The 64,648-nt window shown below is 47.3% G+C and overlaps 1 protein-coding gene, 1 long non-coding RNA gene and 1 pseudogene across 2 annotated transcripts; all 3 read left to right on the top strand.

Annotated features, from left to right (window-relative positions):
* The first annotated feature begins 5,896 nt into the window (after window positions 1-5,896).
* On the top strand, window positions 5,897-8,122 carry LOC129393007 (tubulin beta-8 chain-like). Its single transcript, XM_055108420.2, is given in 5 exon segments — window positions 5,897-6,000; window positions 6,270-6,379; window positions 6,458-6,568; window positions 7,064-8,088; window positions 8,090-8,122. Coding segments are annotated over 5 exon segments (1,335 nt in total). The 5' UTR covers window positions 5,897-5,944.
* A 37,577-nt stretch (window positions 8,123-45,699) lies between these two features.
* LOC117978499 (forkhead box protein D4-like 1) lies at window positions 45,700-48,130 on the top strand (annotated as a pseudogene).
* A 1,844-nt stretch (window positions 48,131-49,974) lies between these two features.
* On the top strand, window positions 49,975-63,554 carry LOC134728683 (uncharacterized). The gene is made up of 2 exons (XR_010109329.1): window positions 49,975-50,317; window positions 50,900-63,554. It is a non-coding gene; the product is annotated as an uncharacterized LOC134728683 (long non-coding RNA).
* The last annotated feature ends 1,094 nt before the right edge of the window (window positions 63,555-64,648 follow it).

Genomic DNA, 64,648 nt, shown 5'->3' with positions numbered 1-64,648 from the left:
CGCCTGCCATCATGGAAGAGGTGCCTGCTTCCTGTCCGCCATGATTGTAAGTTTCCTGAGGCCTCCCCAGCCATGTGGAACTGTGACTCAGTTAAACCTATTTCCTTTATAAATTACCCAGTCTCATCAGGCGCAGTGGCACATGCCTGTAATCCCAGCACTCTGGGAGGCTGTGGCGGGTGGATCACGAGGTCAGGAGTTCAAGACCAGCCTGGCCAAGATAGTGAAACCCCGTCTCTACTAAAAATACAAAACTTAGCTGGGCATGGTGTCAGGTGCCTGTAATCCCGGCAACTCAAGAGGCTGAGGCAGAGAATTGCTTGAACCCAGGAGGTGGAGGTTGCAGTGAACCGAGATCATACCAGTGCACTCCAGCCTGGGCGACAGAGCAAGACTTCATCTCAATACATAAATAGATAAATAACCCAGTCTCAGTTTTTTTATAGCAGTGCAGAAACAGACTAATACACTACAATATATTGAGTTCAAAACATTCTATAGAAAAAAATATAATCAATTAAAGAGTGGACAAAAATTTAAATGGACATTTATGAAAAGAAGACATACAAATGGCAAATAGGCAAGTGAAAAGGTGCTCCACATTACTGATCATCATAGAAATGCAAATCAAACCCAAAATGAGATATCATTTCACCTCAGTTAAGGTGGCTTTTATCCAGAAGTCAGTCAAAAAGAAATGTTGCTAATAGCCAAGATTTGGAAGAAACCTAAATGTCCATCAACAGATGACTGGATAGAGAAAATGTGGTACATATACACAATGGAGTACTATTCAGCTATAAGAAAGAATGAGAGTCTGTCATTTGCAGTAACAGAAATGGAACTGAAAGTCTTTATGTTAAGTGAAATAAGTCAGGCACAGAAAGAAAAATGTCACATGTCCTCACTTATTTGTGGGTGCTAAAATTTGAAATAATTGATGTCATAGAGAGTATAAGGGTGGTTACCAGAGGCTGGGAAGGGCAGTGGGGGAACGGGGTTAGTGGGGATGTGAAATGGGTACAAAAAATTGTTAGAAAGAATGAATAAGACAGTATTTGATAGCACAACAGGGTGATTATGGTAAAAAAAATTTATACATTTTATAAAAACTAAAATAGTATAATTGGATTGTTTATAACACAAGCTATAAATGCTTGAGGGGACGGATACCCTGTTTTTTATTATGTATTACTTGTTACATGCCTGTATCAAAGTATGTCATGTACCCCCATAAATATATACACCAACTATGTACCCATAAAAATTAATTAAAAATTACAATTAAAACCAAAGAGAGGAGAGTCTAATGAGGCAGGTGTGACCCATGGCTTGAACTAGCTTTTCAGGTTAACTTTGGAATGTCCTTATCCAAGAAGAGGGGTCCATTTAGTCAATAGGGGCTTAGAAATTAATTTTTAGTTTGTAAGTGGAAAAAAGAGAATTTTTAATCCTGAGCCATAGTTCTCAGTCAGTCAGTCCCTGCAGGGAACCCTGTTCTTTACTCTGGAGATAAACACTATTTTTCTTTTCCACTGAATAACACCACATTTCAAAATGAGGGGAAACATCTTGAAACTAAGAGGTATGGCCTTATTAAATTTGATTTGGTTTCCATTGTAATTAATTTAATCACATGTGTTCTAGAGTTTGTCCTCAGTCTTCTCCTACTTTAGGCCCATGAACTGTTGAATTTGCTTGGCTCCCTGCTCAACAGCAGGAAATCAGAATTATTTAAAAGCCTCATTGTGGCTGGGAGCAGTAGCTCATGCCTGTAATCCCAACAATTTGGGAGGCCAAGGTGGGCAGATCACTTGTTATCAGGGGTTTGAGACCAGCCGGCCAACAGAGTGAAACCCCATTTCTACTAAAGATACAAAAATTAGCTGGGTGTGGTGATTCATGCCTGTAATCCCAGCTACTTGGGAGGCTGAGGCAGGAGAATCACTTGAACCTGGGAGGCAGAGGTTTCAGTGAACCAAGATGGTGCCCCACACTCCAGCCTGGGCAATAGAGCAAGACTCTGTCTCAAAACGATAATGATAATTAATAAATAAAAATCTCATTGTGTTCCAGACAAAATTTCTTTTGCATATCAACTGTGTCAACTTGCATATTAACTATAATCATTTTGTTTACTTTATATCCAATCTTGAGAAATCTTTGAGGACTAATTTCACTCTTTCCTGCCATTTTGGTAAACATACCAAATGCCATCAAAGAAAATGCACAAAATTCCTGAGAAATACATTTTCTCCTTGAGGAGTAGACTTGCTGTGTTAGAGGAACTCATGGTTATCAAGCTTCTAGTTTAATAAACATGAATAGAATTCTCTATCTTAATATGAGTAGCTAGGTACTCACAAGGCATCTAGAAGGTTAATACCTATAGTCTGAAAATAGCCACATTTTTTACTGGCCACAGATTACAATTGCAGAATATTTATGGCCATACAAGACATCTTCCACCAAGCCCGAAAAATATATAAATGTCCTAGGAGTGCAGCATTTTTTGTTAAAGATAATATTAACGAGCTAGCTTAGGTTAACGGGTTAATGGTCACTGTTAAAACCAATAGCCCCGACTTTAGTGAGTACATCTGCACCTTCCAAGTTTAATTATAACTCTTTCTCTTTATAGTTAGAGTACAGACACTAACAAAAGACAATGCATTCCTGCTCTTGTTTTCTGAGGATGTCCAACTCTGTAATGGAGTCATTTCTAATAAACTTGCTTCTTTCACTTTGCTCTCTGACTCACCTCAAATTTTTTACTGCACAAGATCTAAGAATCCTACTTTGTAGTCTGTGTCAGGACCCTCTTTTCTAGCAACATCTTTCAGCAACACCATGAAGGGACACCAAGACAAGACCCCCACTCCAAGGAAAACAATCCACATAGAATTAATCAGCTGGCAAGTGGGCTGTCTTTTAGAGTCGCGAAGCCATTCAGGTTGGCAAGAATGATTACCCACTATTACTTAAGTGAGAGGCCCTAGGGTATAATATTAGGGTGAGAGACTCAGCCCAAAGTTAGAGACCTGGGGGTGTCATACTCAGATTAGAGGCCAAGCCCACAGGGTTAGAGGCCCTGGGGAATATTGAGAAGAATGGATTTGGCTAAACAAGATGTTTGCCACTTTCTCTTTTTGGACTGTCCACCTTGTGCTCTTTGTCCCTCACCTGAGTGTCTGCATATTGTTGCCTTTCTGCTCACCGCCTTCGTTTTGCAGTAGCCTGGAGGCAGCCCCAGGAAAGAGGCCCCAAACAGTTTAGCTTTTACTTTCCTCAGCAATCCTCTGACTTTTAGCCTTGATGTCTTAGAGCTATTGCTGCTACCACTTTTCTAGTTGGCAAAGCTAATAAACTAACATTAGAACAGCACCTACAGGTTTTTGACCCCACACCAAGGGAAGGTGGTCCTAGAAGCTAAAGGGCACCAGTGGATAATAGGAGAATATTTATGAAAGTGTGAGGCCTTATTGCTAGACCGACCCTGCAGACATAACCCTTAAAGCCTGGCAAACCATAAACCCAGCTACTTACCTGTCAGAGTCCACAGGTGCTCCCAGCCTTTCTGACATACGAGTTGTATTAGTCTGTTCTCATGCTGCTAATAAAGACATATCTGAGGCTGGGTAATTTATAAAAAAAGAGGTGTAATTGACTCACAGTTGCACATGGTCGGAGAGGCCTCACACTCATGGCAGAAGGCAGGTGAGGAACAAAGTCACATCTCTTACATGGCAGCAGGCAAAAGAGCTTGTGTAGGGAAACTCCCCTTTATAAAACCATCAGCTGTAATCCCAGCACTTTGGGAGTCCAAGGCAGTGGATGACCTGAGGTGAGGAGATCGAGGCCAGCCTGGCCAACATGGTGAAACTCTGTCTATACTAAAAGTACAAAAATTAGACAGGCATGGTGGTGGGTGCCTGTAATCCCAGCTACTCGGGAGGCTGAGACAGGAGAATCGCTTGAACCCGGGAATCAGAGGTTGCAGTGAGCCAAGATCATGATAATGCACTCCAGCCTGAGCAACAGAGCAGGACTCTGTCTCAAAAATAAATAAATAAATAAACGATCAGATCTCATGAGGCTTATTCACTGTCACGAGAACAGCATGGGAAAGACCCATCCCCCGATTCAATTACCTCCCACTGGGCCCCTCCCACAATATATAGGAATTATGGGAGCTATAATTCAAGATAAGATTTGACTGGGGACACAGCCAAAGCATGTCACAGGTTATGAAACAAATTTATTCTAGCAGGCCAGACTTAAGAGAGATGACCCCCTTGACCATCCCAAGGCAGAGTGGTTAACAGATGCAAGTTGTTTTATGCATCAGGAAAACAGGAGGGCTAGATATGCTATTATTAGCACAAGAGAATCAAGGCACAAGCCTTGCTGGCCTTGACCTCAGCTCAAAAAGCTGAGTTAATTGAACTTACTAGGCCCCTGCAGTTGGAAAGGATTTAAAAGTTAACATTTACACTGATTCCAAGTATGATTTTTTAGTGCTTCATGCTTATGCTGCAATTTGGAATGGGTAGGGACTCCTGACCCCAAAGGGCTTTTCCATACAACGTCATTCATATTTTGAGCTTGTTAGAATGCTGCTTTGCTGCCAAAAAGTGACTATAATTAATTGCAGAGGACATCAAAAGAGAGACTGACCATGTAAAAGGAAATGCCCTTGTAGATGCCGCAGCCAAGGCCCCTGCACTGGAAGGGCCAATGAAGCTTATGGGCGTGCTGGTCAGCATACATAGAACTGGGCCAGAATACCCTGAAGAAGAACAAAAATGGTCCCAGGGCCCCTCGGGCTGAATGATGGTAATAAATTACTAATGCCAAGTACCAATCACAGGAGTATAACTCAGCACTTTCGTGATTCTTTTCACCCTAGAAGGGATTCTTTGTTTCTGTTAATGTCTCATTTGTTTATAGGGGTAAATCTTTTCAAGACATTAAAACAGGTGACTCAGCCCTGTGAGCTCTGTGCCTGACATGACCCAAACGGCCAGCAATTTTCTCCTTGTCCAGTTAAACCTGTCCAAAATTGAGGAACCTATCCAGGTGAGAACTGGCAACCCTAATGTACTCCGATACCTTTCTGCAGGAGATTCAAATATTTGCTAATGCTTACTGATACCTTCACTGGTTAGATCGAGGCATTCCCCACCCCATCTGAAAAATGTTTACCAGAAGAAATAACTCCTCAGTTTGGGTAATCTAAAAGCCTGCAAAGTGACAATGGCCCATCTTTCACAGCAGGCGTAACCCAACACCTATCCTCAGCTTTAAGAATCCAATATTACCTTCACTCTGCTGGAGACCGCAGTCCTCTGGAAGGTTGAAAGGGCTAATCCTACTCTACAGAAGACTCCAGCTAAAGCAGAGGCCTGACTATCTCTAACACCCATAGCTTACTGCGGATTTGAACTGCTCCAAAGTAAAACGTATAATCAAGTCCTGTTGAGTTAACATGTGGAAGGCCTTTCCTAACCACAGATCTCCTAATAGATGAAATGAATCTCCATTACAAAAATGTCATCAATCTAGGACAGGTGCAAAGGCACTCTGTGAATATGGAAACAAGCGTCTTCCCCTCCCACATGGGAGGAAAATTCAGTTTCAGCTCAGCTAGGAATTTAGTCTTACTAAAGACGTGGGAGGAAGTTCTCCAGCTGAGCAGCTTTCCCCAGCGTGGAAGGGACCATAGCAAGGACACCTGAGTTCTCCAACAGACGTTCAACGCCAAGGGATTCACAGGTGGGTGCACCTGTGTGGAAGTAAAGCTGTTGCTTATTCTGGGAGCCCAATCCGAGGCTGAGGGAGGTGGACGCGGGGCTATTTAAGCGTTAGCGGAGGGCGGGCTGGGTCGCTGCGCGTCTGCTCTTCCTTCTCGCGCTTCTGCTGCCACCCTAATCCTGCCTTAGCCATGAGGGAGATTGTGCTCACGCAGGCCAGGCAGTACGGGAACCAGATCGGGGCCAAGGTTGGCAGCCGGGGCTCTGAGGGCCCAGCCCGGGCCTGCCGGGTGGCCGGGGAAGATGTTGGCAGTGGCGGGAGTGGTGCCCCTGCATTGCAGCCCCTGGGCTCCCTGCCGGGGATGGTGGATCTGGGTGGCTGGCGAGGCGGCTGGGGTGGACCCCAGGGACAGGGCGGCCTAGGGATGGGGGTGCGGATGAGGGTGGGGGTGGGAGAGGGGCTGGGGAGCCTCCGTGACTCAGCCCCGGCCTGTCTGGCCCCTCCTGTCTCTTGTGGTTCTGGGAGGTGATCTCTGATGAACATGCCATCGACTCCGCTGGCACCTACCACGGGGACAGCCACCTGCAGCTGGAGCACATCAACGTGTACTACAACGAGGCCAGCGGTGAGACCCCCGTCCTTCCCCCACCGCCCTCCTGGGAACGTGGCTCTCCCCTCGCTCATGCCCTCCTGCCCCACGCAGGTAGCAGGTACGTGCCCCGTGCTGTGCTCGTGGATCTGGAGCCGGGCACCATGGACTCTGTGCGCTCGGGTCCCTTCGGGCAGGTCTTCAGGCCAGACAACTTCACTTCCGGCGAGCTGCGTGCGAGGACTGGGGTTCGGCTCCTTAGCCAGGGCAGCTCAAAATCCAGGAACGCTCCAAGGTCATCCTGTGGGAACTGTGGCGCCAGGGCCCCTGAACACCCTCCTATCCGCCGAGTCGAGTCGCTCAATCTGTCTCTCTTAAACGGGCTTCAGGAGGAAGGCCCGGGTGTCTCCTCAAGGTGAGGAGCTACTGATGTCCCTGCCGGGAGCTGAGCTGGGGCCGTGGCTACTGCCTTTCCTGAGAATGGGCAGGAGCCACCTGCAGCGAGGTCTGTGAGCCCGTCTCAGGTTTGACTCCTGTCTTAATTTCTAACAGGGGAAGCTGCTGTCCTGTAACTCTGGAGGAGGGGGTTTCATTTGCTCCACCTGCAGGGCGAATGGTGCTTTCACCTCACATGTGACACTTGGCCCTTTCTGCATTATGGTGGTGACCACGGATGACCGTATACCTGGCCATCGAGTGACCGGCTGTACTGTCTTACAGGTCAGTGTGGGGCCGGAAACAACTGGGCCAAGGGACACTACACAGAAGGCGCGGAGCTGATGGAGTCAGTGATGGACGTTGTCAGAAAGGAGGCTGAGAGCTGTGACTGCCTGCAGGGTTTCCAGCTGACCCACTCCCTGGGTGGGGGTACTGGGTCTGGGATGGGTACCCTTCTGCTCAGTAAGATCTGGGAGGAGTACCCAGACAGGATCGTAAACACATTCAGCATCCTGCCCTCGCCCAAGGTGTCAGACACCGTGGTGGATCCCTACAACGCCACCCTCTCAGTCCACCAGCTCATAGAAAACGCGGATGAGACCTTTTGCATAGATAATGAAGCGCTATATGACACATGTTCCAGGACCCTAAAACTGCCCACACCCACCTATGGTGACCTGAACCACCTGGTGTCTGCTACCATGAGTGGGGTCACCACATGCCTGCGCTTCCCAGGCCAGCTGAATGCTGACCTGCGGAAGCTGGCCATGAACATGGCCCCATTTCCCCAGCTACATTTCTTCATGCCCGGCTTTGCCCCACTGACCAGCCAGGGCAGCCAGCACTACCGGGCCTTGACTGTGGCTGAGCTTACCCAGCAGATGTTTGATGCTAAGAACATGAGGGCTGCCCGTGACCCCCGTCACGGCCGCTACCTAACGGCGGCTGCCATTTTCAGGGGTCGCATGCCCATGAGGGAGGTGGATGAACAGATGTTCAACATTCAAGATAAGAACAGCAGCTACTTTGCTGACTGGTTCCCCGACAACGTAAAAACAGCCGTCTGTGACATCCCACCCTGGGGGCTAAAAATGTCAGCCACCTTCATTGGGAATAATACGGCCATCCAGGAACTCTTCACATGTGTCTCAGAGCAGTTTACAGCAATGTTCAGGCGCAAGGCCTTCCTCCACTGGTACACGGGTGAGGGCATGGATGAGATGGAATTCACCGAGGCTGAGAGCAACGTGAACGACCTGGTGTCTGAATATCAGCAATATCAGGATGCCACGGCCGAGGAGGAGGAGGATGGATGAGTATGCTGAGGAGGAGGTGGCCTAGAACTCTTCTTTTCTAGGTAAAGGGGGGAGGCAGTGTGGATTCTTCACTGTGTTCTGACAGCCATGTGTCACTACGCACTTGTTCATTTGTGTCTTCACATCTCCTGCTGCGTTTTAAAGCATTTTTATAGTATGCGGTTTTGCCTAATAAAGCATTTTCACAGCATCTGGTTTCACCTCCATCTTCTTTCCGTGGTCCCTCCGGCTGCTGCTGCCAGATGCACACAGTTGTCCTGCAAGGCGGAAGCTGTCTGGGTTCATCACATGCCCAGGAACAAGCATTCCAGTGGCTCCAGGAGGGCTCGGCATGGGCTGTGGACATGGCAGGCAGGCTTCACACAAACTTGGGGATGCCCTGGGCCTTGGGCAGCGACGTGGTGGAAAACCTGTTCCTGAAGACAAGCCTTGGCTTATCCCATGTACCAAACTTCTAGGGGACCAGCTGGCCATGTTTCTGGAACTTTAAAAGGGGTCAGCGACCCTGGTGGACAATGTCCCCAAAGTCCCATCTTGGAGTAGGAATGTGGTCAGACAGCTGGCTCTGAACCAGCAATGAAGGGTGGGCAAGTGGGACCCTAGCCACTCCATCACCACGATGGCCTGGGTGTGTTTGTGTGGCCTCATTCTCTTAATGAGGTGGGCATGGTGTATCTGGCAGGGACTAGGCAGGAATCGAGCCCAGTGTCTGCTAACATGCACTGAACCCTATGTAGAAGGGGATTAGGTCCTGGGGGCCGTAGATGTGATTGCTGGGCCTGTGACATGCACTGAACCCGATGTAGAAGGGATTAGGTCCTGGGGGTCATAGATGGTGGTTGCTGGGCCTGTGTGCTCAGGGCAGTCCCTCCAAAGGCACAGATGGGGTTTCTGAACAGGACCTGGGGAGACAGGCAGGTGCTCACAAATGCTGCTTCCCCCAACTGGCAACCAGTGAGAAAAACGCCTGAGTGGAGGTCTGACCTGCCCCAGTCTGGAGGACTGATGCTCTCTGGAAAGGTGGCTAATGAGTACTGTCTGCTGTCTCCCTGTCCCCCACTCCAAAACTTCAGGGCAAAAATAATCCAAGATTGCCAGGATGAGCCTGGTGAGGGTGGCACCTTTGGGGACAGGCCCTATCAGCCTGGCAGGGTCTCCTCCCCAGGCTTCTTGGGGAGCCTGGACTGCAAAGCCTGCTTTGGGGAAGCTGTCAAATGAGAGCTGTGTGTGTGAGCTGGGTGCTGGGCAGCAAGCACGGACAGTGTTCTTCTCCCTGGCTCTTGTAGAACTTGTCCATGGCCTGTGTGATGGTCTCTTGGTAATTCCCACCCCCACACCCACCCCCACCCCCAGCCCTATCGCACAGATAAGATGAAGCCAGCATAGCCTGGGGGTGGGCAGATGTACAGGTTCTACTCCAGGTCCCCTGGGAATGCCCACCTGCCTCCTACGTGTCACGGAAAACAGGTGAGGCCCCTTCTTGTTCTCTGAATGTTGTCAATGGTCTATTGCAGCCAAATGGGAACAGGCAGGCAGGAGAGTGTCTCATCTCGAAAGAAGTGGCTCCTGGAAGCAGCTGGGAGGTGGGAGAGGTTCCCCCCATACTCCCCCATGCTCCCCCAACCTCCCCCAACCTCCCCCAACCTCCCCCAACCTCCCCCACACTCCCCCACACTCGCCCAACCTCCCCCACACTCCCCCAACCTCCCCCACACTCCCCCACACTCCCCCACACTCCCCCAACCTCCCCCAACCTCCCCCAACCTCCCCCACAGTCCTCCAACCTCCCCCACACTCCCCCAACCTCCCCCACACTCGCCCAACCTCCCCCGCACTCGCCCAACCTCCCCCACACTCGCCCACACTCGCCCACACTCGCCCACACTCCTCCCCCAACCTCCCCCAACCTCCCCCACACTCCCCCACACTCCCCCAACCTCCCCCACACTCCCCCACACTCCCCCACACTCCCCCAACCTCCCCCACACTCCCCCAACCTCCCCCACACTCCCCCAACCTCCCCCACACTCCCCCAACCTCCCCCACACTCCCCCAACCTCCCCCACACTCCCCCACACTCGCCCACACTCGCCCAACCTCCCCCAACCTCCCCCACACTCCCCCACACTCCCCCACACTCCCCCACACTCCCCCAACCTCCCCCACACTCCCCCACACTCCCCCACACTCCCCCATACTCTCCCATACTCCCCCAGCCTGTTCTTGGAGCAGGAAAAGGGGCCTCTGTGACAGCCTGCCTCAGTGGCCCTCACTCTCTGAGGGGTGTCCTTGCCCAATCCAGGTGCACACCCATCTGAGATGGCCTTGCATGGACCTGCTTGGGAAGGTTCAGCTGCAGCAACCACTGGAACCTGCCCACACCTGGTGTCTCCACTCACGCGTGGGGCTAAATGTTCCTCCCTCCTGTAGTGGCACAGCCAGACTGGCAGACGGGGCAAGCACCGCTGCAGTTCCCACCTGGGTCTGAGGGGGGGTCAGGCTTGGTGACCATGTATTTCCCAATTACCTGGTTCCATCTGGGGGCTTCACGGACAGGAGTGGTGCTTTTCCAGGCCTTTTTTCCACATGCCAGCTACAGGCCCAGGTTTCCCGAGTTTCTGGAGCCCCTCTTCCAGCCTGGCAAGCAAGGCGTGTTGTAGGGGAAGGACGTCAACCCTACAGGCAGCAGAGTATGTTCTCTACCCCTGGAGGCCCCTGGTTGTTTACCTCTTTGGGTGAGAGTCGGGTTAGGATCTCAACATTCTTGTAGGACTTCAGAACTGTACAGACAGAGGCCCAGGAGGGAACAGGGGCTGGGACTGGCAGCTAACCAGAGTGGTGGGGGTTGTAGGGCTCAGTTTGGTCTTGCAGGGAATTCAGGGAGGCTTGGATTTGCTGAAGCTCTAGATGAGCTTGGGCTTGGATATGGAAACAGCATAGAGCAGGGGCCCTTCTGCATGCTTGACTCTGAGCAGTTGCACCCTGGTGCATTCATAGGTGTTCCCCACCTGGAGCACAGCTGTGGATAGAAGCAGGGAGAGCTGTGGAGGGAAGAGGAGGAGGAGGGAGTCTCAGGGCAGCCCCAGCATCCAGGCAGGGCCTCTGCAAGTGAGATGCAGATCCAGCCTGTTGGGCACTTAGCAGCTGCTTGGTCAGCTGCAGATCACCTGACCTCTGTTCACCAGTAAATGGGGGTTGCAGTAGCACTTACCTTCTGGGACTCCTGCAGCTTGAAGGGGCAGCAGACACCACATGCTGAGAAAGCACCTAACTCAGGTAAGCTTCTCCAAGAGCACCACATCAGATTAACACCCAACCTGTACAGGACACCATCAAATCTCCCCACCCCTCATTCCAATGGAAGAAAAGGGAGTCTCTGTCCTTGGGGAGCAAGCACAGGCCTATCTATGCAGTGGGCACGTGGCCCAGGTGGGGAAAAGGCCCTTGGATATGTGCTGGTTTCACCAACCATCTGTGGGTTGGGTTTGGCCTGGACCCCTGTACCCCAGGAGGCTGGCAGCCCCCTGCATGGGAGAGGACTGGGAGGTGGGTGGGAGGGCTGAGCTTTGAGGGAAGCCATTATTTGGCCTCATGGGAAGTGGTGCAGGTGGTTGTTGGTGGCTCAGTTTTGCAGGACCTGGGTCATCAGCCAAGGAGTGAAAATTGCCTTTTTATGAGAAATTGCTAAAATTGATGCAATCTCATAGTTGAAAAGGTGAGTAATGCTGACAGTTGGCTTCACCTGCCCCTTCCCCACAAGTAACTGGTGTTCAGAGGTGGATTTGGTTCCTTCCCAGCCTTTCCCGTTTGCATGTAGCTGTGTGCATGTACTTTTGTGTGTACACACACGTTCCCTGGAGGGGTTACTTTTATTTTTTTATTTGGGGGGATAACTAGTGAGGCAGCCTGACACTTGCTGATCTTGTCTTTTAATTGTGGAGTCCTCTATGGAGTGGGCATTGGGTACTTACTAGCTGGCCTCTGCCAGCTGTTTGGCTGCCCCACTTTCTGCCCTTCACAGACATGCTGGCCACCTGGTGTGACATTCAGTGGCCTTGTTTGCAGCTAGTGTGATGAGACAAGTGGATCAGGTACATTAGAAACTGAGAAAGCACACAACATGCAGAGGGAAAGGATAAATGACCATGTGTGTACTGCTCGGCTGAAGTCCACATCACATGACTGAGATGACATTTTTTCACCTAACATTTGGGCCCTGAGAAACAGCATCTATGTTTTACTTTTTATTTATGACAGAGTTAGAAGAAATACTACCAGGCTTTCTTTTCCATTTTCCCCAACTCCCACTTTACCCCCTCAAGTTTACCTACCTCAGAAAGAGGAGCTTACCTGGTTAACGAGAGCCTGAAATTATTTGAGCCAGGTCACTGTGTAAAGGTCAGACTGCTTCCGTCTCCTTGTGCATCACTTACGCAGCTCAGATATTTCATGGCTCCCTGTATACAGGTAGCTGTGTTGCCCTCCTAGCCGCTTTCTTGGTTTGATACATGCCTGGGAGCATGTGGGAGCACTTAAGGTCTAGGCTCATGGGAGGACAGTTCTGCCCACCCCAGCTCATCTCTCCAGCTCAGCCTCCATGCCTGCCTTCCTCCAACTGATTCCAGAGTAGGGGATGGGAGGTCTCACACTGACCTCAAGTTTATGTGACATTTTCCACCTCTGCTTTCCCAGACAGCCCTTGCTGTGGGACTTGTAAGGAGATTTGTGAAGTCAGTATCTACTTTTCTTGTGTGGGTGTTTATAAATTATTCCCCTGGAGGGGAATAAATGTTGGAGGTACTCCAAACCCCTAACATATAAACATCTAAGCCTGGCCCTTTTTTGGTGGTAAAATATATACAACATAAAACTTACCATTTTAACCAAGTTTAAACATATAGTTGAGTGGCATCCAGTATAATGTGTTGTACAACCATCTCCTTTATCCATATCTACAACTTCTTTATCAGCCTAAACTGAAACACCAAACCCATAAATAAGTCTTCGAATAGAAGACTGATGCATTTGACTCTATAAAAATTAAAACTTTATAAGTGAGAAAAATGCCTCAAAGTCAAAAGTCAACAGACTGGGGAAACAGATCTGCAACATACATGACAGACAAAAAGCTAATTTGGGTAATATATGTATATATATAGCTATATAGCTATCCTAAATTATTAAAAGATCAACAGCCAAATTGAAAAGTGGACAAGGCGGGAGGCGAGGGGTGCCTCTGCCCGGCCGCCCCTACTGGGAAGTGAGGAGCCCCTCTGCCCGGCCAGCCGCCCCGTCCGGGAGGGAGGTGGGGGGGTCAGCCCCCCGCACGGCCAGCCGCCCCGTCCGGGAGGGAAGTGGGGGGGTCAGCCCCCCGCCCGGCCAGCCGCCCCGTCCGGGAGGGAGGTGGGGCGGTCAGCCCCCCGCCCGGCCAGCTGCCCCGTCCGGGAGGGAGGTGGGGGGGTCAGCCGCCCCATCCGGGAGGGAGGTGGGGGGGTCAGCCCCCCGCCCGGCCAGCCGCCCTGTCCGGGAGGTGAGGGGCGTCTCTGCCCGGCCACCCCTACCGGGAAGTGAGGAGCCCCTCTGCCCGGCCAGCCGCCCTGTCCGGGAGGGAGGTGGGGGGTCAGCCCCCCGCCCGGCCAGCCGCCCTGTCCGGGAGGTGAGGGGCGCTTCTGCCTGGCCGCCCCTACTGGGAAGTGAGGAGCTCCTCTGCCTGGCCACCACCCCATTTGGGAGGTGTACTCAACAGCTCATTGAGAACGGGCCATGAAGACAATGGCGGTTTTGTGGACTAGAAAGGGGGGAAAGGTGGGGAAAAGATTGAGAAATCGGATGGTTGCCGTGTCTGTGTAGAAAGAGGTAGACATGGGAGACTTTTCATTTTGTTCTGTACTAAGAAAAATTCTTCTGCCTTGGGATCCTGTTGATCTGTGACCTTACCCCCAACCCTGTGCTCTCTGAAACATGTGCTGTATCCACTCAGGGTTGAATGGATTAAGGGCGGTAAAAGATGTGCTTTGTTAAACAGATGCTTGAAGGCAGCATGTTCGTTAAGAGTCATCACCACTCCCTAATCTCAAGTACCCAGGGACACAAACACTGCGGAAGGCCGCAGGGTCCTCTGCCTAGGAAAACCAGAGAACTTTGTTCACTTGTTTATCTGCTGACCTTCCCTCCACTATTGTCCTGTGACCCTGCCAAATCCCCCTCTGTGAGAAACACCCAAGAATGATCAATAAAAAAAAAAAAAAAAAGTGGACAAGGGATGTAAAGAAACAAACATGTAGATTTTTAAATATTTGCTAATTTATGGTAAAATATGTATAACAGAAAATTTAAGTACATTAAGTGTAAATACATTGTTGTGCAACTATCACCACTATCCATTCCAACCCTGTCTTATTATCCCAAAGTGAAACTCTGTATCCACGGAACAATAGCTCCCCTTTCCCTTCCCCCCATCCCCTGGAAACCACATCCTACTTTCTGTGTTTATGAATTTAACTGCTCTAGTTACACTATAAAAGTGGAAAGGATGGAGTATTTGCATTTTTTTGTTTTAATGTTTTCAAGGTTTATGTTGTAGCATGTATTAGAATTTCTTTTCTTTTTAAGGCTGAATAATATATCATTGTGTGTATTGATCATATTTGCTTATCCATTCATCTGTAGAGGGACATTTGGGCTTTTTCTACCGTCTGGCTCTTGTGAATGCTGCTATAAACAGGGGTGTGCAAATTCCCACTTTCAGTTTTTTGGGGTATATACCCAGATGCGGAATTACTGGATCATATGGTGATTACTGTTTTCCACAGTGGCTGTGCCATCTTACTTTCCCACCAACAGTGTGCAGGAGTCCTGACTTCTCCACATCCAGCATTTGCTGTTCTCTGGGGCTTTGTTGTTTTGCTTTGCTGGTGGTGGTGTTTTTGATGGCAGCTATGCTTACATGTGTCATTTGGTATTGCATTGTGGTTTGGATTTACTTTTTTCTCATGATTACTGATGCTGAGCACTTTATCCTGTGCTTGCTGGTCATCTGCATATCTTCTTTAGAGAAATGTGTATTCTAAAACCTTTGTTCATGTTTAAATTGGATTGTTTTGTTGTTGTTGCTGAGGTCTTTATATAGCCTGGATAATAATTACTTATCAAACACATAATGTGTGAATATTTTCTTTCCCTTCATGAATTTATTTTCAATCTATTGATTGTATCTTCAGATACATAACAGCTTGTCACTTTGATGAAGTTCTTTTTATGTATTTTTGTTGTTGTTGTCTGTGCTTTCACTGTCATATCCAAGAAGTTATTGTCAGATTCTACGTTATGAAACATTTTTCCTGTGTTTCTTCTAAGGGTTTTATAGTCTTAGCTCTTACAATTAGATGTTTGGTCCATTTTAAATTAAGTTTTTTTATATGGTGTAAAGTAAGGGTCCAACTGTATTGTTTTCCATGTAAATATTCATTCTTAACACCATTTAAAAATATACTGTTCTTTCCCCATAGTTTTGACTCCCTTGTTAAAAATCATGACTGTGTTTTTTGGTTCTTTATTTCTATTGCATTGGTCTTTATGTCTGTCTCTATGGTGGTACAGCATTGTTTTGGGTACTGAAGCATTGCAGTAAGTTTGAAACCAGGAGGTGTTAGTCCTCTAACTTTGTTAGTTTTTAAGATTGATTTGGCTACTTGGGGTTTTTTGAGATTTCATCTGAATTTCAGAATAGGTTTTTCTATTTTTGCAAATATTGGAATTTTTATAGTGATTTTATTGAACCTGTAGATAACTATTGATAACAATGGCGTCTTGATGAGGTTTTGTCTTCCAGTCCATAAACACATGATGTCTTTTCATTTATTTGTGTCATCTTTAATACTTTCCTGCAATGTTTATAGTTTTGCTGTACAGGTTTTTCATTTCCTTGGTTAAGTGGGCTTCTAAGTATTTTATTCTTTTGATGCTATCATACATGATACTGTTGTCTTGATTTCTTCTTCAGATAGTTTGTTATTGTAGAAATACAACCGATTTTTGTGTCTTGATTTTGTATCCTGCAGTTTTGCTGAATGTTATTTATTGCATCTGATAGTTTATCTCACAGAAACTAAAAGATTTTTAATATATAAAGTTATGTCATCTGCAAACAGAAAATTTTACTTTTTTAAAAATTGGAATATCTTTTATTATTTTACTTGCCTTATTGTTTTAACTAACTAGAACCTTCAGTACTATATTAAATAGAAGTAGTGAAAGCAGGCATCCTTGATTTTGCTCTTAGGGTAAAAGCTTTCAGTCTTTCATTATAATGTTAGCTGTGTGTTTTTTAAAATATAACCTTATGTTAAGGTGTTTTATTCCTTTTTATATCTTATTAAGTATATTTTATCATGAACGTGGGTTAAATTTTGATAAATGCTTTTTCTTCTTTGATTAAGATGACCACATGAGGTTTTTTCCTTCTTTATGTTAATGTGATATTATGCTGATTTTCATGTGTTGGAACATACTTTTATTTCAGGAGTCAATTATACTCATTCATAGTGTATAATCCTTTTAATGTACTGCTAAATTTGAATTGCTGGTATTTTGTTGAGGATTTTTGCATCGGCATTTGTAAGGGATGTTTGTTTGTAGTTTTCTTATGGTGCCTTTGTCTGACTTGGTGTTGGGGTAATACTGTCCTCATAGAATAAGTTAGAAAATGTTACCTCCTCTTCAACGTTTTGAAAAAGTTTGAGAAAAACTGGTGTTAATTCTGCTTTAAACGTTGGGTAGAATTCAACGGTGAAGCCACCTGGTCCAGGCTTTTCTTTGTTGCTGGGTTTTTGATTACTGATGTCATCTTCTTGCTGAGTCTCCTTGCTGAATAGGTTTATTCAACTTTTCTGATTCAGTCTTAGTAGGTTTTTTGTTTCTAGGAATTTGTTCATTTTATTTAGGTTACTCAATTTTTTAGTGTATAGTTCCTTATGGTACTCTCGTGCATCCTTTTTTTACTCCAAAAATTTGTTAGTAATGTACCCATTTTATTTTTGAGTTTAGTAATTTGAGTATTCCCTTTTTTTCCTTAGTCAATCTAGATAAAATTTTGTCAATTTTGATCTTTTTCAGAGATCAATCAACAAACTTGGTTTTGTTGATTTTTGATATTGTTTTTCTGTTCTCTATTTCGCTTATTTCCACTGCTATCTTTATCATTTTTAAAATTTTGCTAGTTTTTAGTTGTCCCTCTTTTAGTTGTCCCTCTTTTAGTTGTCCCCCTTTTTCCCTCTGTTTTTAGTTCCTTAGGAGTAAAGTTGTTGATTTGGTATCTTATTTTTTATTATCATTTATAGCTATAAATTTTTCCCTTATGGTACTGTTTTTGATGTATCTCTTAACTTTTGGTATTTCATATTTTTAATTTGTCTGTAGATATTTTCTGTTTTCTCTTGTGATTTCTTTTATCCATCCTTGAGTGTTTAATACCTATATTTTTAGACATAAAATGTGAAACCTACAAAATTTTCTTGATTTGTTACAGTTTTATTTGTTGTAAGTTTTTATTTAAGAATTAAATGTGTGTCAACATTTGTTATGTTCTCATAAACTTTGTAATACATGGAGATTCCTGGTCCACATATATAAGCCTCTACATGAATATTATTTTGAAGCATTTAATTTTCTGTTTTAAGATTTCAAAGGTCTAAATGAAATTGAGATTTTGGTTTCTGAGATGAAATCATGGTAGGTGACTGACAAATGCTTAAAAATTAGCCAAAACTTAAAATTAAGTTAAAGTTTACCTTCAAGATTCAACCTGAATGAGTTGCCCTGTATTGCTGGTAATAAAAAATAAGTCTTTAATGGTATAAAAGCAAACCTCAGAGAATGTCTTTTTTTCCCTCATTGACATCTAAATTAAAAGCTGTAAAACATTTTGATGGCCTTATGCATTTTTTACTTTAGAATTCCAACTTTTTCTGGTTAAAATTTTTCCAAATAGATTCCTGTGTATTTGAAAGACAAATAATTTTTTAGTTGAAATGCTTAAGCAGTTAAATAAGGCCATGAAACTTTCTTGAACTTGTGGGAATCCGTGAGAAAATCTGACATTATGTTCTATTCTCTTGGAAGGTAGAAATATCGTTTGACTTCTGTTTTGCTGACAAGAAATGTGGTCCTGAGCAAGGCTCCCTGGACAGTGACCTCACACATGGAAAACGCTGGAGCCCATCCGTCTCCAATCTGCTGTTTTCCAAAAATTAGGGAAGTTCAGTTTTCCCTTTGATACTCTCTGTTTCTACCAACCCCAACGCCAGGGCTGTCCTGCTTCTACAAGTGACAATGACAAATATAGGCCTGAAGGAAGATGAGCTGATGGCATTCCCAGCTTATTACCACTCCTTGGGGGCCTTATCTCACATACGTGGATTCAATTCATAGACTCAGGTGGGTGAGGATCTATTGTTCAGCTACATTAGAAGTGACTGCTTAAGACTCTGGTGTGTGGTGAAATGAGGCAGAATTTTCTCAATGCAGTGTTGGGAGAAGTTTCTCCTCATAATTACCATCTTACTGTCACTAAATCATAGCTAAAATAAGGAAATTATTCAAGAAGAAATAGAAATGTAATCTTATGAAGACATACATTTAGAGATTTGTGGAAAGTCCTTCATAATTTCATGATGTTCTCTTTGAGCTGGGATTATAGTTGATATTTCATTATAATATATTAGCTGTTCTAGACTTTATGCATTTATGTAAAGTTTTCTTTGTTGTACTTTAAGTTCTGGGATACATGGGCAGAGAATGCAGGTTTGTTCCATAGGTATACACGTGCCATGGTGGTTTGCTGCACCCATCAACCTGTCATCTACATTAGGTATTTCTCCTAATGCTATTCCTCCCCCAGCCTCCCACCCCCCGACAGGCCCCAGTGTGTGATGTTCCCCTCCCTGCGTCCATGTGTTCTCATTGTTCAACTCCCACTTATGTGTGAGAACATGCAGTGTTTGGTTTTCTTTTCTTCTTTTTCTTTTTCTTTCTTTCTTTTTTTTTTTTGAGACAAAATTTCACTCTTGTTGCCCAGGTTGGAGTGCAATGGCATGATCTTGGGTTACTGCAACCTCTGCCTCCTGGGTTCAAGCGACTCTCCTGCCTCAGCCTCCCAAGTAGCTAGGATTACAGGCATGTGCCAACATGCCTGGCTAATTGTTTGTATTTTTAGTAGAGACGGGGTTTCTCCATGTTGGTCAGGCTGGTCTCAAACTCCTCACCTCAGGTGATCTGCCCACTTCGGCCTCCCAAAGTTCTGAGACTACAGGCATGAGCCACTGCTCCTGGCCTGGTTTTCTTTTCTTGTGTTAGTTTGCTGAGAATGATGGTTTCCAGCTTCATCCATGTCCCTGGAAAGGACATAAATGTGTAGTATTCCATGGTGTATATGTGCCACATTTTCTTTATCCAGTTTATCATTGATGGGAATTTGGGTTGGTTCCAAGTCTTTGCTATTGTGAACAGTGCTGAAATAAACATACAGTGCATGTGTCTTTATAGTATAATAATTTATGATGCTTTGGGTATATACCCCGTAATGGGATTGCTGAACCTTGAGGAATTGTCACACTGTCTTCCATAATGACTGAACTAATTTACACTCCTACCAACAGTGTAAAAGCATTCCTGTTTCTCCACAGCCTCATCAGCATCTGTTGTTTCCTGACTTTTTAATAATCGCCATTCTAACTGGTGTGAGATGGTATCTCACTGTGGTTTCGATTTGCATTTATCTAATGACCAGTGATGATGAGCTTTTTTTCATACGTTTGTTGGCCGCATAAATGTCTTCTTTTGAGAAGTGTCTGTTTGTTTCCTTTGCCCACTTTTTGATGGGGTTGTTTTTTTTCTTGTAAATTTGTTTAAGTTCTTTGTAGATTCTGGATATTAGCCCTTTGTCAGACATATTGCAAAAATTTTCTCCCAATCTGTAGGTTGTCTGTTCACTCTGATGAGTTTATTTTGCTGTGCAGAAGCTCTTTAGTTTAATTAGATCCCATTTGTCAATTTTGGCTTTTGTTCCCATTGCTTTTGGTGTTTTAGTCATAAAGTCTTTGCCCATGCCTATGTCCTGAATGGTATTGCCTAGGTTTTCTTCCAGGGTTTTTATGGTTTTAGGTCTTATGTTTAAGTCTTTATTCCATCTTGAGTTTTTTTTTGTATAAGGTATAAGGAAGATGTCCAGTTTCAGTTTTCTGCATATGGCTAGCCAGTTTTCCCAACATGATTTATTAAATAAGGAATCCTTTCCCCATTGCTTGTTTTTGTCAGGTTTGTCAAAGATCAGATGGTTGTATGTGTATGGTCTTATTTCAGAGTTCTCTATTCTGTTTCATTGGTCTATGTGTCTGTTTTTCTACCAGTACCATGCTGTTTTGGTTACTGTAGCCTTATAGTATAGTTCGAAGTTGGGTAGTGTGATGCCTCCAGCTTTGTTCTTTTTGCTTAGAATTGTCTTGGCTATTTGGGCTCTTTTTTGGTTCGTGAGAATTGTAAAATAGTTTCTTCTAATTCTGTGAAGAATGTCATTGGTAGTTTAATGGGAATAGCATTGAATTCTTTTATAAATTACTTTGGGCACTATGGCCATTTTCATGAATTAATTCTTCCATATCCATGAGCATGGAATGCATCTCCATTTGTTTGTGTCCTATCTGATTTCTCTGGGCAGTGGTTTGTAGTCCTCCTTGAAGAGGTTCTTCACTTCGCTTGTTAGCTGTATTCCTATGTATTTTATTCTCTTTGTAGTAATTGTGAATGAAGTTCATTCATGATTTGGCTCTCTACTTGCCTGTTGTTGGTGTATAGGAATACTAGCGATTTTTGCACATTGATTTTGTATCCTGAGATTCTGTTGATGTGGTTCATCAGCTTAAGAAGCTTTTGGGCTGAGATGATGGGGTTTTCTAGATACAGGATCATGTCATCTGCAAACAAAGATAATTTGACTTCCTCTGTTCCTATTTAAATGCCTTTATTTCTTTCTCCTGCCTGATTGCCCTGGCCAGAAATTCCAGTACTATGTTGAATAGGAGTGGTGAGAGAGGCCATCCTTGTCTTGTGCCAGTTCTCAAGGGGAATGCTTCCAGGTTTTGCTCATTCAGTATGATATTGGCTGTGGGTTTGTCATATATGGCTCTTATTATTTTGAGGTGTGATCCTTCAATAGCTAGTTTATTGAGAGTTTTTGACATGAAGGGATGTTGAATTTTATTGAAGGCCTTTTCTGCATCTGTTGAGATAATCGTGTTGTTTTTGTGTTTAATTCTGTTTATGTGAGGAATTACATTTATAGATTTGCCTGTGTTGAACCAACCTTGTATCCCAGGGATGAAGCCATCTTGATCGTGGTGGGTCAAGGTACCCTTATCAGTCTTAGATTCAGTCGTTTTACATAATCCCATATTTCTTGAAGGTTTTATTCATTCTTTTTTGGTCTTTTTTCTCTATTCTTCTCTGTTCTTTTTTCTCTATTCTTCTCTTCCTGTCTTAGACAGATGGTTTTGAAGCTCTGAGATTCTTTCCTCCACTTGGCCTATTCTGCTAGTGATACTTGTGGTTGCATTGTGAAGTTCTCGTGTTGTGTTTCTCACCTCCATCAGGTCAGTTATGTTCCTCTCTAAACTGAATATTCTGGTTATCACCTTCTGTAATTTCTTTTATGATTTTTAGCTTCCTTGCATTAAGTTAGAATGTGCTCTTTTAGCTCAGTGTGGTTTGTTATTACCCACCTCCTAAAGCCTACTTTTGTCAATTCAGCCATCTCAGCCTGGGGTCAGTTCTGTGCCCTTGCTGAGGAGGTGTTGTTGTCATTTAGAGGAGAAGAGGCATTCTGCCTTTTTGAGTTTTCAGCGTTTTTGTGTTGATGCTTATCTCATCTTTGTGGGCTTATCTACCTTTGATTTTTGACATTGCTGACCTTTGAATGGGGTTTTTATGGGGTCTTTTTTGTTGATGTTGTTGCTTTCTGTTTGTTTTTAACAGTCAGACCACTCTTCCCTAGGTCTGCTGTGGTTTTCTGGGGGTCCACTCTGGACCCTGGTCACCTCAGTCTCTCCTGCACCTGGAGGTATCACCAGTGAAGGCTGCGAAACAGCAAAGATCGCAGCCTGTTCCTTCCTCTGGGAGCACCAGTCCAAGGAGGTACCGACATGATGCCAGCTGTAACGCTCCTGTAGGAGGTGTCTGGAGACCCCTGTTGGGAGGTCTTGCCCAGTTAGGAGGAACAGAATCAGGGACTGCTTAAAGAAGCAGTCTGGCTGCCCTTCGGCAGAGCAGGTGTGCTGTGGTGACTGCCAGGAGTCTCCAGAGCCAGCAGGCTGGAAAGGCTCAGTCGGCTGAACTGGGGAGACAGCAGCTACCCCTCTCCCTGGGGACTTCATCCCAGGGAGAAATCAGAGTTCTGTCCATAGAACTCTGGCTGGAGTTGCTAAAATTCCGATGGGGAGGCCCTGTCCGGTGAGGAGGGATGGATTTCGGTCTCACTTACAGAAGCAGCCTGGCCACGATCAGGCACAGCAGCTGTGCTGTGTTATGGGGGACTCCTCCTGGTCCCTGGTGCCAGCAGGCTAGAGCGGCCAACTCAAACCACAGATAGAGTGGCTGCCCTCCCCCGGGAACTCGGTCCATCTCCGGCTGTCTCCAGCCTGCTGCCGCTGGCCAGCTGGAATTCCAAGCCAATGGGACTTGTGAGGTGCTGTGGGAGTGGGGCCTCAGAATGATGTCACTTGGCTCCCTGGATTCAGCCCCCTTCCTAGGGGAATGCACGGATGTATCTCCCGCTTTGCTGGAATTTTCGGGGCAGAGGATGCAAAACTCCTGGGCTTTCACGCCTGCCCCAGTGAGCCAGCGAGCATTCCGCCGAGACTCCACACAGCTCTGTGCTTCAGACCCAAGGCCATGGCTGAGCTCACCAGGGGACCTCCTGATCTGCAGGTTGCAAAGATCCGTGGGAGAAGCATGGTTTCCCGGGCAGAGTCGCACAATCACTCACCGCCTCCCTTGGCTGCGAGTAGGGGCTCCCCTAGCTCCGTGCCACACCTGGGTGGGCCATCGCCCCACTTGCTTTTCCTCACTCCCCGTGGGTCGAGCTGTCTGGCTAGTCAGTCCCAATGCAAGAACCTGGATACCTCAACTGAAGGTGCAGAATTCCCTCGCAGTTTTCACTGCTCTCCGTGAGAGCCGCAGGCCACAGCTGCTTCTAAGAGGACAACTTGGCCCCATCTAAAGTATGATTTCTTAATACATGAGATGTTTTAAATACGTAACAATATTTATCACAAATAATATTTTGTCTCAATGAGATATAAAAATTGCTAATAAATCAATTCTTTTTTGGTTACCACAAAGCTATCTGGAAATGTAACATCTGCCATTTAGAAAATTTTTGTAGAGTTAATAGAACTTTACCTGAAGGGAGGCTGGCAATATGCATCATGATTTCAAATATTGTATTAATTGTTTTGTAATTTTGTGTTTTTTAAAACTAAACTTATTAAATTGGTTGTATATTACTTTAGGTAGCACTATTTGGTGATGAGAGAATAATAATTTGCAAAATATAAGAGTTCCTTATTATAAAAATGTCCTCTATTTTATATTACTACCACTTCCTCTGAAAGTTTAAAATTGTAATTTTGTAATTAAAATATATATTCACAAATGTGACTTGTCAATGTGAATATTTATAATTTTAGGGTTTTTTTTTTTTGCATTTGGTAGGGACAGGGTTTTCTGGTGTCTATTCTTCAAAATAAAAGGTAGAGAGAATGGAATCAGGAAAGGTTAAAACACAAAGGAACACAATGATGATGATAGAGATTATTCATTTGCGGCTGGCCAGGGACTAAAAATATCAAGAAGAAACATGATCAATAGAAAACCTGCATGTCCTTGAACATTATAGAATTTTTAATTTCTCTTAAAATTATTCATGATAAAAATCTCTGTACTTTGCACATTTAAGAGAGAGAAAATCAGAGGGCAGGGCCTCCCTGATCCTGATAAGAGCGCCCAAAGCACAAAGGATGTGTCTTTATCTCCTCCCAACTCCACGTGGAAACAGTTGCTCTGGTTATCTTATCGCAGTGATGCACAGAGACATGATGGTCAAAGAGCTTGCACACTTTAAAAAAGAAATGTTGGCTGGGCGTGGTGGCTCACATCTGTTATCCCAGCACTTTGGGAGGCTGAGCTGGTGGATCACGAGGTCGGGAGTTTAAGACCAGCCTAGTCAAAATGGTGAAACCCCGTTTCTACTAAAAACACAAAAATTAGCCAGGCACGGTGGCAGGAACCTGTAATCCCAGTTACTCGGGAGGCTGAGGCAGAGGAATCGCTTGAACCAGGGTGGTGGAGGTTGCAGTGAGCCGAGATCTAGCCACAGCATTCCAGCCTGGGCGACAGAGTGAGACTGTCTCAAAAAAAAAAAAAAGTTATATTATGTTGAGATTAAAAAAATAAATGACATGATTTGTCTACAGATCTTTATTACTCTACCTCATTTACATTAAATTTATGAACAACTTAAATAATAACACACAGGGCTTCTATTATTATTATTGTAATAATTTCTTTGTCAACATTATTTTTACCATATTGTATAAACAGCATTGTAAGACCTGTGACTGGTCATTGACAATATATACAATATGTGTATATTTGTACACAGGATCTAGCTCTGTCATTCTTGCTGGAGTGCAGTGGCACAATCACAGATGACTCCAGATTCAAACACCTAAGGTCAAGCCAGTCTCCCACCTCATCCTCCCTAGTGGCTGGGACTACAGGCATATGCCACCACAGTCGGCTGGTTTAAAAAGAAATTGTAGAGACAGGGTCTTGCTATGTTGCCCAGGCTAGTCTTGAGCTCCTGGCCTCAAGTGATCCTCCAACACTGGCCTCCCAAAGTGCTGGGATTACAGGTTTGAGCCACCATGCCCTGCCTGCTTATATATTCTTCAATAATGAGATAAGAAAAACCTATCACCAGGCAGGATTTTTAGAGGTTTCCAAAACTGGAACATATGATTTGTGATCTAGCCCTTCCACTGTTTTCTGTCTTTTATCTCTGCAATAACAGTTCTACTACTGTTTTCCTCAACCAGCTAAGAATTAAACGTCTCGAGATCATAAATGTCTATGTTTGTAAACATCGTGATTCTGCCTGTACCCTGCATTAAGTTAAATTGTCAGAGAAATTGAGATGTATTTTAGTTATTTGGTTATTATCTTATAATTATTCTTTTGGCATTTCTGCATTTCACAAGGTTCTTTTCATGGAAATATCTAGTTAGAAAGAATAATACTTTTCTAAAATTGTGAGCTCAGTTTCTCAGGTTGCCAACTATTGCCACTGCACTAACCAACCTTCCTTCATCTGTCACATGAAACTCTCATAATCACTTTATGTTGTTGATAACCAGTCACAGGTCTTACAGTGCCGTTTATAGAATATGATCAAAGTAGTGTTGACTAAGAAATTATCAATATAATAATAAAACAGCCCAGTATTATATAAGTTGTATATATATTTAATTTAAGCCAGAGTACAAAGATCTGTAGACAAATCGTGCCATTTAAAAAAAACTCAACAAATTTGACATTATTATGAAGATGAAGAAACAGATTTATCAAGCTCTCTTTTCTTTAAATTATTTTTTTTATTATACTCTCTTTTATTATATTATTTATGCTCTTTTATTATACTCACGTCCTCAGGTGCAGGTGCCGGGCCCTCCTCCAACAGTGATCTCCGGCTCCCTCCCCGCTCAGGGGCCACTCTGCTCTGATACGGGCTCTGATGCCGGCCTGCAGCTCCCCTGCTCTTGGTTTCTGACTGGTGTCACCTTCTTCCACGACACCCAGTCCCAGGATGACTGACGCCCAGGGAGATCTGTCGCCTCTCCACAGAGACCACGCGTGTTCACCCTCGGCAGCAACATGCTGCTCCTTCCTCAAGGCGTCCTGAGGCATTGTGCATTTTCACCGTTTCTGGGATGTAAAGAAGGAGGAATATTTGTCAGATAGAGAGAATACCGGTTCAGATGGTTGGTGGCTCAGATAGAGGTGGGGTTTGTTCCAGCCAGCAGCCCGTCCTGAGAACCAGGCTGGAAGAAACACCCTTCCCTGTGGCACCACAACGCCTACACCGAGGTGTCTGTGCTGCCTGGAAAGCACAGCGGGTCTCTCCAGTGCTGGGGTCATCTGGAGAGCCAAGCACCTTCCAGGGGGGCCTCAAAGTGGGGGCACAGGGTGCCCAGGCCAGACCACCGCCTCTCAGGTGGTTCAGCAAGAGCTTCCTTCTGCCTCAGATCCTTCCAGGGTGTGGACTTTCTTTTCCTATGATTCTTTTCTGACTTCACCTTACGTTACTCCTCTCCATACCTAGATGGTAAGCCCGGTGAGGGCAGGGACCCAGCCTCCCTCATTTGCAAAGCAACCACAGTCCCTGCCTTTGAGCTGGGCTGTGGGTGCCAAGCTGGAGAGCATTTCGCCCTCTCCCACTGCTGCTGAACAGAAACCACAAATTTAGTGGTTTAAAATAGCACAGATTTCTTCTCTTGCAGAGCTGGAGGTCAGAAGTCCAAAATGAGTTTCACTGAGCCAAAGCCAGGGAGTCAGCAGGGCTGGTCCCTCTGGAGGCTGCAGAACACCTGCTCTGCACCTCCTACGACCTCTGCAGCTACTCGGCACCCAGGACAGCTGTGCGGCCTCTGCTGTGTCTGAGCTGCTGTTGTTCCATGGCCCTCTCTGTGAGCTTGCTGTCTCCCTCTCATAAGAGCCCTCTCATAAGTCGTCTGGATGACCCAGAACAACCTCCCAATCTCTAGACACTTATCCCGACTCCATCCATAGAGCGCCTGTTGCATGTAAGGTAACGTGCCCACGGGTTCGTGGGATTAGGATGTGCACACCTTTGGGGGCCTGATGTAGCTGACCATGCCCACATCTGGTGGGAACCCACCTGCAGGGTTTCTTCTCCTTGGACACAGGCTACAGCCCAAGCCAAATGTCCCAGAGCCTGGAGCAGGGCCCCCCTCCCCCACTTTCCCCAAAGAGGCTGGCGTGGGAACAAAGCCCCTGTGTGGTCAGGAGCTGGGAGGGCAAGACAACAGGACAACAGGACAAGAGGACAACAGAACAACAGGGCAACAGGGCAACAGGGCTACAGCCATCCCAGCTGGAGAAGATTCTCAGGGCTGAGGTGGAGGAGGTCGGGCCTCAGCCGGGCTCAGAGTGGACCTGCTGGCCCTCCTGTCACAGGAGGGAGGGGAGGTGGGACGGGAAGAGAGGGCCTTGAGATCAAGCCGTGCCCTGCTGAAGCCTGGCAGAGGGGCTGTGCCTCTGGGCAGCTGGTGTGAGCTGTCGTCTCGTGCAGCTGGTCTAGGATGGGGCAGAGGCTCGGCCTTGACCTCTCCCACCCCTGGTGCCGTTTGCCCCTCCACTCCAGGTGAGTACAGCTGGAGCAGCAGCTACCTCGAGGATTGGTGGCCTTTGAGGTTTTCCCGATGGACTTTTCAGGCTTCTACCAGCGGGGCCCCATGACTGCACTGCCTCCTGGGAGCTGCTACTGGGAGAGGCAGCGGTACAATCCCCCCTGCCTAGAGTCGACAAGGGGCTTCCCCCACTGAGCTGAGACAAGGCCTTCTGTCTGCATCATGAAGCTGCGATCGCAGCTTCCTACAGCTATGAAACTCCCAGCTCAACCCACCCAGACTCAGTTCTGTTCCCTGAGACCTTCGGTCACAATGGCACACCTCGCCTGGGGTGGAACCTCCTGCTGTTTACAGCGATGAGCCCAGGGTGAGCAGAGACAAAGCACCAAGACACGCTCGTCAGAGAAGGGCTGGGCAGGACAGACACAGGCAGACAGGGTGGCCAGAGAGGCCATGAGAAACGGACAAAACAGAGGGGGTGCATTTATCATCCCTTCCTCAGCACCTGACGCCAGGCAGGCCCTGTGCCTCCCCAGTCCAACTCTTCCAGGCATGGCAGATGCTTGATAATTCCTGCGACTGACCCAAAGGCTTCACAGGTCAGATTCCAGCCAGGCCGAGCCTGTGAAAAGACTTTCTTCAGAAAGTCCAGACCATGGTGATCATGGCCATTACAGCTGGAAATGTTGGAAGACCTGCAGGGCACTGGGCTTGTACCTTGGCCTCTTGGACATGCCCCCTCCTCCCTCGTCTCTCCCCAGGGAGAGTCAGTGATGGTTCACCTGGTGCCAGGCTGTTCCCCATCCAGCAGGAGCCATTAGGGAGGAGCAGGTGGGCTGGGCCCCACAGACTGAGAGAGTCAGGTCCCCAGCCCTGGAGAAGAGGGCACTTTAATGAGTGTATTTGGCCAATGGCCAGTCACTGAGGCTGTGGTCCTCCCCTGTCTCCGAGAAGCCCCAACATGGAAGGCTCAGGATAGAATATCCCCACGACCCTGCTCACCACCCTTCCCATGAGGCTCTGTCATGGGAGGCTGGATGCAGTGTGTCTTTAAAATGGTCTGCCCATCTCAGTCTCAAACTTTGGAAAGGGCTAACAAAGCATTCCATGACCAGGATGCTGGGACTTTGAAGTTTCCCCTGCTAAACAGGACAGAGCCTCAAAAGAGCTCTTCCTCAAGCTGATTTAACCAGTCATTGGGTGGCACAGGCCATCAGCACTGAAGGCCGGCAGCAGAGAGATAAAGGGATGCAGCATCATTTATGCAAAAGCAGAATAAGATATTACCCCTTGCAGATGGCTTCTGGCATTTACCTTGTTGGATCTCATGTTAGCAACGACCGCCAACACTTCTGAACGGCAACACTTAACGAGAGTCTTTTCATTCTCCATGAAAAGAGTTGTCACAGAAAAATTTAAAGGGAAAGTGGCTTTAAACTGCCCATATCAAGTAGGAGTCTCTGGGGCTTGGCTGAGCCGGCGTTCCTCCTTTTAACTCTTCCATGTCGTTAGAGAGCCAGAGTTTGAAAGCCCTGGGACAGAAGAGGAGGAAGAAAAGGAAGACGAGGAGGACAAGGGGGAGGGAGAGGACAAGGAGGAGGCAGAGGAGGAGAATTAGGAAGAGGAGGAGGGGGATGAGGAGGAGGAAAAAGGAGGGAGAGGACAAGGAGGAGGCAGAGGAGGAGAATTAGGAAGAGGAGGAGGGGGATGAGGAGGAGGAGAGGGAGGAGGACAAGGAGGAGGATGAGGAGGAGTCGAGGAGAAGGAGGAGGAGTCGGGGAGAAGGAGGAGGAGTTGGGGAGAAGGAGGAGAATGAGGAGGACAAGGAAGAGAATGAGGAGGGGGAGAAGGAGGAGGAGAAGGAGGACTAGGAGGAAGAGGAGAATGACAAGGAGGGGGATAAGGAGGACAAGGAGGACAATGGATGAGGAGGAGGAGGGAGAGGAGTAGGAGGGGTGGGAGAAGGAGAAGGGGGACAAGGGGGAGAAGAAGGAGTGGGGGAGATGGAGGGGCCAGAGGAGGAGGCAGCCGTGGTGGCTTGGGTGAGGCGTTGGATCCAGGGCGTCCTTGGCTGTTGCCTCCCTCTAGACCTCAGTCTCCTGTCCTGTGAAATGGGCAGGCACTGAGGACCCTGTAGCATCCCCAGCCCATGAGTGCTCACCCCCTTGATGAGCAGCATCACTAGCATGTAGAAATACGTTGGATTTAAGATATTTCCAAGCCATGGTCCTAAGTGGTGGCCACATTCCAGGCTCTCCCCAGAGGCGATGAGGAGCCAGTTGCTTGGCATAAGCCTCACTGTCGTGTTGTCAGCCTTTCCGCCTGCACCCTGGCGGGCGTGCAGGACGTCCCACTGAGATTTTCAGTTGCACTTCCTGATCACTACGAGGCTGAGCAGCTTTTCTCAAACTCATCAGCTATTTGTGTATCTTCCAAAGTGTTTGCTCAAGTCTTTGCCCGTTTTTTAGAATTGGGCAGTAGTCTGTTGATTGCTGGGTTTCCAGAGTTGCTTACACATTCTTCATGGAGGTCTTTCATCAGGTGTCCCTGTTGTGTGTATTTTCACCCAATGACTTCCATTTTCTTGAAGTCCAATTTATCAATCTCCCTCCTTCCCCTGTGGCTGGTTTTTTAAAATGAAGTTTTTTTTATTTTAGAGCCATTTTGAGTTTACAGAATTGTTATAAAGATAGTGCCGGGTTCCCGTATACTTCACACAGTTTCCTTATTATTAATGCCTTACATTATAATGGTATATTTGTCAGAATTAGCGAACAAACGTTGCTACATAATCATTGACTAAAGCCCACAGTTCATTTGGTTTGTTCTCGGGTGGCCGTTTTGTGGGCTGGGATCCCATCCAGGATCCCGTGTGACATTTGCTTGTCACGTCTCCCTAGGGTCCTCTGGGCCGTGACAGTTTCTCAGACCTTCCTTGTTTTCTGTGATCTTGAAAGTTCTGAGAAGCTGGGCTCAGGCATTTAGGGGAGTGTCTGTCTGCTGGGATTTGTGTGAAGTCTTTTTTTCATGATCAGATTCCGGCTGTGGGCTCCTTGGAGGAAGAGCAGAGGTGAGGCGCTTCTCATCCCACCACATTAGGGGTCCTGCCTCGGCCCGGCTCGCTGCTGATGTTGACCTCGGCTACCTGGCAGAGTGTGCTGGCCAGGTTTCTCCAGCATGAAGTCACTCTCGTTTCCCTCGTAAGTTATACTCTAGTTTATCAATCTTCTAGTTTATGGCTTGTGTCTTCTCTATGAAACCCTTGCCTAACCTCTCAGTTTCGAAGGTATGAGAAGGAGGAGTCAAGATTCTTTTTTCTTTTCATGTGGATATCCAGTTTTGTTTTATTTATTTATATATTTTATATTTTAGAGACAGGATCTCACTCTATCGCCCAAGCTGCGATCACAGCTTACTGCAGCCTAAAACCCCTGGGCTCAAGGGATCCTCCTGCCTCAGTGTGCACCTCCGTGCCTGGCCTACATCTCTGTGTAGAGACACAGAGTCTTATGACGTTGCCCACGCTGGTCTCAAACTTCTGGGCCCAAGCAACCCTCCCACCTTGGCATCCCAAAGTCCTGGGGCTACAGGCATGAGCCCCACTACGCCTGGCCTGATATCCAGTTATTTCAGTACCATGTTTCTCCCTGTGGTTTTGGTTTGCTTGTTGAAAATCTCCCCCTCCCCCTCCCCCTCTCCCTCTCCCCTCTTTCCACGGTCTCCCTCTGATGCCGAGCCGAAGCTGGACGGTACTGCTGCCATCTCAGCTCACTGCAACCTCCCTGCCTGATTCTCCTGCCTCAGCCTGCCGAGTGCCTGCGATTGCAGGCGCGTGCCGCCACGCCTGACTGGTTTTCGTATTTTTTTGGTGGAGACAGGGTTTCGATGTGTCGGCCGGGCTGGTCTCCAGCTCCTAACCGCGAGTGATCTGCCAGCCTCGGCCTCCCGAGGTGCCGGGATTGCAGACGGAGTCTCGTTAACTCAGTGCTCAATGGCGCCCAGGCTGGAGTGCAGTGGCGTGAACTCGGCTGGCTACAACCACCTCCCAGCCGCCTGCCTTGGCCTCCCTAAGTGCCGAGATTGCAGCCTCTGCCTGGCAGCCACCCCATCTGGGAAGTGAGGAGCATCTCCGCCTGACCGCCCATCGTCTGGGATGTGAGGAGCCCCTCTGCCTGGCTGCCCAGTCTGGAAAGTGAGGAGCGTCTCTGCCCGGCCGCCATCCCACCTGGGAAGTGAGGAGCGCCTCTTCCCGGCCGCCATCACATCTGGGAAGTGAGGAGCGTCTCTGCCTGGCCGCCCATCGTCTGAGATGTGGGGAGCACCTCTGCCCTGCCGCCCCGTCCGGGATGTGAGGAGCGTCTCTGCCTGGCCGCCCCGTCTGAGAAGTGAGGAGACCCTCTGCCTGGCAACTGCCCCGTCTGAGAAGTGAGGAGCCCCTCCGCCCGGCAGCCACCCCGTCTGAGAAGTGAGGAGCGTCCTCCCTCCTCGTCCGGGAGGGAGGTGGGGGGGTCAGCCCCCTGCCTGGCCAGCCGCCCTGTCCAGGAGGTGAGGGGCGCCTCTGCCCGGCCGCCCCTACCGGGAAGTGAGGAGCCCCTCTGCCCGGCCAGCCGCCCCGTCTGGGAGGGAGGTGGGGGGGTCAGCCCCCCGCCCGGCCAGCCGCCCCGTCCGGGAGGGAGGTGGGGGGGTTAGCCCCCCGCCTGGCCAGCCGCCCCGTCCGGGAGGTGAGGGGCGCCTCTGCCCGGCCGCCCCTACTGGGAAGTGAGGAGCCCCTCTGCCCGGCCAGCCGCCCCGTCCGGGAGGGAGGTGGGGGGGTCAGCCCCCGCCCGGCCAGCCGCCCCGTCCGGGAGGGAGGTGGGGGGGTCAGCCCCCCGCCCGGCCAGCCGCCCCGTCCGGGAGGGAGGTGGGGGGGTCAGCCCCCCGCCCGGCCAGCCGCCCCGTCCGGGAGGGAGGTGGGGGGGTCAGCCCCCCGCCCGGCCAGCCGCCCCGTCCGGGAGGGAGGTGGGGGGTCAGCCCCCCACCTGGCCAGCCGCCCCGTCCGGGAGGGAGGTGGGGGGATCAGCCCCCCGCCCGGCCAGCTGCCCTGTCCGGGAGGTGAGGGGTGCCTCTGCCCGGCCGCCCCTACCGGGAAGTGAGGAGCCCCTCTGCCCGGCCAGCCGCCCCGTCCAGGAGGGAGGTGAGGGGGTCAGCCCCCCGCCGGGCCAGCTGCCCCGTCGGGGAAGTGAGGGGCGCCTCTGCCCGGCCAGCCGCCCTGTCCGGGAGGGAGGTGGGGGGGGTCAGCCCCCCGCCCGGCCAGCCGCCCCGTCCGGGAGGTGAGGGGCGCTTCTGCCCGGCCGCCCCTACTGGGAAGTGAGGAGCTCCTCTGCCCGGCCACCACCCCATCTGGGAGGTGTACTCAACAGCTCATTGAGAACGGGCCATGAAGACAATGGCGGTTTTGTGGACTAGAAAGGGGGGAAAGGTGGGGAAAAGATTGAGAAATCGGATGGTTGCCGTGTCTGTGTAGAAAGAGGTAGACATGGGAGACTTTTCATTTTGTTCTGTACTAAGAAAAATTCTTCTGCCTTGGGATCCTGTTGATCTGTGACCTTACCCCCAACCCTGTGCTCTCTGAAACATGTGCTGTATCCACTCAGGGTTGAATGGATTAAGGGCGGTGCAAGATGTGCTTTGTTAAACAGATGCTTGAAGGCAGCATGTTCGTTAAGAGTCATCACCACTCCCTAATCTCAAGTACCCAGGGACACAAACACTGCGGAAGGCCGCAGGGTCCTCTGCCTAGGAAAACCAGAGAACTTTGTTCACTTGTTTATCTGCTGACCTTCCCTCCACTATTGTCCTGTGACCCTGCCAAATCCCCCTCTGCGAGAAACACCCAAGAATGATCAATAAAAAATAAAAAATAAAAAAAAAATAAAATAAAATAAAATAAAAAAAGAAAAAAAAAAAAAAAAGAAAAAGAAAATCATGGGATGGTGCCTGTCAGCCTATTTCTGGACTCTCTGCTCTATGCCAGTGAGCTATTTCTTTATGGCCTTACTGGTGCAAGATTTGACAACTCTTCAGATGGTGCCGTTCCTTTCCAGATGGCTGTGGCTGCCCTTAGACCTTCACATCTCTATGAACTTCTAAATCATCCTGTTAATTTAGAGGAAAAGTCCACAGGGACTCCAACTGAGATTTCATTGAATGACTAGATCAATTTGTGAAGAATTAGACATGGTATATTTAGAGATATATCTCTCAGATAATTTTTGGTGTAGAGTTTTTCACATATATTGTGAAATTTATCCCTAAGTATTTGATTTTACTATTATAGATAGTATTTTTTACTTCATTTTAAATTAGTCATCAGCAGTATATAGAAATACAACCTATCTTTATATGTTGACCTGGTGTCCTGTGATGTTTTAAATTAGTCATCAGTACTATATAGAAATACAACTGATCTTTACATATTGACTTGGTGTCCTGTGATGTTGCAGAATTCACTTATTGGTTCAAGTTGATTTTTTTGGATCCCTTAGGATTGGCTACCTCATTTCACCTGTAAATGAGGATAGTTTTACTTATTTCTTTCCAATATTTATACTTTTCTTTTCCTCATCTCTTTGCACTGGCTGGAACCTCCCAGCCCAATGCTCACTAGAAGAGATGAAAACAAAAACAGAAACCCTTCCCTTTCTCCCTGTTTTAGGGGGAGTTATTGAGTATTTCATCATTTGTTATGATGTTGGCTATAGAAAAAAAAAGTCTGTTTTAACAGTGCTAGCCACTGGGAGAGTAAGCACCTGCCCTTATCTGAACGCAGGGACTTCTGAAGGCCTCTGTGCTGAGTTCCAAATGACTTCCAGGTCACAATTAGCTCCTGGATGTTTACAGATAGAGTTGCAGAGACGTTCCTGGGTCCCATGACCCTCGTTGCACCCCAGGCATGCAGAGGAGAAAGCAGCATCCTCAGGCCCAGCCCAGGCGAGTGTCCTGCCTCTCTCACTGTCAGGGACACCAGGAACTTGCAGCAATGGTCCTAACCTCTCCCTGCTCCTTCTCCACTTTATGGTCCTTACGACTAGGTGATCCCCTGCTCCAGGATCTCAACCATAAAGGGTAGAGAAGCATCTGCGTGAGGCAAAGGTGGACCTGAAAGCCAGGCCAGTGTTCATCCCCACTCGGCCTTGTTGCTCCATCTCCTCCAGGCTAGGACCTGCATGTGTCAGGGAAGCAGCTGGCTGAGCTCATGGGGGCAGAGAACCACCAATGAGGTGGGGGAAGAAGGGCCATGCTTCATTTAGAGGGGCACACAGTGCAGAGGAGGCCAAGCCTAGCCAGGCAAGATGTGCATCCTGAGTGAGGCGGGTGAGACCACCTGCATTCAATGTGCCCCCTGTGTCTCCCCACTTCTCAACTCTTGTCACACACTGGATAAGCAGAGACAGGAGAGAATCTCTCCATGTCATTGAATAAACCGGCTTAGAGCTCTGTCTGATAAAACCACAGTGAACAGAGAGGAAAAGAGCCTTCACGTTTTCATGTGTGGCCGGCCTGGGTGCAGCCTTCTGAGGGATCCCTGGAAGCCTCAAAGCGGTTTCATCTTGGGCCAGGTTTGGGGTCCTCTGATATTTGTTGATTCTCTACCATATGGGAGACCTAAAGGCTCAGAACATGAAAAATGTTGGGAGCTTTAAACTACTATCTTCTCTTTTCCTTTGGTATAATGCACGAGAGCGAAATGTACAAACGGATCGCCGTATATTCAAGGTACAGACCGAGGAATGAAACCCAGGGAGCAAAAGGCACGGCAGACAGCAGCAGGGCCAGGGCTGTGTCCAGTCCTCTGAAGACTGTGGGGTCTGCATAAAGGAGGCCCTGTCTCTTCCCCTTGGGCTGCTCGAACCGCACAAGCTGATGTCAGGAGTGACTAAATCTACCCTAATTAATAGACCATTTGACTCAAGTCCGAGCTAGGAAGCAAACACACAAAAGGGGTTCCTATAAAAACACCAGCAGAGGCGTGGAGCCGTTTCGGCGTGCCGTGGAGAGAGCTGACTCCTGGGTGCTGATCTCTTGAGGCCACGTGAGGGCTCCATCCCTGGCTTGGCCACCCACACCTCCCGTGGGCCGGCACCTTCTTATCTGGATGAAAACAATTCCCACCTCACGGGAAAGTTTTAGGCAACATTGTTTATTGCCTGCAAATCTCCCTGTGTGGTCTTGCTGAGGGACCAGCAAAAGCAAGTTGCTTCTGCTCTCTGTTGACTTTGGCCAGAGCATCTTTTGATCGAGATTTGACCGAATCACCACCGTCTGACAGTTATGAAGGATTTGATTTATTCTGGACACTGGCCTTCTCCAAGCTGGTGGCTAAAAAGGTCCTATAAATGTTGTTAGCTGTTGACTGTGGACCACATAATTTCTCAGAAATTCTGCACCTCTTTGGAGCACTAGCTGGGCGCTGCCTAGAGGAACTTTCTGATGGTGGAAATGTCAACAGATGGTTAGATGTTCAGGGGCACCCCATCCACCAGGCGAGCTCAAAGCAAATGTCCTTCTGGAGTGAGTGCATGAGTCCAGGAAGGCCAGGCGTGTCATTGTGTAGGGCCATGATTCCACGAGGAAATGAGGTGCCAGTCCCCCTACTCCTCACAGGGATGGACCGGGACTCACTTCTGACCAGTTAATTAATGGACTGGAGACTTGTGACCCACCTGAGGACCAAGTCCTCGCAGGACACTGGGTAGAATGGTAAAGACAAGCAGTGGCATGACCTCTAATGCCAGAGTAGGAACGTGTGCCCCATGCCCACCCGGGTCGCTAGGCCTTTACTGCAGCTGAGGCACTGCCTCTGTCTGGTCTTGGGTGCTGAGAGGCCGGGACCTGCTGCGGCCTGTTGGATGCAGCTCATGCTCCCTCCCGAGTCCGTGGCAGAGAGCAGTAGGGGCTCAGGGCAGCAGAAGGCCCAGGGAGAGGAGGGGGTCCTCCCTGTCCAGGTGAGAGCCTTTGACCATCCCAAGAGCCGGGGTGCCCAGTCATCCTTCAGCACTGGGCCTTCCAGCGGGCCAAGGGAGACACTATCAGAACCTCATCATAGGCTGTTTAAGGCTTAAGTGAGGTTGACAGGTGAAATGCTGAGAACAGTGGCCCCTTGCAAGCGTTTTATAGAGGTAGTGTATTCTCTGTGTGGATGCAGGTGGGGAGAAGTGGAAGGAAGGACGCACGAGAGCCAGCTTGTGACACCTAAGGACAGAAACACCTCCCTCAGCCCAGCCGGCTGCTAACTCCATGCGAAGAGGGACACCGACCCTTACAATCTCACAGTGTCCTGCCCCTGCCCCTGCCCCTGTGAGGTGGGAATCGTTATGCTTATTTCACAGACGCAGAAACTCAGAGGGCTTAAGGGTGATTGAAGGTTGCTCCAGGCCTGGACTCGAATCTGTGTCTTTGCTTCCTAGGGCGATGCTCCTTCCATCAAAACCAGAGTGTCCCAGCTCTGGATTCCCCACCCAATCCCCGTGGCCCCCACTCACCACCTCCTGTGGCTGTCTCAGCACCTCCATCGTGAATCCGTGCATCCCTTCAGACGACTGCCTTCTGATGCGGCCCCTGACCTGCACCCCCTCCCATCACTGAATAGGACTCCTTTTCTCCTGGATTTCCTGTAGGAAGTTTCAAAATGCTCTCCAGGTTTTCTGTGGGTGGATTCTCTCTCTGGATCTTTCTAAGTGAGTCCTGTGTTTCACCACAGCTCCCCCCACACAGTTGAGCAGCTGTACCCTGGGGAGGCTTGGTCCTCTTGCCCCATTTGTGTGATGTCTATTGTAGTCATGCCAGGGTCCTGATGTCAGAGCTCCACCCTGACATGTGCTCATGCCGGTTTACAAACCCTCCCAGGACCAGGCCCCCGTCCCTCTTCCAGGACAGGCTCTGGAGCTCCAGCTATTAACAGAAACATTCCAGCCAGCATCCCCAGTGACCCTTAGCCTCCCACGCCGCTGTGTCTTCATGACCACAGCCTGGCCACCACACAGCTCCCCCTCGAGGACTGTGACCACTTCCAGCCATTGTCTCTTTGGGCCACGCGGGATATATTCCCATTTCCCCATTCAGCTAGGAGATTTTACGAAGGGATTTTTCTCTCCTGGCTCCAATGCCAGCAAGACCATGAACAGCTGTGTCATTTTCACTTTCAAGCCTCAGCTTCTGTACATAAAATAATACAGTTAATAATGATTTCCTCCTCCTGAGTTGCTATCGAATGAAATGAGGTTATGCACACACACGGCAAGGACCTCCGTCTGGCAGGAACAACATCTCCTTCATCGTCACGAATGCTTCCCCTTGTGTCTTCCCTCCTGTGTGTGAGATGGGGGCTCCCAGGCCTCCCCAACAAAATACGCTTTTCCAGCTTTTAGAGGCCAGCATTCCTAACTCCTTGCAATAAATCCCTATCACAGTACAAATGTAAACACATCATGGTATAACTCAAATCAACTGCCCCTGATTTTGCCATGTTTCAACCTTTTGTTGCCATCAGCCTCCTAAACAATGGCTTTAGTGGAAACACAGGTATGTAAGCTTGGAAGCTGCTCAAACATCTCAGTCATTCAGAAATAAAACACTTGTTGAGCAGCTAGTCTGTGCCAGTTGTATTAGAGTTCTCCATAGAAACAGAACCAATAGGATGTACACAGAGAGAGGGATGAGCAGGGATTTTTCATGTGACTTGGCTCATGTGATTATGGAGGATGAGAAGTCCTGCTGCCATCTACAAGCTGGAGAACCAGGGAAGTTGCTGGTGTACGTCCCGGAGTCCAAAGGCCTGAGAACCCCGAGTTCTGATGTTTGGGGGCAGGAGAAAATGAATGTCTCAGATCCAGAATAAGGAAAGAATTCACCCATCCTCTGCCTTTTTGTTCTATCTGGGCCCTCAGCACTTTGGGGAGCGTGGATTTTCCCACTCACTGCCCTGATTCAAATGCTGATCTCTTCTGGAAACGCCCTCTCAGGTGCACTTAGAAAGCATGTTTTATCAGCTATCTGGGTTTTCCTCAGCCTAGTCAAGTTGACACCTAAAATTAACCAACCACTAGGCAATGCACTACCTAGGAATACAGAGCCAAGGAGGGCGGGATCTTCCCAGGCCTCAAGGTCTCTCATCTGCTGAGCAGACAGGCATGAGGCAGACTCTCACAAGTAATGAGGTTGGTGGCAAGGGCTACAAAAGAGAAAGACCTCTGCTGAATGCAAAGTTGCACTAAGTGCTAAGATAAAGCCAAATCTGAACTGCAGAATTGTGGGCTGTGATGTTCACCCCCACCCAAGTGGCTATGTTGCCACATCGGCTGCAAACACACATGAATTTGGGCTGGGTATCAGGAAATGAAGTCATTCTGGGAATGGAAATTTAAGTTTCTTTAGGGAACTGTGAAAATCTGCATTGGAAAACAGATACTGCGAGAGAACAGGTTCTGCAGACCAGCAAACAGTCCAGACACTGGATTTCTTCCCTGCTCGCTGTCTGGCCGCAGCAGGGGACAGACAGGCAGAGCAGGAGTGTGTCAGAAGGTGTTTTCTAGGGGAAAGAAGGAATAAAAGAAGACCCAGAGGAGATGCAGTGACATTGGGAGGTTCAATAATTTCCCTGCAGTTGAGGGCTCCTGGACCACTGTTTCCCCAGCAGAGACAGGGTGGTGGCTGGCATGGAGGGAGCTTCCTTAGAAGAACCCAGAACCCGTGTATTTCCCTGAGAAGCATCATGAAACCTCTCAGATCTCTAATCCCTGCACTGCCCTGGAGCATCAAGGCCCAGCGCTGCTGTTGAATATTGTGAATGTGGTTTTTCCTGACTCACCATAGAGTCAATAATTTCCACTTTAAACGAGTTTGTTAAATATCCTTCCAGATTATGCCATTATCCAAGAAAGTCTTAGCTGGCTAAACTGGAGCAAGCAATTCTTTTAGGAATTTGGAGAGCAAGTTTATTGTCAGAATCTTGCAGCTGTGACAGACAAATGTCCACAGAGAGAAGAGATGCCTTTGAGAGGTAGTGAGCCTGATAACTGAGCACCGGGAGGGCTGCAGAGCCAGACAGCTCAGCCTCAGGATCCAGCCCAGCCTCTCCTTCCCCACAGTGAGCTCCTGCCAGACCGCAATACCCTCCAGCATTCCTGACATGAATCTGACCTGCGGGGAGGATCCGGGAGAGACCCAGCGCGGTGGAGCATCTCGGATGCCATGAGTTTTCCGGTAAGAAGCACCCAGGGGCAGCACCAGGGGGAGCAGCTTCTCAAGCTCCCAAGGGAGCATGTGGGTCGACGAACAGAAGCCTCCTCTGACTTCTTCCTGGTGATCTGGGGAAGGAGGAGGCAGCGTCGGCGCTTGGCCGCATTGATATATGACACCTTGTCCCTCCTTTTCATCGCCCCCTTTTCTCCAAATCAGGATTGTAAGGCCCATTAACTAACTTCTACAGATTGCCACAAGCTCAAAACATAGTAATTGAGGGAAAGAACAGCATTGCTGATGTTATTCCTTCAATCATAACACAAAAATTCTGAGTGTGTGCCAGGAAATGTCCTACCCAATGGAGATTAAAATTTTAGAGGGAGGAGACACGCAATAAACAACTAAATAATTAAAACATGCAGTGTGCAAGGCAATGATAAGGGCTTTGAAGAAAAGTAAAGCAGAAAAGGGGTAGACAATGTGAAAGCAGGAAGCAAGTTCAAAGGTATGGCCAGGGAAGGTCTTCCCAAGAGGTTGTCACCTGCACAGAGACTGAGACAGGTGAGGGCCAGGCGAGCTGGGCCTGGGAGAAGTGGGAGCACACCCAGATCATTCCAGGAGCAGGGAGGCCAGTGAGAACCATGAGCTGTGGAAGATGGAGTTGAGAGGCAATGGGGCAGGGCCGGCGGGGCCTTGCAGGCCACTTGGAGGCGTGGACAAGTTCCTGGATGTTTGGAGCAGAAAGCTGGCATTCCCCGACCTGTTTTAACAGGAACATTTTGGCCAATGTATTGGCCACAGATCCACGCTGTAGGCCTGATGAACAGAAGTCTGACTCATGTCACCACAATAGAGAGTCACAGCATCTCAATTCTCAGACTTAAACCAGTTTACAGACCCAGAGCCCCTGGAGGAAGGGCCCACCACACTGCCACCTGGTGAAACCATAGAGGCTTCACCTTCCTCCCAGCCTTCCCTGAAGACGCTGTGGCCGCTGTCTCCACTGTGGAAGGGAACTGATCAGACTCTCCAAGCATTACTGGACACTGGCTCTGAAATGACACCAACTCCTGGAAACCCCAAATGTCACTGTGGTTCACAGTCAGGGTGGGGACTTTTGGGTCAGCAGAGTTTTGGCTCAGGTTTGATGCATAGTGGGGCCCACTGCGCCCACCCTGTGGTTATTTCCCCAGTTCCCAAATTCATGACTTGAACTGACATATTCAACAATGGGCAAAGTCCTCACATTGGCTCTCCGGGCCACAGAGCAAGAGCTGTTATTGTCAGAAAGGCCAAACAGAGGCCGCTGGAACTGCGTCTTCCTATGAAAATAGCAAACTAAATGCAATACCATATCCCTGGAGGACTGCAGAGATGAGGGCCACCATCACAGACTTGAGGAGGCAGGGGTGGGATTCCTACCCCATCTCCGTACAGCTCACCTACTCGGCCCACACAGAAGGGAGACAGCTCTTGGAGAAGGACTGAGGATTATCATAAACTTAACCGGGGTCACTCTAGTTGCAGCTGCTGGTCCAGATTCAGTTTTGTTCCTGTTTTAAATCAACCAGTCCTCTGGCTCCTGGTCTGTAATGTGTATTGGTCACCCCAGGGGTGGATGAGCCTTGGCTGTTGGTTCTAATTCAGAAATTCCCAAGAAGGTTCGTGGTTGGCCTAGTGTGGGGCAGACCCTCCCAAGAACCAATTGTCCTTGGAGAGGGTAGCAGAGCACTTTCCCCGGTTGAGGCCAGTGTGGGGCTCGGAGGATGTTTCAAAGGAGCACTTTGAAAGTCTTGGAAGAGGTGTGTGAAATCAAGAGCAGGGCTTCAGCCCACCGGCCCTCCACTGCTCAGTGCAGCTCATGCCCCATGACCTCCCAGGAAACGAGAAATGCCCATCCCAGGAGATCCCGCGCTCCACCGTGGTCAGAGCAGAGGAAGGCGCCTTCTGTGGCCAGGCCAGTTCACAACCGGCAGATTCCCCGAGTGCACAAGCAGGAGAGGGGCTGGCCGCTGCCTTCGCTCTCTTCTGAGCAGCACTGCTGTCTGAAGAGTCCAGCCCCCACACAGCTGAGGTGAGGGATGGTGCTTATGCGGAATGTCAAGTGATATGCATTTGTTTTCAGCTTGGAAGATGCTGTTTACTGTTAATTAGACCAAGTGTTAGAGCGCATCTTGGAGAGAAGATAAGACATGGTCAGAGATGTAAAATGATACTCATTGTGCCTGTAGAGGCCGGGCTCAGGGCCCTGGTGCTTCTCCCAGCTCTGGGTGACCGTCTGCAATGGAGGGAGTGTGTGGGCTGGTTTGCCAATGGAGAGATTTGCCTCACGTCACCAGGAGCCTGGCCGAGCACCACGGTGACTGTGGCCGGGTGGAAGGAGATGGATGCCCACTTGTGCAATTTGCTTCCATTCTTTCTCCAGGGGCCATTTCAGAATAAAATGTAATGGCCCTTTCTTGTTCAGTGTGGTCTCAAATGGAAGTTTCTTGCTTTGGATGCAGTTTCCATGGGAAGAGAGAATGAAGGGTGCCACCCATGGTTCTTGTGTGGGAACAGGCTCTGTCTGGGCCTGGATCCCTGAGTCTCCCCAGACCCCTGGATGGCCCCTAGCCTCCCTCAACCAGAGGGCATGAATGATGCTGCTTCCCCAGCAATTTGTCTGTTTTCTGAAAGTTGCTGGTGATTCTGCACAGTGCTTGGAAGTCCTCTCTGCGCTCAGAAGCACTTATGACTCAATGCAGCAGCGACGTGTCTCAGGGCACCAGCACAGCAGGGAGAGAAACTGAGGTGGTCAGGGTGGGGGGACCTCACCAGCGAGTCAGCAGGGTTGGTTCAGGCCAGAGTGTGGGGAAAGGCTCAAGGAATTAGAATTCTCACCTGATTGTGCCCCCAGCTGTGGACAGTGGCCTCGGCTTCCTTTTCTCTATGATGACACAGTTGGGAAAGCTGCTCTCCAGGGTCTCCCGGCAGCTCTGATGGCCAGGAACACCCACGGCCTGGCCCCAATCAGAGACGGTCAGCAAGGTCACGCCGGCAGGGCTCAAAGAACCCCAGAGCGGAAGGGTAACACTGCACACTGTAACAGCTGCTTGCCCAGATGGTGACTAACGGTAGCTTCCAAGATCATTGCCTCACTGGTCTCAGCCCCGTAATAGGGAAATCCTCCTGCAAGCATGTGACTGTCCCCACCTGAGGAATAGGGGATGTTTATTAACCCCCATCATATAAGGAAGTGTTCACATTACAGACAGAAATGCCACATCTTGGCTAAAGGACGTGTCCGTTGAATCCCTTAAGTCTCCTGTGTTGCCGTCACTTACAGGGAGGTGTTCAGGTCGGACCTTGGGGCGTGGCCCCTTGCTCTTTTGTTGCCACTCTTGATTTTTAAAAGCATCGTCTTGTTCAGTTAGTACACCTGAAATCTGCTTTTATACAAATGAATTAAAGCTCAGCCTTAGCCGTGGTCCAGTGGGGCCTGGGGAGCGCCTCTGCACGAGATGCACGGGGCAGACCCCACAGCACCTGGCAGGCCAGCACCTGGGGCCCAGCGGCCTAGTTTGGCCACAGGAGGGAACATGCTGCCTCCACCCCTTACCCGGCTGGACCACAGAGACCTAGATGGTAACTAAGCAGAGACTCATGTCCTTGCTGTCTTTCATGGCGTGATTAAAGGGCCCTGCCCCACCAGGCGCTGAGAGCTCTGAGAGGAACGTCTGCTCCTGGCTTCTCTGGAAAGTGGGGCCCAAGTGAGGCTGAGCTGTGTGCACCCTGCAGGACGAGCAAGCTCAGAGTGGTGGGGACAAAGCAAGGACAGAGCCTCACGACAACGGAGCAGGTTACAGAGCTGGCTGTGACTTCAGACGAGCTGTGCTCCCTTGGGCCTGCAGTCTCCCAAGAAGCAGCAAGAAGAATCCACCCTTCAGAACAGCCTGCAAGGGAGAGCACCCTCCCTGCCTGCTCCTCTGTCCAGAAAGCTGCCTCCCCACCCTTCAGCAGTTCCAGGAGGGGCGACTCCTCCAGGCCTGAACTGAACGGACTAGGAGTATGGAGCACTGAGCAAGAAGAAGGGAGGGGGGCTGAGAGGAGGGGGCAGTGCACATGTCTGTGCTCTCAGAAATGGTGGAAAGTGACAGCCCTGGCCCCTAGATGTCCAGAATTTAAGAAAGATTCTTGGAATTCACACACACAAGCACAGAAATGCACACCCAACACCCCTTAGCCCCTGCTGGTCATGAGACTTATTATTGGATACCTGGGAGTCTGCATGTGTCAGATCCCAGTGGTGACAAACCCGCTGGGACCCCTTCCCATCACTCACTGTCCCCAGGACAGAGGCATCACCAGGCCTTTGTCCCTCTGCTGGGGCAGCTGTGTTGGTGGGGAATAGAGGGGCAAGGGAGAGACCTGGGGCTTCTTTTCTCCAGCGTCACTCTGGGGGGACGAACATACTATGCATTTCTCCTCCTGTGATAATCAGGCCCCCAGGCCTGCCCCTGCACTGCAGCTCCCACCTGGTGCCTGGCTGCCTCAAGCCAGCAAGATGCCTCAGCCTCTGGAGGTAAAGAGGAAAGCTAGCTGTGCCCCCTCGTGGAGAGCTGCTGGTTTATTCCTTAGTGATGGGTCCTGAGCATTGGCCTGATTATTTTATAACAGACTGATATCTTTCTGGAGCCCCTGAAAACACAATTTGCTGCCATGAAGCATGCTGTTTCCTTGCTAAAACAGTAAGTTGTTTTCCCCAGCAATTCTAACAGGCAGAAAACCCCATCTCAGCACATCAGCATCCCTTCCCTGCCCCAGGAAGGTAAGAGAGGGCTGCAGGAGGAGGAAGGAAGTGCTAGAAAGCGTCTCTTCCCCGGGGAGCAGCGGTCAGTCGTTCTGCATCCTCCTGGGAGCCTGGTTCCTGCAGTTCCCACGGCCGCGCTGGGTAAAGCTGGCAGGGAAGACAGACCTCTACCGGGGCAGGGCCCTGCAACTTCTTTCTCCTGTGTTAAACTGTTCTCAATGACAGAGGCTGCCATGATGGTGACACTGAAGAGCACTGGCAAACACACTAGCTGAATAACAGACACTGTAACCAGCTGGCTGCAGCATTCGGAGTGGGCAGGTGCTGCCTGACTGCAGGGGCAGAGGGCCACCTGTCTTCTCTACACCCTCCTGGCATTTCAGAGCCCTGGCCGGAGCCTGCCTTCCTGGCCATGGTTGTGAGCAGGGAGGCCTGGGTGTACACATGTCCATGTGTGGATCAGCAGAGGGGTAGAATGGGGCCTGTGTTTTTTTACCCCATCCCACCCGATGGCCTACACCGGAAAGTCATGTAGGAATGAGGAAGGTGAAGAGGGTTCTTGCAGCTGACACCAGGCTGCCCAGCTTAGGTTGGGCCTGACCTCAGGACTGAGCCCAGCCCCCAGGGTAGCCCCAGTGCTCACCGTCATACCCCATGATGCCCTACTGTGTTCACAGGGGGAATGAGGCAGCTCCCCACACACAGAGTGCTCCCAGGACAGGTCCTGCCAAGGGTGTGACTGATGACCTGCTCCCTGAGTCCAAAATCCTGGCTGAGGTCCAGGCAGCTGTGTCAGGGAGGGTCACATGGCACAGGTCAGGAAGCCCCTGCCCATGGGGCTAGCATTTACCATCCACGAACGCGCTCCCTTTCAGGGTGCCTGATAGTGGTGAGGGTCAGATTGGGGATGATGGAAGTCATGGCCAGGGCAGGAGGTAAAGAGGATGCATGGCCTCCTGGCCTCGGAGAGTTTGCAAAGTGCCCCTCGGATCTGACATGGGCTGGAGAGCAGAGCACGCGGTCACTGTGCTTGGTGGCTCCTACCTGTGGGGGCTCCTCGCCGCTGGACCAGAGACAGCTTTCTGGGGGGCCTTCTGCTGCTCACTGATATCATAGAATGTTGAGTATCATACTTTCCTACCTCGCTTTTATTTGCGCGGGTTTAAATGCGCCTTAACAGAACCCGTGCAAAGGCTTGCCAACTGTCTGGCTGCACCGGATGAGTAGAGCATCTTCCTTGGAGGCAGGTGGGTGCGAGGAGGAGGGGGCTGGGCTTTTCTCCGGACGGGTGTTTGCCCAGAAGACCATCATCCCTGGACTACGTTAGGAGGAAGTGGCACCGCTCCGAGGTACGGGAAGAAGGGTTATAAAGGGGGGAGTCCACCACACATGGTCTTGAAGAAACTTTTATAAAGGGCAAAGGCATCTTTGCCGGACGTTGTTGCAAAGGAGTAGAAACAAGCAGACGAAAACACCCCAAAGGGTAACCACTAGCGTTCCTGCTTCTTGCAACATTCATCCCAGGCTTCCAGCTCAGCCCGCCCCAGGCCAGGTGATCAGCCGCCACATCCCCTGCGACTGAAGCACCTGCTCCGCCATGAACTTGCCAAGAGCTGAGCGCCTTCGCTCCACACCGCAGCGCAGCCTCCGGGACTCCGATGGGGAAGACGGTAAAATCGATGTCCTGGGAGAGGAGGAAGATGAAGACGAGGTGGAAGACGAGGAGGAGGAGGCGAGCCAGCAGTTCCTAGAGCAGTCGCTCCAGCCGGGGCTGCAGGTGGCCCGGTGGGGCGGGGTTGCGCTTCCCCGAGAGCACATCGAGGGCGGCGGCGGCCCGAGCGACCCCTCAGAGTTTGGCACCAAGTTCAGGGCACCGCCAAGGTCTGCGGCGGCCTCTGAAGATGCCCGGCAGCCGGCAAAGCCCCCCTACTCGTACATCGCGCTCATCACCATGGCCATCCTGCAAAGCCCGCACAAGCGCCTCACGCTCAGCGGCATCTGCGCCTTCATTAGTGGCCGCTTCCCCTACTACCGCCGCAAGTTCCCCGCCTGGCAGAACAGCATCCGCCACAACCTCTCGCTGAACGACTGCTTCGTTAAGATCCCCCGCGAGCCGGGCCACCCAGGCAAGGGCAACTACTGGAGCCTGGACCCCGCCTCCCAGGATATGTTCGACAATGGCAGCTTTCTCCGGCGTAGGAAGCGTTTCAAGCGCCACCAACTGACCCCGGGAGCCCACCTGCCCCACCCCTTCCCTCTACCTGCGGCACACGCCGCCCTGCACAACCCCCGCCCAGGCCCTCTGCTTGGGGCCCCTGCCCCGCCGCAGCCAGTCCCGGGCGCCTACCCCAACACCGCCCCCGGGAGACGCCCTTACGCTCTGCTGCACCCGCATCCTCTTTGCTACCTACTGCTCTCGGCCCCCGCCTATGCCGGGGCACCGAAGAAAGCAGAAGGCGCGGACCTGGCGACCCGGCACCCTTCCCGTGCTGCAGCCCTCACTTGGTCCTCAGCCTTGGGAGGAGGGCAAGGGTCTGGCGTCGCCACCGGGAGGCGGATGCATCTCTTTCAGCATTGAGAGTATTATGCAAGGGGTCAGGGGAGCGGGTACAGGGGCTGCGCAGAGTTTGTCCCCGACCGCGTGGAGCTACTGCCACCTGCTCCAGCGACCATCAAGCCTGTTGCATCCCCAAACCGCTGCCCCTTTGCTGCAAGTGTCCGCCGCCGCCGCTGCTCGGACAATTTTGCAGCAATAGCAGCAGCATCAGGAGGAGGACTGCGCCAACGGCTGCGCTCCCACCAAGGGCGCGGTGCTGGGCGGGCACCTGTCGGCCGCGTCGGCGCTGCTGAGGTATCAGGCAGTGGCAGAGCGCTCTAGGCTGACATCGCTGGCTGCCCCTTTGGGCGGAGAGGGGACCTCACCAGTTTTTTTAGTATCGCCCACGCCCAGTTCCCTGGCCAACTCCGCAGGGCCCTCCTAGAGCCAGGTGGGAGTGGGGAGCGACCCGCAGCTGCTCACTCCACCTTGCGCGGCCCATACTGGGCGTGTGCATCTGAATCCCGCTGGAGAGCAAACTCGAACTTCTGTTCGCTGCAAAATGGTTAGAAAGAAACAGCTGGATTACGTTCCTCTAAAAACCACCTGAACGTAACCTTCGCAGGGCGTCAAGTCATCTTTTCTTGCCTTCGGTTGTGGCTTCTATGGCTTTCCCGATTTGCACATTTCCTGGGGTACTATGAACGTGAGTGGGGTATTTTGTTCTGGCATTAAAAGAAAAACAAGCAAGCAAACAAAAACACAGCCTCCGATGCCAAACATGTTCCCCCTTCTTCACTTCCTTGGAACTGGAAGTATTATTCCTAAGTCTAGTGCAAAATGCTTCTACTCTCTGTGTCTTCCTGATAGGGATGTTTAATGTAAGTAGGATATTAATTTCAGAACATTGATTTCTTATCTGTGTGTCTGACGTGCCATCTTTAATGTTAAAATTAAGGTGTTAAAATTAAGCCTAGTTATAGAGACGAAATAAAATGCTAAGTCACTACACTACATCGTTTATTTTCTATTACGTCTCATTCTTCCCTTTCTAAATGGAACTTTTTAAAACCTACATTATTTTCCCTCAAACAATTTATTTTCACAATTCATATTTATTACAGATAGCAGAAGTAATCCATTTTAATATGGCCTTTAAAAATTCCAAATATTTGAGGTTGAAAATGTCCTGGCTTTTAAAATAGGAAATTTACTATTTATGAGACTTCTAAAAGAAAAGAATAGGAGGGCATGTAAATGTATTCTCCATTTATTTTTCATCACCCCCCAACAAGCTGGAAAACCATTTGAGATCAATTTGGAATGTAGTGGCCAACATGTACTCAGGGAAAATAAAAGGCTATAAATATATATATATATATATTTTTTTTAAGCACTAGAATTTTCAAAACTTATTTCTTAAAAAAAAAAAAAACTCTGAAAAGACTTTGCAACTAGAAAGGTTTAAGTGTTACTCGGCGTCAGGGGACGGAGTGGGGGTAAACCAGACAAGAACGCCCATCATGAATTGCTCCCCACAAAGAAAACAAATTTCTAGGAACTTGGCCGTTTCCCCCTGTCCTGAGTGGGGTTCCCGATTCCGTGCCGCTTTGAGGGAAGCTGCTCTGTGAATGTGAGAAAGTTTTTCCCCCAGCCCCCATCTACTCCCCAACCCCAGCTATGAATTTCTTATTTCAGGAGGGAGGACAAACATGGAGACACACATTTTTACAGTAGTCTAATTGGCCGATTTTTCTCCGGCTTCTCTTCTCCATCCCGTCTCTTGGAATTTCTTGGCATGCCCTACCTGAGATCCCCTACGGGAGATTTCCTTTTGGCTCCTGCGGTTCTGTGGACGTTCTGAAAAGTTCCCAAGCCCCACCTTTGGTAGCTGCCCAGACCCCAGCTTCCAATTCTTCCCTCTTCTTTGCACGGGTAGCCGTCAGCCCCATAGCACCACCAGCGTCCAAAATAGACCACTTTTAGCAAATCCGGCAGGGCTGGGGCAGTCTAAGAGTTTGGAAACAAACTGAGAATAGAGGGGTCCTATTTCATGCCAGGTTCTCGCTGGTTTACGTTCCAACTCCCCTCTGTCCGTTGTGCGAAAACGTCTCCAGGCCGACCTTCCTTCATTTATTGTCAACAAACGTCCTGGGAGAGCGGCTACAGCCGGCCGCTGAACCCAGAAGGGACTTTCTCTAGGCTTTCTTGGCACCCTCCCAATTATCTTCCTTCTCTTGCCCGAGGGCAGACCAACACAGCTACGAACATGGGTGACTGAGGGTCAGACCCCTTCCCGGAACCGCCTCCAAGCTCCTAATTTTTGCCTAATGTTAAACCATATCCAAAGATGAATATTTAAACCATCAATTCAGTGGCGGAGTAAATTAAACGTTATTCTCCGATCAAACAGGAGCTTCGGGTCCACCTGTTTGGAAGCACCCAGGCGGCTTGGAGAGGTCCGGCCTTCGGGTGCGACCCGCAGGGGTTGCCTTGCCCGGCTCGCGGAACGGACGTTTACGTGTCGCAGTTAGGAACCCACCAACGACACCAAGCACTTGCCGGGCAGACCAGGCGTCGTGGAGGCGCCCCAGCCCCCCCCCCCCGCAACGACGCGTCCCAGGGGTGCGTAGTGCTTGGCGCGGTGACCACACCTGGCCGCCTTCCTGACTGCACAGAGCGAGAGGCCACACTCTGGATCCCAGGCCGGGTCCCTGCGGTTCTGGGAGGGAGGTCCCGGACGCCTCCCAGATCTCGGGCTTCCGTAACCCTGAGGCTGGGTTTTAAAACACGGCTCTTCCAAGTTACACCAAGAGTCCATGGTCAAGGGTCAAGGGTGGTCTTCGACCCTCGGGACCGTCTTCTTGAGAAATGGCTGAGAGCTCAGCCTAGAGCTGCCCAGGGAAGGAAGCCAAAGAGCTGGAGCCGAGCGCGAAGGGCTGGGAGGCGCGGGGAGGCCCCTTACCCCCGCCCCCCCCCCACACTGTCCTGCCCGCTAATAACGCTGATAATAGTAACAGTATCGGCCAACTGTTTCCCCCCTGCTCCTGGTCTGCCAGGCACCGGATCCTCCTTCAGCACTCCCAGCACTCACTGAAGAAGACACTATGGAATTCTCCGTTTTCCAGACTAGAAATAAGGAACTCGGGGAAATGAAGAAACTCGCCCGACGACCCTCAGGCAGTAGCACCTGGCCAGGTTTGCTTTCTGAACCACTAACTCCACTCGCGCGCGCCACCTTTCCTGCCTGGGCCTCTTGCGGGTCGCAGGGGTGGAAGCCTGACCTGGGCCAGGGCCCGGATTTCTTCCTCCTGGCCTCTGTGCCACCGCCCCCGGTGCCAGGAAGCGCTTTTCTCTCCCCGAGACCCAGACGCGCCGAAAGACTCGCGCGGTCAGTTCCCCGCCCCACGCCCTGGGCTGTGCGTTTTCTTGTCGCGCGGTCAGTTCCCCGCCCCACGCCCTGGGCTGTGCGTTTTCTTGTTGCGCGGTCAGTTCCCTGCCCCACGCCCTGAGCTGTGCGTTTTCTTGTCGCGCGGTCAGTTCCCCGCCCCACGCCCTGGGCTGTGCGTTTTCTTGTCGCGCGGTCAGTTCCGCGCCCCACGCCCTGGGCTGTGCGTTTTCTTGCCAGCCTCTGCCGAGTGCGGGCAACGGCGCCACCAGACTCCCCCAGACCGCGCTCCGGCCCACGCCTGACAAGAGCACCTGCTTCACAGGGGGGCGTTCTGCGCGTCCTTCCTCCCCGGTGTGATTTTCGTTCTTTTTCCTCTCGTGGTCCCCAAGAACCCAGGCACCCCTCGACGTCGGTGCCGGCGGTACCGGGAATCCCTCCCCCGGACTCCCTGCGGGCCCGAAGCCACCTTCTAATCCCAGCCGCCTTCTCCGGGCGGCGGAGGTGGGCAGCTCCGGGCTCCGCGCCGCCCTGCGAAGCCGGAATCTCTCTTCGGAGTCTCGCTGCAGCTCTCCACTTCGTCGCCCCGCACTGGATCCTGGTAGCGTGAAACTTGCCCAGGAAGCTGGGCTGCGCTGGCCTGGGGGGAAGGTCCAAGAGACGAGGGGGCCGGGACGCGGGGCCGTCGCAACGATTGGCCCTCTGCGAACCCTCGGGCCGGCAGGCTCGGGACTATCGGGGTGGGAGTGGAGGCGGTGGCCGCTGGAGAGTAGAGAGAACGTCCAGGAACCGGTGGACTAGGGGTCCCCGGCGGCCGGCCGAGGGTCGCAAGCAGAGGGGACTGTCGGTTGCCAGCAAGTCCCGAGCAGATGCCTTCTGGCAGGGCAGTCACATTCTACAGTGCCGATTCTGTGTATATTGAGTATCCAGAATGCATAAAATCTGTTTATACATTGGAAGGTAGCTTATGATTCCAAAATCTCATTTCCAGGCTGCCTAGATCACACGGCCCCGTTTCATTCATTTTTACTTAATAACGGTCGTTAGACAATTGAGAGAAACAGCAGAAACCACGAGAAAAATAATGGAATCCAACGGCGGTAAGGACTGACAAGGCTGGCGGGGAGATTTAGCAAATGGTGGCTTCTGAGAGTTTGCACCAGTGCTTCACCACGTTTTATTGGAAGTGTGGAGAGTCATGATTCTCATTCCTCCCCAGCCTTCCGGAAAAACGCTCAGAAATTTCTTTCCACATTGACACCTGATTACAGTCTAAATAGTAACCTTATTCTGATTGTTAATGTAACCTCGTAATTTCTACAAAAATACTTTAGTTTTTCTAGCTGTGTTTTCATGTAATCACTGAAATTATTTTTAATTGGTTTGAAGCATTCATTGATTCTATATACACCACCTGCAAAAAAGTTACATAGGTGATCGCTAACAATACTAGAATTCGCCCCATCCAAAGGAAACATTAGAGTAGAAAAAGAAAAAGGATTTGAGAATCCAGTATGAAATTCAGTCAATCATTACTTCCCTGTTACTCAACTACCTTAACATTGTCAGGTTTACCTGAACATAAACTTCATTTTCTTAATTGTTCTTAGAACAAAGGGATATGTTTATTGAAATCAGTAATTAAGAATATTTTGGGACAGTTATGATTTACTTAGCCAGTGAAACAGTTTCTATTCCCAAATCCAGGCAAAGAGAACAATAAGATTAAACGTAGCCTAAGAGATTTCCTTTTTGTCAAATAATGTGATTTTGCTATGTATAGAGATGTCTATATGTAAGGGCATATTTATGACCAGTAGTTCCTAAAATTAAGGGGACTATTATTGTGTTACTCAAGGTATCAGTTGTATAGGATACATTATGTCATATTTCAAACAATGTTTATAAAGATATTAGTATAATTAACCTGTATGTACTTCTCCTCTGGGCCAACCTTGTGTCTTCTTTATCTGCTGACAGTCCCCTCCCCACTGAATTATTTTGAATCAAATCCCAGATAGTCTATCATTGTATTGTATTTTTGAATATTTCTCTAAAAGATAATAATTCCATCAATGAGACTGGGTGCAGTGGCTCCTCCCTGTAATCCCAGCTCTTTGGGAGGCAGAGGTTGGAGGATCACTTTAGGCCAGGAGTTCAAGACCACCCTGAGCAACATAGCAAGACCCCATTTATAAAAAAGAAGATTCCCATCAATGTAACCACAATACCATTATCACACCTAAATAATCCATTAATAGCATTGGTTTATCCAGGCAATATTTAAATATCTTCAATTGTCTAAAAACTTTTTGTTTAGTTGGTCGGTTTGAATTAGAATGCTAATAAGGGTTACGTATTGTGTTTGGTTGATATGGGCTATTATATCTCTTTTAGATTTCCTCAATCCCCTTTTTTGGTTCCCTTGCATTTTTTATGGGAGAAACTGAACTGTTTGTTCTGAAGAAGTTGACATTCTGGACTTTGTAGCTGCAGGTAATAGTTTTTTGGCAAGATATTCCCAGGGATAAGGTCGTTTATTCAGACTTTTGAATATTGGCAAATAATAATATTGTTTGTAGAGGGAGAAGGATTAGTCAAGATATTTTGAAGAATCAACTATTGAAAAAACAAATTTTTATCAGAGTAAGCATGGATCTGGTAAAGATTATGTGAAATTTTCCTAAATGCAAATACAATCTAAAATTGTAATGTCTTACAATTAAAAAATAGATTATTTTCCATATATTTATAGAAATATAAATGATCAATCAACTATTTCATTGACAATTTTAAATCTAGTTTTATCTTGAGGAGAATAAAGTTTTTTATATCTTTAGTATTTTAGTTGAAGATCCAAAGACATTTTATGTTAAAACTTTAGGTTTTATATTGTTTTGTGTTTTAAAACATAAAATCTAAAATGTGGTAATATCCATGAGGTGCAGATAGAGTAATAGCACAAATTCTGTGTTCATGAAAATTCATTTTAGGATAACTTAATTAAAAGGACTCAGGATTTGAATGATATTAGATTAGACAGAAAAAAGTTCACTTGAGTGTAAGACATAAGTAATAAAAACCAAAGGTAGCTAACTTTTTTAGGCTTCTTCTTTCTTTAACGAGTATGCATATGAAATAAAATTTCCATGTCCATGTCCAATTTTCCATGGTACATAGGGCTTCTATAATTTCATCTATTTCATCCTGCAGTTATTTTCACGGGTTTCTGTGTCCACCACTATCTGGAATCTCTGAGATGGTGAAAACGAAATCTTATTCTTCTTTATATTTCAAACAATTCCTAGCACATTATCAAAAATACCTGATAAAATTTATTGTGTCTGTAATACTGGTAAGCATGTAAAAGGGTGGTAAATATATAGGCTTTAAGTTTAGATAGATCTAAATATTATTAAAATTACCAAATTATTGTTTTTAAAAAGTATTAGTTTCCTAGGACAAATAGAGATTTTTAGATAAGGCTGGATTTGTAATACTTTAAGCAACAGGTCACAGTGCTTAAGTATTTAATGCCGATTTGGCAAGCAGCTGATGTTTTACATAATGCTGTCGGGTATTTTATATTTGCGTGTATTTTCTGATGCACTGGATCCAGCACTTCATGTCACGTCATATATCTGTTTATAATGTATACAAATGTATTTTCATATATATTTGATGTTTGATGGCTTTGAAACTTTAATCTTGAAATAGATTTTAAATTTTTATTAAAACTATTTAAATAATTACCGTAAGGAAAGAGCTCTTATTAGTTGAAAGAAAATGTAGATTCATGTTTCCTTGGAGACTAGTCTAGTTTCCAAGGATAGACGGCAGTGAGGAGTTGGGTATCTAGATGGAATTTCTGTTGGTTTGGATTCCAGCTCTGCTGCTTACCAGCTTTGTGACCTCAGGCAAACAACTTAACCTCTCCAAGCCTCAATTTCCCCATCTATCTAATGGTGATATTTATAAGTTTCGCCTTATAGGGCCATGGTGGGGATTCCATGAAATAGTGAATGTGAAGTGCTTAGCACAGTGCCTGGCACATACTCAATGCTCTATGCATGTCAGCTAGTACTTAATGATGCTAATAGACATGTTATGTTCCGAAGCACGGGCGGGATCTTGCCTGACGTCCTTCTCTCTGCATCCTGATCAGTCTTCACATGGTGGGCATCCTTTATTTCCGGTCACACACGGGTGGTGACCGGAACTGTACTGTACTGTACAAAGTTTGGAAGAGGTGATTTGTTTTACCAGATGTACAGACATCAAGGGACACAAGACACTTGAAAAAGCAAGGAAATCACCAGGTGTGGTGGCTCACGCCTGTAATCCCAGCACTTTGGGAGGCCGAGGCGGGTGGATCACAAGGTCAGGAGATCAAGACCATCGTGGCTAACACGGGAAACCCCGTCTCTACTAAAAATACAAAAAAATTAGCCAGGCGCGGTGGTGGGCGCCTGTAGTCCCAGCTACTCGGGAGGCTGAGGCAAGAGAATGGCATGAACCCGGGAGGCGGAGCTTGTAGAGAGCCGAGATCACGCCACTGCACTCCAGACTGGGTGACAGAGCGAGACTCCATCTCAAAGAAAAAAAAAAAAAAAAGCAAGGAAATCTGACATCACCCAAGGAACATAACTCTTTAGTAGTAGACCCTAGTAAAAACTAAATTTAAAAACTGCCGGAAAAGGGATTCAAAATAATGTTCTTAAAGAAGTGCAACAAGATACAAGAAAATACAGATAGACAATGCAATGAAATCGGAAATGCAATTGACAATATGAATGAAAAATTCAACAAAGAGATAGGAATCATAAAAAAAGAACCAAGCAGAAATCCTGCAGCTGACAAATTCAATGAATGAAATTAAAAATAAAAACTAACAATAGAGAGCTTCAGCAGTGAATCTGATCAAGCAGAAGAAAAAAGAAATCTCTGAACTTGAAGATAGGTCATTTGAAATTAATCAGTCAGAGGGAAAGAAAAGAAATAATTAAAAAGAGTGAAGAAAAGCCTTCAAGAATTATGGAGCATGATTAAGCAAAAAAATATTTTATGGGTGTCTAGAAGGAAAAGAGAAGGGAAAAGGTATAGAAAATCTATTTAATAAAGTAATAGCTGGAAAATTCCCAAGTCTGGGGAGAGATGTGGACATCCAAATCCAAGAAGCTCAACAGTCCCCCAATAGATTCAACCAAAAAGGTTCTCCCCGGGACATGTTATGGTCAAACTGTCAAAAGTCAAAGAGAAGAGAAAATTCTAAAAACAGCAAGAGAAAAGCATCAAGTCACATATAACAGAATCCCCCGTTAGACTGAAAGCAGATTTCTCTGCAGAAATTTTATAGACCAGGAGAGAATGGAATGGAATAATATATTCAAAGTGGTAAAAGGAAAACAAAAAACAAACTGTCAGTCAAGAATACTATACCCAGCAAAGCTATCCTTCAGAAATGAGGGAGAAATAAAGTCTTTCCCAGACAAGCAAGAAGTGAGGGAATTCATCACCACTAGACCAGCCTTACAAGAAATACACAAGGGAGTCCTACATCTGGAAGCAAAGACATGATAATTACTATCGTGAAAACACACAAAAATATAAAACTCGCTGGTAGAGTGAGTTTCACAAAAGAGAAAGAGAAAATAATCAAACGTTACTATTACAGAAAACCACTAAACCGTAATGATAAATAATGAGAGGAAGAAAGGAAGAAAAGATATACAAAACAACCAGAAAACAATTAACAAAATGACAGAAGTAAGTCCTACCTATAAATGATAACCTTACATGTAAATGGATTAAATTCCCCCACTTAAAGTATATAAACTGGCTGAATAGATTTTTTAAATGACCCAACTATATACTGCCTACAAGAAGCTCACATCATCTATAAGGACACATATAGAGTGAAAGTAAAGGGATGAAAAACATACTCCACGTAAACAGAAACCAAATTGAGCAGGAGTGCTATACTTACATCAGACAAAGCAGACTTTAAGTCAAAAACTCTGAAAAGAAGCCCAGTTTGGTGGTGCATACTTGTAGTCCCAGCGACTTGGGAGGCTGAGGTGGAAAGATTGCTTGAGTCCAGGAGTTCAAGGTGGTAGTGTGCTGTGATTACACCTGTGAGTAGCCACTACACTCCAGCCTGGGCAACATACCAAGACCCCATCTCTTTAAGAAAAAAAATTTTAGGGCAAGGAATGTCATTATATAATGATAAAGGAATCAATTCAGCAAGAAAATACAACAATTGTCAATATATATGGACCCAACAGTAGAGCACCCAGACATACAAAACAAATATTATTAGATCCAAAAAGAGAGATAGATTCCAGCACAGTGTCATTTGCAGATTTCCGTACCCTATGCTCCGCATTAAACAGATCATCTAGACAGAAAATCAACAACAAAAAACCCACATTGGCTTTAAAGTGCCTTTTAGTCCAAACGGACCTAACAGACATTTCCAGAACTTTTCATCCAACCATTGCATGGTACACATTAGCTGCTTCATCACGTGGAAGATTATCTAGGAGAGATCAGATGTTAGGCCACAAAACAAGTCTCAACAAATGTAAAATAATTGAAATTGTATCAATTATTTTTTCTAACAATAATAAAATAAAACTAGAAATCAGTAACAAGGGGAGCTTTTGAAATTGTACAAATTCATGAAAATTAATATTCTCCTGAATGACAAATGGGCCAAGGAAGAAATTAAGAAGGCAGTTTTACAATTTGGCCTGGCACAGTAGCTCACGCCTGTAATCCCAGCACTTTGGGAGGCTGAAGTGGGCAGATCATTTGAGGTCAGGAGTTCGAGACCAGCCTGGCTAACATGGTGAAACCCTGTCTCTACTTAAAACATAAAAATTAGCGGGCATGGTGGTGGGTGCCTGTAATCCCAGGTACTCAGGAGGCTGAGGCAGGAGAATCACTTGAACCTGGGAGGCAGAGTTTGCAGTGAGCCAAGATTGCACCACTGCACTCCAGTATGGGTGACAGAGTGAGACTCTGTCTCAAAAAAAGAAAAAAAGAAAAAAGAAAAAGAAAAAAAAGAAAAGAGAAAAAGATGCCTGGGCGCAGTGGCTCACGCCTGTAGTCCCAGCACTTTGGGAGGCCGAGGTAGGTGGATCACGAGGTCAAGAGATTGACACCATCCTGGCCAACATGGTGAAACCCCGTCTCTACTAAAAATACAAAAATTAGCCGTGTGTGGTAGCACGCGCCTGTAGTCCCAGCTACTTGGGAGGCTGAGGCAGGAGAATTGCTTGAACCCGGGAGGCGGAGGTTGCAGTGAGCCGAGATCATACCACTGCACTCCAGCCTGGTGACAGAGTGAGACTCCGTCTCAAAAAAAAAAAAAAAAAAGACAGAAAAAGAGAAGAAAAAAATATTGAAACAATAAAAATAGAAACACATGTCATGATAACTTGAACCAGGGGCAGGGTAGGTGGAGAAGAAACATAGCATGCCAAAACTTATGGGATACAGTAAAAGCAGTATGAAATGGGAATTTTATAGCAATAAAAGCCTACATCAGAAACACACAAAGATTTCAAATAAATGACTTAACGATGCATCTCAAGGAATTAGGAATAAAACCCAAACCAGGCCGAAAATTAGTAGAGGAACAAAAATAATAAAGATCAGAGCAAGAGCAAAAAGAAACAATATTGAGATGAAAACATTACAAAAGATCAACGAAATGAAAATATAGCCAGGTGCGGTGGCTCACACCTGTAATCCCAGCATTTTGGGAGGCCGTGGCAAGTGGATCACTTGAGGTTAGGAGTTCAAGACCAGCCTGGCCAACATGGTGAAACCCCATCTCTACTAAAAGTATAAAAGTTAGCCAGGTGTGTTGGCGGGCACCTGTAAGCCCATCTACTTGGGAGGCTGAGGCAGGAGAATTGCTTGAACCCAGGAGGCGGAAGTTGCAGTGAGCCAAGATTATGCCACTGCACTCCAGCCTGGGTGACAAAGCCAGACTCTGTCTCAAAAAAAAAAAAAATTGTTTTTTTGAAAAGATAATTGACAAACCATTAGCTAGATTAAGCAAGAAAATATGCAAATAAATAATTCAGAAGTAAAAAAGGAGACATTACAACGAATATCATAGAAATACAAAGGATCATTAGTGACTATTATGAACAACTGTACACCAACACATTAGAAAACCTAGCGGAAATGGATAAATTCCTGGATGCATGGAACCCACCAAGATTGAACCAAGAAGAAAAGAAAACCTGAACAGACCAATTACTGTAATGAGATTGAATCTGTAATTTTAAAATCTCCCATCGGCCGGGCATGGTGGCTTACGTTTGTAATCCCAGCGCTTTGTGAGGTCAAGGCAGGCAGATCATGAGGTCAGGAGATCGAGACCATCCTGGCCAACATAGTGAAACCCCGTCTCTACTAAAATACAAAAAAAAATTAGCCAGGCGTGGTGGTGCATGCCTGTGGTCCCAAGTACTCAGGAGGCTGAGGCAGGGGACTTTCTTGAACCTGGGAGGCAGAGGTTGTAGTGACCGGAGATCGCGCCATTGCACTCCAGCCTGGACAACAAGAGCAAAACTCCGTCTCAAAAAAAAAAAAAAAAAAAAAAAATCCCATCAAAGAAAAGCCCAGGGTGCTTCACTAGAGAATTCTGCCAAACATTTAAAGAAGAACTAATACCTGTTCTTCTCAAGCTCTTCTAGAAAATTGAAGAGGAGGGAATTCTTCTAAACTCATTCTACAAGACTAGCATTACCCTAATATAAAAACCAGACAAGGACACAGCAGAAACAGAAACAAAAACAAAAAACACTAGAAAGAAAAAGGAAACTATAGGCCAATATTTCTGATGATCATAGATGGAAAAATTCTCAAGAAAAATAGTATTTTGTAGTAATTAGTAGTAACTGAATCCAGCAGCACATTTTAATTCACTGTGATCAAATGGGATTTATTCCTGGGATGTAAGGATGGTTCAACATAAGTAAACCGGTAATCAGCATAATACATTACATCAACAGAATGAAGGACAAAAACAATATTATCATCTCAATAGACACAGAAAAAAATATTTGATAAAATTCAACATCCCTTCATGGTGAAAACTCAACAAGTTAGGTTGGAAGATACCTCAACACAATAAAGGTTGTATATGACAAACCCACAGCCAACATCATACTGAATGGGGAAAAGATCTACAACAAGAAAGGATACCCACTTTCACAACTTTTATTCAACATAGTACTGGAAGTTCTAGCCAGAGCAGTTATGTAAGAAAAAAAATAAGCCGCATCCAAACTGGAAAGAAGGAAGTCAAATTGTTCCTGTTTGCAGACAACATGTCTTATATATAGAAAACCCTAAAAGCTCCACCAAAAAATCCTTAGAACTCATAAAGTAATTCAGTAAAATCAATGTACAAAAATCAGTAGTGTGTCTGTATACCAACAACAAACTAGCAGAAAAGAAATCAGTCTCATTTACAATAGTTACAAAAGAAATAACTAAGGAAGTGAAAGATCTCCACAAAGAAAACTGTAAAACATTGATGAAAGATACTGAAGAGGACACACAAAAAATAGAAAGACATTCGATGCTCATGGATTGGAAGAATTAATATTGTGAAAAGGACCATACAGATTTAATGCAATCCCTATCAAAATACCAATGACATTCTTCATAGAAATATAAAAAAAATCCTAAAATTAATACAGAACCACAAAAGACCCTGGATGGCTTAAATAATCTTGAGCAACAAGAAGAAAGCTGGAGGCATCACACTACCAAACTTTGAAACAGCATGGTACTGGCATAAAAACAGAAACATAGACCAATGGAACAGAATAGAGAACTCAGAAATAAGTCTTTGTATTTACAGCCAACTGATTTTTAACAAAAGCACCAAGAACATTTATCGGAGCAGGACAGTCTCTTCAATAAACGATGGTAGGGAAACTAGATATCCACATGCAGAAAAATGCAGCTCAACCCCTATCTCTCGCTATTTACAAAAGCCAACTCAAAATGGATCAAAGACTTAAATGTAAGACTCAAAACCATGTATCTACTAGAATAAAATACAGGGAAAACACTTCAGGATATTGGTCTGGGCAAAAATTGTATGGAGAAGACCTCAAGAGCACAGGCAACCAAAGCACAATTAGACAAATGGGGTTGCATTTCAGTAAAAAGCTTCTGCACAGCCAATGAAATAATCAACAGAGTGACAACTTGCAGAATCAGAGAAAATATTTCAAACTATTTATCTGACAAGCTATTAATATCCAAAATATACAAGGTGAAACTCAAACAACCCATCAGCAAAAAAAAAAAAAAAAAAAATCAGATTAATAAATGGGCAAATAAACTGAATAGACATCTCTTAAAAGAAGACATACAAATGGCCAGCTGGTATAAGAAAAAGTGCTCAACATCTCTAATCATCAGGGAAATGCAAATCAAAACCACAGTGAGATACCATCTCACCCCAGTTAGAATGGCTGTTATCAAAAACACACAAAAAAATAACAAATACTCATGAGGATGGAGAGAAAGGAGAACTCTTATACACTCTTGTTAGGAAGCCTCCTCAAAAAACTGAAAATAGAACTACTGTGTGTGATCTAGCAATTCCACTACTGGGTATATATCCAAACGGAGGGAAATCAATTATGTCAGAGATATCTGGGCTCTCATGTTTATTGCCATACTATTCACAGTAGCCAAGATATGGAATCAACTTAAGTGTCCTTCCACACATGAATGGATTTTTAAAATATTTTCCTTATACACAATGGAATACTATTTAGCCATAAAAAGAATGAAATTCTGCCGTTTGTGGCAACATGGATGAGCTTGGAGGTCATTATGTTAAGGTAAATAAGTCAGGCACAGAAAGATAAATATTGCATGTTCTCACTCATATGTGGAAGCTAAAAAAAAATTGCTCTCATAGAAGTGGAGAGTGGAATAGTGGTTACTAGAGGCAGGGAAGGTTAGGAGGATGGGGGATAGCCAAAGGTTGGTGAACAGATACAAAAGTACAGCTAGACAGGTGAAATAAGTTTGAGTCTTCTGTATCACTGTAGGGTGACTATAATTAACAACAGTTTGTTGAATATTTTCAAATATTTCAAACATTTTCAAATAGGAGAGCAAATTTTGAATGCTCCCAACACAGAAATAAGTGTTTGAGGTGATGGATATGCTAATTACTGTGATTTGATCATTACACATTTGTATACATGTATCAAAATATTACACTGTACCCCATAAATATATACAATTATTGCATGTCAATTAAAAAAATAATGAAAGCAAAAGAAAAATTTATAAGAAAGAAATGGGCAAAGGGATTGAATTTAAAAAAAGGAACTAAATAAGTAAAAATAAGTAAATAGCTCCTATGGGGGGAACCAGCCCCCAGTATTTCAACATAGGTTCTTTTCTATTTTTCCTAAGTGTCGGCTGGTCTGAGAAATAAAGAGAAAGAGTACAAAAGAGAGAAATTTTACAGCTGGGCCTCCGGGGGTGACATCACCTATTGGTAGGTTCTCTGATGCCCCTTGAACTGCAAAACCAGCAAGTTTTTATTAGGGATTTCAAAAGGGGAGAGGGGTACAAACAGGGAGTAAGTCACAAAGAGCACATGCTTCAAAGGGCAATAAAAGATCACAAGGGCAGAGAAGCAGAGCAAGATCACAAGGCCAGGGCGAAATTAGAATTACTGATGAGGTTCCATATCCCACTAGGCACTCATTGTCTTGATAAACATCTTAACAGGAAACCTGGTTCGAGAGCAGACAACCGGTCTGACTAGAATTTGCCAGGCTGAAGTTTCCTAATCCCAGCAAGCCTGAGGGCACTGCAGGAGACCAGGGCGTATTTCATCCCTGGTCTTCAACCACATAAGGCACACAATCCCAGAGCAGCGGTCCGTAGGCCTACACCTGGGAATGCATTCCTTTCCCAGGGTTATTCCTTGCTGGGAAAAGAATTCAGCAATATTTCTCCTATTCACTTTCTGCAAGAAGAGAAATATGGCTCTGTTCTGCCCGGCCCTGCAGGCAGTCAGACCTTATAGTTATCTCCCTTGTTCCCTGAAAATCGCTGTTATCCTGTTCTTTTTTAGGATGCCCAGATTTCATATCGTTCAAACACACATGTTTTACTAACAATTTGTACAGATAACGCAATCATCACAGGGTCCTGAGGTGACATACATCCTCAGCTTACGAAGATGACAGGATTAAGAGATTAAAGTAAAGACAGGCATAGGAAATTATAAGAGTATTGACTGGGGAAGTGATAAATGTCCATGAAATCTTCACAATTTATGTTCAGAGATTGCAGTAAAGACAGGCATAAGAAATTATAAAAGTATTAATTTGGGGAACCAACAAATGTCCATGAAATCTTCACAATTTATGTTCTTCTGCCGTGGCTTCAGCTGGTCCCTCCGTTCAGGGTCCCTGACTTCCTGCAACAAGCTCCTGCACAGCCAGTGAAATAATCAACAGAGTGACAAGACAACTTGCAGAATCAGAGAAAATATTTGCAAACTATTCATCTGACAAGTGATTAATGTCCATTTCTCCAAATACAATGACCAATAAGCACATGAAAAAATATTCAACATCACTAATAATTAGGGAAATGCAAATCAAAACCACAGTGAAATACCACTTCACACCCAGTAGAATTGGTATTACTAAAGAAAAAAAGATAGAAAAAGAAAAGAGAATAGGCCGGGTGCAGTAGCTCACACCTATAATCTCAACAGTTTTGGAGGCCGAGGTAGACAGATCACCTAAGTTCAGGAGTTCAAGACCAGCTTGGCCAACATGGCAAAACCCTGTCTCTACTAAAAATACAAAAATTAGCTGGGCCTGGTGGTACATGTCTAATCCCAGCTACTCAGGAGGCTGAGGCATGAGAATCGCTTGAACCCAGGAGATGGAAGTTGCAGTGAGCCGAGATCATGCCTGGGCTACAGAGTGAGACTCTGTCTCAAAAAAAAAAAAAAAAAAAGAAGAAGAAGAAGAAGACAGAAAAGAAAAGAAAATAGGCCAGGTGCAGTAGCTCAGGCCTGTAATCCCAGCACTTTGGGAGTCCAAGGCAGGCAGATCAGTTGAGGCCAGGAGTTTGAGACTAGCCTGGCCAACATGGTGAAATTCTGGCTCTACTAAAAATACAAAAATTAGCCGGGTGTGGTCTCATACACTTGTAATCCCAGGTACTCAGGAGGCTAAGGCAGAGAATCGCTTGAACCTGGGAGGTGGAGGCTGCAGTGACCTGAGATCACGCCACTGCACTCCAGCCTGGGAGACAGAGCAAGACTCCATCTCAAAAAAAAATGAATAAATTAATTAAATTAATTAATAAATATTGGCAAAAATGTGGAGAAATTTCAACCCTTGTGCACTGGTGGGTATGACTGTAAAATGGTGGTGTGGAAAATAGTATGATAGTTCCTCAAAATATCAGTAAAAGTGAATTACAGAATGATCCAGTAATTCTACTCTTGGTATAGACCCAAAAGAAATCAAATCAGGGACTTCAACAGATATATGTCCACACATGCTCATAGCAGTGTTATTCACAATAGCCAAAAGGAGAAAGGAACCCCAGTTTCCATCAACAGATGAATGGGTAAACAATGTATGAACATTCAATGGACTATAATTATTCAGCCTTAAAAAGGAAGAGAGTTCTGACACATTCTACAATGTGAATAAACCTTGAAGACGTTATGTTAGGTGAAATAAGCTAGTCACAAAAGGACAGACACTGTATGATTCCACTTATATAAGTTACCTATAGTAGTCAAATTCATCGAGACAGTAAGTAGAATGGTGGTTTCCAGGGGAGGATGGATGAGGAATTATTGTTTCATGGATACAGAGTTTCAGTTTGGGAATACAAAGAAAGTTTTGGAGATGGATGGTATTCATGGTTGCACAACAGTGTGAATATACTTAATGCCACTGACCTCTACACTTAAAAATTGTTAAAATGGAAATTTTTTTGTTATGTATCTTTACTACAGTAAAAAAAAAAAAAAAAAAAAAAAAAAAAGAAGAAGAAAGTGAACACTCAAACTTCTCCCAAATATACAAGAGGAGGAA

This window comes from Pan paniscus, chromosome 13 (assembly GCF_029289425.2).
Source record: "Pan paniscus chromosome 13, NHGRI_mPanPan1-v2.0_pri, whole genome shotgun sequence".
NCBI lineage: Eukaryota > Metazoa > Chordata > Mammalia > Primates > Hominidae > Pan > Pan paniscus.
Note: the sequence above shows the minus strand (reverse complement) of the source record. Positions and strands in the feature narration are given on the sequence as shown.